This window comes from Poecile atricapillus, chromosome Z (assembly GCF_030490865.1).
Source record: "Poecile atricapillus isolate bPoeAtr1 chromosome Z, bPoeAtr1.hap1, whole genome shotgun sequence".
In the NCBI taxonomy this organism is placed as follows: Eukaryota; Metazoa; Chordata; class Aves; order Passeriformes; family Paridae; genus Poecile; species Poecile atricapillus.
Genome location: NC_081289.1, coordinates 91,762,095 through 91,834,183, shown reverse-complemented (window position 1 = coordinate 91,834,183; position 72,089 = coordinate 91,762,095). Strand labels below are relative to the sequence as shown.

Genomic DNA, 72,089 nt, shown 5'->3' with positions numbered 1-72,089 from the left:
TATTCCAGACCATGTGACATCATGCTCAGTACATAAAGGTGGGGAGAAGAAAGAGAAAGGGGGAATGTTAGGAGCCATGGCATTTGTCTATCCAAATAAGTGCTACACATGATGGGGCCCTGCTTTCCTGGAGAATGGCTGAACACCTGCTGTCCATGGGGAGCAGCAAATTAATTCCTTGTTTTGCTTTGCTTGTGTACACGGACTTTGTTTTCCCTATTAAACTGTCTATATCTCAACCCAGGAGTTTTCCAGCTCTATCCTTGCTACTCTCTCCCTGGTCTCTCTGCTGGGGAAGTGAGTGAGCAGCTGTCTGGGGCTTGGTTGCTCTCTGGGGTTAAACCATGACACACAGCCTTTGCCCTCAGATCCCACCAGTTCCTTTAGCTCCACCATCCCCCACAGCCCCAGTTCCCTCAGTGCCCACAATCCCCCTCTGACCCACAAATCCCCTTAGCCCTGCTGCCTTCTTTCAGCCCCATTCCCCCACTATCTCCTCCATGCAGCCATCACCATTGTCCCCTCAGCTGTCCCCAGAGCCCTCAGACTTAGCATCCCTTTAGCAGCTCCCCAGTCCCTTCAATGTCGTCATCCCCTGCAGTCCTGGTGCCACCAGGAGCTCCCCCTGCTCCTGTGAGGGTGGGGCCAGCTGGGAGTCAGAGTGAAACATACTGCTTTGCCCAGACCAGCAGAGACAAAAAGAACTGAAGGCAGAGTAGGGAAATGTTAAAAAGGCAGCATGTACTTTAAAAAATATCAACATACCTGCCTGAATAGCTATATACCTACAACTATAACTAACTGACTAACTAAATAAAACTATATACATATACAAAAATAACTACATAAGCATAAAACTAAAACTACGTTCTTACAAAAATACGTATCTAGAGCCCCAGATGACAGCTGCTGCACATTTTCATGTGCTCTGTTTTTGCTTTATTGGCAAATTACCCCTGCTTGAAAAGCACATCTGCCAGCAGATGGAGACTGAAGAAGTAAAGGGAACACAGAGTAAAGATCAGTACTTGTGCATGTTTCACACAGAGCAATTGTGAAAACTATGAAATATGGCCTGAAAAGCAGATTCCAACCACAGAATTTGAGGCCTGCCCTTTAAAAATTAGGAATTATTCTAATGTTTCAAAACTTTGAAAGACAAAACCACAACCAAACCAACTGAAGCAAAGAGTTCCTGTTCTCCAAGATCTTTATTTATCTGTGTGCTCACTACTGTGGAAACTAACTGTCAAATGTTCATTATTCTAAACCCCTGGCAGGATCTGCAGAAATGCCTGTTCTGTTTGTGCCATACCCTTTATTTTATCCCTACAAGACCCCAGCACTTCAAAGTTAAAGAGCTATTGCCAAGAGCCTAAAGAAAACTCATGGTGTGACACAGAGGAAAAACAATAGACTCCTTTATTGAAAATTGCCTCGATCCACAGTAAAATTAGGATATTTCTAATATTAGGCCAGATCTTGCAGGTCAAGAAAGCGAACAAGTGCCTCCGTAAAGTCACAGCACTAGCACTGCTAATGGCATCCATGAGAACTTCAATCTCTCAACAGAGACATTCCCACCTTAGGAAAGGAACTCCAGTCCTTGTTCTTTTTTTCAGCCATACAAGGAAACTTCAGTCTTTAGGGTTTGAACCTGAGGGGCATTATGAGCTGAATTATTAAATGGCATCATTATCTGCAACCAAGAAACTGCCCTTTGAAATGAGCAACAGTTTTTCCAACCCTACCATCAGCTCTAGAATGAGCAGCTGGGAGGGAAAGAGCTCCCTTCAAGGTCTGTAGGCTGCACCAACTTCTGCACTAGGAGGAATCCAAAGTGCTCTCTATGTCCTCATAGGTCTCACTAATCTGGGGACATCAAGGCTTTTCCTTTAGTTAGCAGATTTGTGAATTGTGAATCCCCTGGCCTCATGTGTTCTGCTGCTTGTTCTTCTTGTGTGGCTCAGAATAGACACCAGAAGACTGGTAACGAACTCCGTCAGGGATTTGGAAAAAAAGCTTGGACTTCTACACTGGCATTATCAGCTTGGTGGATTTTTCCCTGTTGGTTCAGTAGTGATCTCATTCTTCAGTGTTGTCTGTGTAGAACTGTCACCCTCCAGCAAACACATTGATAGATATCAGCTCAAAATTGTGGCATCCAGTTTTCTGACACGACTTGCAGAACATCAGGTTTTATTTGCTAATCTAATTTACACCCTGTTCCACAGAAGGGTAATTAGCATAAGCAGGTCTACAGAAGCACGTTGGTAGGTACACTAGAGAACTGTACAAGTGTTACATTGCAACTGAAGGCACAAGGAAGCTCTGGGACTGCAAACAACTTACCTATTCTCATCTTCCCTTCCTGTAATTTAAGTCAGGCTCAGAGAAGCTGTTGCAGCAATCTCTAGGAAAAAATAGAATCTCTTCTTACGTGTTACCTTGAGTTTGAGGGAACTTTTTGTGCAGCAGGGTTTTACAGAGGAATCTCTCTGCATATAATTCCTTTACAGGCTGAGATCCTGAAGATTCAAAGATCACAGCAAGATTCTCCTTAAATTGAAAAAAAACCAAGTTAAAAGAGATAGAGAACCAAAGATCAGTCAGTATTTTCCTGTATCACTTCAGGGACAAAATAATAACTCTTCTTCTCCACTCCAAAAGGACACCAAAAAGATGGGAATACTGCTTGGATGGCTTATACAAAACCTAGATTTTTTACACTGCACCTGAGACATGCAATTTTGTATGCAGTTGTCCTGGGTACAGAGAAAAAAGGAGGTGGATTTTCTGTGTTTAATTTCACATCATCTGCATCATCACTGGAGGCATGATTCCAGCAGGAGGGCACCAGTCCCAGGATGAGGAAGACACCAAAGCTGAAAGAACAGTGGGCAGTTTTTGCCTGGCTCTGGAGGAGAGGGTCCAGGACAGTTTCACTGCTGCAGTGCCACTGCTGCAGGCTCACTGGAGAGAGATGCCCTGCACTGGGACTACACCACTGGACTGCAGGGCCCCAGTGGGGCCTGAGCACCGCCAGGTGCCACAGAGTTGGCACTTCAGCAGCATGATTCCTCATTGTAGCTTTCCATTGTTTTCAGTCTATGGAGGGGGGAAAGTTAAACTGTGAAAGCTCTCTTTTCAACATATAGCCTTTGTTGGATACCTTGAGTGTTCCCTGGGGAGAGGTTTGGTGGTGAGCACCCTTTTTTTGTTTAAAACACCCTCTCTCTCTGGTGCTGTCTTTGTTATTAATATAGTTGTGGCTATTGTGATTTTCAGTCAATTGTTATTGCAGTTTATTTTTCCTAGGGTTCTTGTGTTATCAGAAGGGGTGGGGGAAGGAGAGCATCTTGAGCAGATTTAATTTCCCAGCTGGATTTTAAACAATCACATTTCTTTCATCCTGTGTGGGGCTCAGGAAAAGAACAGAAACTCTGAGCCTTCAGAGGTAACTCTTCTCAAGTGTGAGGGAAACATGCTTTTGCAAGAAGACCTTGCAGTACATCAAGACAAGTGGAACACATTCAAACAAAGTATCTGGTACCTGAGATTATCAGATGTGCTGGAGATAATCCTTTCACATAACAAGCAATTCCATAATAATTCTGACAGTATCCAGTGTACCAAAACATGTGGCAGAATTTAATGTTTTGAAGATGCAAGAGGGCATCATTGGGCTTTTTGGAATACCTGTTACAGAGACAGAAGAAACTAGACAGTTGAATACCTTGCTTAGCCTCTCAGAAGCCCCTTCGGCTGAGGGACTGTTGAAGGTTGAAGAACAACAGGTACCGATGCTACCACAACAGTGCAGTGTTGGCAAAACCTCATCAGCTGAGAATCTATGATTCTATACTGCCTCACATACTTTTCTGGGGATGGTGGAAAGGTGTCTCTTCCAAAGAGAAAGGGTTCCTTTCAGTCAAGTGTGCGTGGTGCTCGTTCCAAGCTGGAAAAAGCACTTGGGGTGGTGTAACCACAGCTCTGTGATGACCGTTTTGCCTGTGAATCACTCTTTTATACACTTTTGTTATTTATATTGTTGCTATTACGTGTGTATGTCTCCTCATCTCATTGCTCTTTCCAGTAAATTTTTCTTATCTCAATATGTGATCTTTATCTTTTGTGCCTTCATCTTCCAAGCCACCCACAGAGGGAAGGGAAGTGGGACAGGAAGGAAGTGAATAGCAGCGTAGTTTAGAGTCTCACTAAAAGCACTGATTTGGGGAGTACATGACAATTGTGTACTGGACATCACATGGGTCTGCATGGGGTTGTTTTTTACTTGACTCCTTATAGATTACCTCTAGCACAGATAATTCTCTCAGGCACTAGGTACCTTTCTCCCTGGTGTTCCACCTGCTTCACTGTACTATTAGATCATCCTTCAGAGAATACCTTTTCCTGATGCTTGACAGGAGTCACCTCCGGAGGATGAATATTTCTGTCCTATTCCAAATCCCCTTGTCCTGCGTCCTGGGACAGGGATCCCAGTTGCTTGGCTTCATTACCTTCTGGTTTCATATCATGGACAGTAGTATCTCAGCATTGGAGGATCCAGGTCCTCAGGGGCGTGACACAGTCACTGGAGCCCTGGCTAGCTCTCTGTGCACACTGGCACCATGCCACATGTGGGGAATAGCCTTGGAGAAGCAACTCCTGAGGCTGAACCTTTGGAGTCACTTGCTCTATGGAAACAGGTGTCAGGAGTAAGGCAAAAGAGTAAGGAGGAAGCTCTCTGTATGGGTTCCAGCGCCCTGGGTTTATTGAGGCTGAAACGGTCAGGGACAGTAGAGCCCTGAGCACCTCTCTGCTTGGGATTAAATACAGGGAGGTTTCAGGGGGTGTGTACAAAATTTTAACCAATCAGGGATAAACAGGGGAGGAGCATGAGGTGGGGTTTACAATACATTGACCAATAAGGATAAGCGGGTGGAGAGAACATGTCACATGGGCCAATGGGGGCGTCAAGGGTTAGGGGATTTCCAGACGGGTGGTACAATCAGAGATTGGCCTAACTGGGGATTGACAGGGAAGGACCTGGAAGAAGGGGCAGGGTCACAGTGACAGGCAGGGAAGGTTTGGGAATTACAGGTTGGATCAAAATGAAAGGCAGCGTAGGGGAGGATACAACTTAGGGATATACCAACATGGGTAGAACAGAGGGGAACATTGGAATAAACCAATAACTGCACCTCAACAGCGGCTCAGCTGGCTGGTCGCTGAAATCTATTTACACAACTTGCAGCTCACCCAAGGATAGGGACTGGGAGATTATCTCTGACCCTGACTCTTGCTCCTCTTGTGAGGGCCCCACTTCTTTCTTGATCCCTCTAAGGAAAATGGTCTTGAATTTCTTCTTCTAAGACTGCTACCAGCCTGAGTTGCTCCTCTGGTTCACCTGCAGTTTGGCCGCAGTGCCTGCTGGTCTGCTTGCATCCTCTTCCCCCTGAGAGTGCTGTCTAGTATTGAACTATATCTGGTAAAGAGTAGCCAGGACCCAACACACTGGAATAAGTTGCTCCTCTCCAGAGTTGCCAGAACATTCTCCTTGCAAATATTCTGTCACTTTATCAGGGTCCTGTAGTTTTCTCAGGGGTGAACTTCCAAACCATTGGAGGAGAGAAGTCCTTCAAATACCATTTTCTCCCACATTCCATGCCACTCACAACTATCTACCCCGAGGGCAGGTACCTGAAAGACCTTGCTGAAAACCTCTTTCATAACTCTAAACATGATGTGGACTGCACTGGGGAGACCTGGTAAACTTAGTGGCAGAAACATTCTGTCCTTAACATCCAAAGGGAATTTAAAGTTCTCAAAAGCTGTTTTAATAGGCCTGAAAAGAGGAAAAGGAGGTGAAAAGCTGGAGAAAATCATCCTGCCCTGTTTCTCCCACAGATTGGATGCTATTATTAATGAATCCCCAGAACCAGCAGGTAAACAACATTGAATACACTGACCCCCCCATTGCCCTTGATGTTATCATGTTATAAACTGGTGTCACAGAGTATAGCAACAGAGCAATCCTGGTCCCTCCCCCTACTCTGAAAAAGGTCATTGGGAATACATGCAGAGTCATGCATAATTTAATGTTCCATTGTAGCGGGTTAAGCACTGGCTAAAATCACCAGTGCACCTTCTAGATGTATGTACTCATTTCCTGCTGTGAGATATGAATTGGGAGGACAGTAAAGCAGGCTCAAAACTTTAAAGGCATAAAGAAAGGTATAAAGAAAACTTTATTAACAGAACTAAAAAAAAAAAAAAAAAGGTCAGAATAAAACCTTCTCCCCTGTCCACAACCTCTTTTCTTTCCCATGGACAACATAGAGACAAAACCTGAGATTTTTAATCACTTACTACTCAGAGGAGTTTCTCTTGCCACGCCACAGAGACTTCTCCACAAGAAACAGTTCTCTTGTGGCTTCAATGTCACAGACAATCAACTGCCCAGGAAAGGAAAATCTGTTCTCAGTAGGAAAGTCCCTCCCATGCCTTGCAGCTTTCCCAAAGCTGCTTTCATGGGCCATGTCATGGCCCATGTCAACTTATGGAGTACTACTTTAAGGATGAGATTGTTCTAACAAAAAAAAACACTCAAAAGTTCTCTTATCTCTTATCTCTGAGAAGAAAGACTTTTTTTCTTTTATCCCTGGGGCAAAGTTTCTCATCTCTGATCTCTCTCTGTTCATTGGATTGCTCTCTGTTCTCACTGGATTACAGCTTTTCAGCATCCACATGCTCCAGAACGAGTGCCCTTTTCTCATGGGCTGCAGGTGAATGCTGCATCCCCCCATGCAATTTCTGTATTACAGGGAAAAATTGAAGTCTGATATATCAAAAATATATCTTCACGATACCCTTGCAAAGAGAATTTCAGCCCAAGATCAAGGCATCTCCTCAGTCCCCTCCTAACTAGAATTTGACTCCTTCTTTACTGACCTCAGTGTCCCATGTTGTTTTCTCTTCTTGTCTTCACCCTTTCCTTTTCCTGATTAAAGAGAGAATTGGTGTTTTTAGGTTCATTTGTTCTCAAGCTTTATCAACTGAAACAGTTTGTACAGAGTTCTGCAGTGCTGAAAGGTGGATCTCATCCAGGTTGTGCATCAGGGAAATCACTCACCATGCCTCTCGCTGCTGGTCACTTGGTCTTTGCCAACGCCATGCGAGCTGTGTCTGCCGCCAGCTCCACTCAGCATTTTTCTTCATGCAGAGCTCCAGAAACAAGAAAAGCTGCTGCTGCCACTGTTTTTGTCCTTCTCTCTGCAGCATGGCTGGCTAAAAGCAGCTAAACAAAGAAAGTTCATTGCGAGCCATGCCAAGGCAGAAATGGCCCCATGCCGCTGTCCTGGTTGTACTGATTCTTCGGCCCTGCAGTCCCGGACACGTGGCTGCTCCCAATCTGAGATGGCGGCAGTCATGAGGCTACTCCTGGCTCCAGCCACCCCTGCCTTTGGGGCTGCCCCCAGCACTGACTGCAGAGCTACTCTTGGCACTGGTCCCGACTACATGGCTGCTCCAAGTGCTGGTACAGCTGCTGCCTGGCATGGCCCTGGCAGCACCGCTGGAGGAAGGACTGGGGAGGTGGGGGGGAGGGCCTGCTGGCACGGGACCCAGAAGGCTGCCTGGGAAAAGGCCAGCACAACAGCAGAGACGCGGGTCAGCCCCGTCAGGCCACGCGAACATTTACCTGTTCGAGGATGGAAGCCAAGAGAAAGATGTCCTGGGCTTGCCCGTCTTTAAAATGTGAACTCACAGATGCAGAGCCAGCTTCTAAGTGTTTCAATAGGTTGTCATTTCTCAGAGCTAGCCAGTTATTGGTTTTTGCTAGGAACAGAGGAAGCTGTTAGCAGCCCCTCCCAGAAAAATCATCTCTGTGGGTGGCTTTTTCCCTGCTCACCAAATGTCAATTCATGCAAAACCAGCCTATCTATAAATTAATGCTCCCTTCTGAGACTCTCCAAACCATGCTTCCTGACCCACCAATTGCAAGGGAACAGCAAAATGACTATTCGAAAACAAGAGTTTAATTTTATTTAATCCTATTAAAAGAGAAAGGTGTATGTGGAAAGATAATCTTATCAGTAGGTGATTGTGTGTCCACATCCCAAATGTTTCAATGTCACTGAAGAGTTGAACGAAACAATAGAGACAACAGGGCGATTGCTGCTGCACTGGTAACTAGCTAGGAGCAGTTCTCAATGCACCTGGGTTTTTTTGTCAGCTGGCTAACTGGACTCTTTCAGACTTTGATAATTAATATAATTGTGATTACTTTAATTTGGATCATGATCTACAGCAATAAGAGCACCATAATAAAACCAGTCTCCATGGTAAAACCCCCTTAAACCCCACCTGTGACAGTAATGTACCCTGAAAACATATGCAGTTAACATTCCTCATCTGCCTCCTTTTCATGCTACATGTCCCCATACAACCTTAAGATGGTACCCCCATCCCTGTTTGCCTATTACTACTGTTAATTGTTTCTATGATGTTGGTTATTACTGTGTGCTTATTGTTCTTATTGTTGATCAGTTGTTCATTGCTAATGGCACTTGAAGAATGATGATCTATTGAGGCGTTGCAACTCAATAACATTGCATCTCTATGGAGGCTAGCTTTGGAGCAAGCTGCAGGCCCCATAGCCTGCCAGCCCTGCCTGAGAAGCTAGCCTGGGAAATTCATGGGAGGATTCAAAACAATCCTCAAAGACAGAAAACAGCCCGCAGGTGCTGTTTTCTGATTCCTGTGTTTTCCTTGCAGGAGAAGGTCAGGGGGTGGTAAACCCCACTGACCAATGATGGTAATGTAGTACTTTACTAACTAATAAGAGTTTCCTTTCTGTACTCTCGACGAACTAGTCTATATAACATGACTGTAGCAATAAACTAGAGATTCTCTCCTGTTCTAACTCCCTTGAGAGTCCGTGTCGTTCTTCCCTCCGTTCCCAATTAGAACGACACATCTCCTTTTAACTTTGGAAGCACCGCCACTCCAAAGACACTGGTCAGATCATGACTGTGATTCTGGGGTAGAGCATGGCAGAGACACCCACTATCCACATTCTTGGAATTGTCACCAGTGTTGATGCCTTGCTGAGGTAAAGGTTTTTCTGGGTTGTGCTTGTACTGTCCTTTCATTGTCTACAAACGAGGTGAGTTTGATGTGACAAGTTTTGTTTCCCTCTCTCTTTGGATGAGAGGCCTGGGAGGTTGCAGTCTGACCCACTGGGACAAACATGAGAACCCTGTAGGATGAAGACAGTAGCTTGAGAAAGGATCAGACAGAGAATCCAGGTAAAGAACATTGGTAGAGACATCATCAAAGCAACACGTGCCCATAGTTCTGACTTCTTCTATATGAGTATGATGTCTCCATCAATTAATATACGTTCATGGCAACCACCCACCATGATATGGGCACTGACAATTGGATGGTACATGCCATGGACCCTTGTGTGACCCATTGTGATGTAGGCACTGCCAACTGTCACGTGTCACAGGGTCCATTGTGACCCACAACAATATGGGTACTTTGTGACCTGTCTCTGTTGCCAAGGCATCCACCCACATAATCCCAGAGGATAAAACAGGATAGGAGGGAACAGAGCCAGGCTTCAAAGAGGCCCTGTATACCCACCTCATGTCTTGCTGATGCCTAAGTTTTCCACTTTTCCAGGATATCTCCCATCCCTGTGGCTGCAGCCCTCAAAGCCCAAGCTCCAGCAGGATCGACCAGAGAGAACTCCCAGTGGAGAGAACCCCAAGCATGCCCAGATTGACCTCAGTGAAAGGGAGGAAAGGGGAGGAGGGGAAGGAGGAGGAGGAGGATGATGATAAAAGCCCTGGGGCTACTCCAGTACAGCAGCCTGGAGAAGTGAAGGGACTCCAGCAGCTGCAGACAGGTAAGTGGCTGAGCTGGGTCATCCCATCCACTGTTAACATCCTCAGGGAAGAAGGGTAAATGGGAAGGGGGCTGATTCCCCCAGTACTCCTGCATCATCCATGGGGGGAATCAGCCCCAGCCTGCAGCCAGAGAGACAGGGATTGGTGTCCCCACAAGCTATTGTCTGACAACTCCCTTGCTGGGGAGTGCAGGGCTCAACTGAGTTCTCCAGGCCCTCCTGCAGTCCCTCAGGTCTGACTGTGCTTGCTTTTTGCAAACTCCAGTTAAGAAACTGCCAGAAGAGAAGAAGTACACCCATTGCCACTTCCACAGAAGTGCACAGGTACTTGCAGACTTCCCTGCCTGGGCTGGACCTGCTGCTGCACCTTAGCCAAGCACTGCTGCAGAGCACTAGATTTGACATCCCTCTTTTTGCTGCCCTAAGATATTTCAACATGACCATGAGTCTATTGATAGTGAAGACAGCAGCATCCTGGCCCATGAGGGCATGGCAAATGCTTACATCTATAAAGCAAGGGATTGTCCTGCCGTGCTGGATGTGATCATGGGAAACAGCACCCCCAGACTGAAGACAGTAAGTTGTCTATGGCAAGGGCTTGGCCAATCAGGAAATGTGTACATACTCAAACTGGGTCTGCTGCGAAACCAACAGACTTTTAGCTCACACAGTGTGCTAGAAAAGGAAAGCATTTCATGGGGATAAGCTGGGGAAATGGCTCACTGTACTGGCACTCCAATTCTCTGCCATGTCTCCTCCAGGTGCCAACCATTGTGAAGGACATTTACCAATGGCTCTCATGCATCACAGATGTATCTATTGAATACAGTCTGGATGAAACCCTGCAGGAGATGACCCTTGAACAGCCACATGATGTGGTGGTGACCCTCCTGCGGTGTGCCCCGTCGTGTGACAGGTAAAAGACCCACTGGCCTGGAGGGCTCAAGACTTAGCAGCCTGAGAGCCCATCAACCTGTACACCACGCCCCACATATGCTGGCAGAAAGGGGAAGATTTTCAGGCCCCTCTGACACCCTTCTTTCCCTGTCATGGCATGATGAGGCCCTGCTGCCATGCTCCTTCCCTGCCCATTGAGGCACCATCCTTTGGCTGTATGCTACTCACAGTAACAGTCTGGATGGATACTGCTGGAGAGGGACAGTGGGCAGAGGCAGAGATGGGGACCAGCTGGAGACTCTGCAGCTGCTCAGGCCACTGTGTTGTGGCCAAAACCCCACTGACACAGAGTTCTGGGCCTGCAGTGTTGCTATGACCATGTGGAGGGCGATTGTCTCCTCAAGAAGAATTGCAGAGAAGGTGCTGCCAGAGCTCCTCTGTGTGCTGGAAGACTGGCCACTGCACAGCACATCCACCTCTGATAAGGACAACGCAGATGTCTTTTCCCTGGCCGTGAGTTTCTGGACTACACCCAAGCACATCCTCAAAGGCTGCCTCTCTGGCACCTCTCCATCCTTTGTCCCCCACCACTGCATCCCCTGCCCCACTTGGTGTGCTAGAAACCTGGGTTCATGGCAGGTGCAGAGGCAGCCAGGTCAGATGCTGCTCCCCTGCATCTGCCCTGGCACAGAGCAAGGCCTGAGCTTCATCCTCCTGTGGCTGGGCCCTGCCACAGAGATGTCTCAGTGCCAGCATGGTCTCTGGCTGTTTTGGTTTTTGCAGGCAACCAGAGCACTGTGGGAGATCATTCACCTGCCCCAGTGCCCAGAGATATTGATTATGTATTTCCCCCGCCTCTTTGTGGCTCTGCTCTTCCAAGTTTTCTCCAGCACAGACCAGCTACCAGTGGAGGTCAATGCCTTCTGGAGGCGATGCCAGCACAAGCACTGCCTGCCCAGCAACCCCAACAGGTGCTCCATTCTGGTCCTCCCATCTCTCCAGTAGCCTTGGAGCTGGGGCCAGGATCCGTGGCATGACCTGAGCTTTGCTCTGCACACAGATTTGCATTGCTGACCCTGAAAGCGCTGCTCTGTCACCTTGATTATGAGGATGTGGTTTCTGAAGTTGAACGTGAGTGTGGTTGGGACACACTCCTCAACCCTGACACCCACCACAATACAATGGGTCTTCTGGCCAGGTGAGAGCCCCACTCTCCCCACTCCAGCTGTTACTTTTTCACAGTATGTACATAATCCCTGTGGTCATGGGTGAGAGGGACTTGTCACAGATGGATGGTGCAGTAGAGTGACAAAGCCTTGAAGGGCACTTGGGTGCACTGGAGCAGCCACAACCCAAAATGCCAGCGTCTCTGCACTGATGGCACAGAGCAGGAGTTCTGTCTGCAGGCAGCCTCACTAAGGACAGCCTGCTGGGTACAGGGAGTTTGCACCAGGGGCTACTCACAGCCTGGGGGACAGGACTGGCCCGTGGGCAGAATGGGTGGGTTTTCAGCTTCTTCATTCCTGAAATGAGCCTGCTGATGTTCACCTTCCTCCTTGCAAGAGGCAATGGTGAAATACGAGACCTCTGTGAGTCAGTCGCAGTAGAGGTTTGCCTGCCCTGCTCACAGTTGAAGATGTCTTTTTCCCCTGCCAGAACAATGCTCAGGATCTCACAGTCCTTGTGTTACCGGATTGCACGCTACCTGTTCAGGCTGCTCCGCAGAGAGGAAGCCCGCTGGGAGGTCGCTGCCATGGCTTTCCTTGTTGAGGTGAGCTTGATGGTGATCACTGCCTTGCTGAGCTGTGTCGCACCACTCTGCCCTTTTGGAGATGCAGCTGTAGGGGAGTCCAGCTGGTGAAGGAGGGGTAGAGGTGGGCTCTGCTTTGTGCTCTTTGTCTCTTGTTTTTGGGGTGATACTTAGGACACCTATGGTTTGTGCCATCCTTGTGACAGCTTTTCCTCTTCCCTCATGCTTTTACAAGGCCATATTGCAGTCTGACAAGAGCTGGGGGACCGAGTGGAGCAAGTGAGCAACCTGTGCATGACAGTGGAAACACAGGGATGCTCTGCAGCCTCTGCTACCTTTGGGCTCTGCTGACATTGATCTTGCATATGCCCTTATTGCTGTTCGTACCTATCCCTGTGCAGTGATAGGGTTGTATCAGCTATGCATCCGTGTCACTGATTTATGTGTTCCAGATCCTGCCTTGCCTTACCACAAAGCAATGGGGTGAACGCATCCTACAGCTTTTCCCAATCTACCTGTGGAGGGAGTCCAGAGTGATGCGTCTCCTGGTGCTTAGATGCCTTGTGGCACTCTGCAAGAGACCCTCTATGGTGAGAAGAAGGCAGCCAGCCAGTCAGTGGATGTCTGAGTAGCACAATAGCTTGCATTTGGATGGACTTCAGAATGGCAGTTTCTTCCAGCTCTTCTGGCTTCCAATTCATCTACTAGACCCCACTGGAACAGGCCTTTGGCTTCTGGGCTCTGAGGCAGTAGCATGGAATTGAACTGCTGGAGTGGTTCTAGCCATGCAGCCTTTCATGGCTTCACAACATTGCATTGTGTTCCACACAGGCCAACACAATGTGGGCCCTGACTGAAAGCCTCACAGAGCTGCTGAAAGAGGAAGACAGGGAGGTGAGGGAGATGACCCTCTCTGTGCTCAGTGACATGCTCCTGAACAGAGATGCGCCAATTGCCACTTCCATCGCTCTGCAGCTGGTTGAGGTACTCCGGACACTCTTTGTCAATGTAAGGCTCTGTGCCCCCCACATGTACTGGGTGCTGGCAGGAAACTGTTCCATTGTGGATTTTCAGCTCCATGCCCAGGTGGGCCTGGAGCAGTCAGTTCTGAGGTTCTTGCTCTCTTCCTTTTTACTAGGATACTGGTCCTGTGCAGCTGCTCTCTATTCGCCTCTTTCAAGCAGTGATGGTGTTGGTAGAGGAAGAGGGGAAAAAGCCCCTACAGAGGAATGTACGCCAGAGCCTGTTCCCACTATTCTGCCACTTGCATGACAAGAACCAGTTTGTGGCAGAGGTTAGAATTTCTGAAATGCTGGTGACCAATTTGGAGGTGACTTGGCTGCCTTCTGTGCTGATGCCTTGAGGAGCCAAAGGCCCATGCATTTTCCTTCTCTTAGCTACAGAGCAGCAGTTCTGGGGTACCTCTATTCTGCTGTCCTGGCAGTACTAGGTGCCTGAGATGGGTGTTGACCTGTCACTCTGCCCAGGCAACAAATTGATTCATGGTTTCCCAGTTGCTGCATCTTCCTACTAAGGGGCAGAAAAGGCCCTGAGCCTTGCCCAGGTGCAGGTGATACAGGTTCTGTGCTCTCAGCAGAGATTAAATCTTGTGTTATCTGCTGCTCTACAGGCCTCTTGGGAAACTCTGCTTCAACTTAACACATTCCTGCAAGAAAGTAAATTAGAGGATCTGTTGGAACGCAAATGGAGAGGTGAAAAGTGCATGGTAAGGATGGACTCAATGCTTTTTAAGGCCAGCACAGTGTATTGCAAAGGAAAGCACTTCATGGGGATAAGCAGGAGAAATGGCTCACTGTACTGGCACTCCAATTCTTTGCCATGTCTCCTCCAGCTGCCGACCATTGTGAGGGACATTTACCAATGGCTCTCATGTGTCAGGGATGTGTCTGCCGAGCACAGACTGGATAAAACCCTGCAGGAGATGACCCTTGAACAGCCACATGATGTGGTGGTGACCCTCCTGCGGTGTGCCACATCATGTGACAGGTAAAAGACCCACTGGCCTGGAGGGCTCAAGACTTAGCAGCCTGAGAGTCCATCAACCTGTACACTCTGCCCTCACATGTAGGCAGAGGCAGAGATGGGGACCAGCTGGAGACTCTGCAGCTGCTCAGGCCACTGTGTTGTGGCCAAAACCCCACTGACACAGAGTTCTGGGCCTGCAGTGTTGCTATGACCATGTGGAGGGCGATTGTCTCCTCAAGAAGAATTGCAGAGAAGGTGCTGCCAGAGCTCCTCTGTGTGCTGGAAGACTGGCCACTGCACAGCACATCCACCTCTGATAAGGACAACGCAGATGTCTTTTCCCTGGCCGTGAGTTTCTGGACTACACCCAAGCACATCCTCAAAGGCTGCCTCTCTGGCACCTCTCCATCCTTTGTCCCCCACCACTGCATCCCCTGCCCCACTTGGTGTGCTAGAAACCTGGGTTCATGGCAGGTGCAGAGGCAGCCAGGTCAGATGCTGCTCCCCTGCATCTGCCCTGGCACAGAGCAAGGCCTGAGCTTCATCCTCCTGTGGCTGGGCCCTGCCACAGAGATGTCTCAGTGCCAGCATGGTCTCTGGCTGTTTTGGTTTTTGCAGGCAACCAGAGCACTGTGGGAGATCATTCACCTGCCCCAGTGCCCAGAGATATTGATTATGTATTTCCCCCGCCTCTTTGTGGCTCTGCTCTTCCAAGTTTTCTCCAGCACAGACCAGCTACCAGTGGAGGTCAATGCCTTCTGGAGGCGATGCCAGCACAAGCACTGCCTGCCCAGCAACCCCAACAGGTGCTCCATTCTGGTCCTCCCATCTCTCCAGTAGCCTTGGAGCTGGGGCCAGGATCCGTGGCATGACCTGAGCTTTGCTCTGCACACAGATTTGCATTGCTGACCCTGAAAGCGCTGCTCTGTCACCTTGATTATGAGGATGTGGTGTCTGAAGTTGAACATGAGTGTGGTTGGGACACACTCCTCAACCCTGACACCCACCACAATACAATGGGTCTTCTGGCCAGGTGAGAGCCCCACTCTCCCCACTCCAGCTATTATTTTTCACAGTATGTACATAATCCCTGTGGTCATGGGTGAGAGGGACTTGTCACGGATGGATGGTGCAGTAGAGTGACAAAGCCTTGAAGGGCACTTGGGTGCACTGGAGCAGCCACAACCCAAAATGCCAGCGTCTCTGCACTGATGGCACAGAGCAGGAGTTCTGTCTGCAGGCAGCCTCACTAAGGACAGCCTGCAGGGTACAGGGAATTTGCATCAGGGGCTACTCACAGCCTGGGGGACAGGACTGGCCTGTGGGCAGAATGGGTGGGTTTTCAGCTTCTTCATTCCTGAAATGAGCCTGCTGATGTTCACCTTCCTCCTTGCAAGAGGCAGTGGTGAAATACGAGACCTCTGTGAGTCAGTCGCAGTAGAGGTTTGCCTGCCCTGCTCACAGTTGAAGATGTCTTTTTCCCCTGCCAGAACAATGCTCAGGATCTCACAGTCCTTGTGTTACCGGATTGCACGCTACCTGTTCAGGCTGCTCCGCAGAGAGGAAGCCCGCTGGGAGGTCGCTGCCATGGCTTTCCTTGTTGAGGTGAGCCTGATGGTGATCACTGCCTTGCTGAGCTGTGTCCCATCACTCTGCCCTTTTGGAGATGCAGCTGTAGGGGAGTCCAGCTGGTGAAGGAGGGGTAAAGGTGGGCTCTGCTTTGTGCTCTTTGTCCCTTGCAGCTGTGGCAACACTGTCACTGCTGTGTGTGTTTCAGGTTCTACCTTGCCTTAACTTAAAGAACTTGGATGGACGCGTGCTACAGCTTGTCCAAATCTACCTGTTGAGGAAGTGCAGTGTAATGCGTCTCCTGGTGCTCAGATTCCTCGTGGTACTCTGCAAAAGACCCTCTATGGTGAGAAGCAGGCTGCCTAGCTGAAGCTATGCAAGCAAGCAGTGTGTGGCTGAGTAGCACAGTAGCTTGCACTTGGCTGGACATCAGAAGATGGGCAGCTTCTTCCATCACTTCTAATTCCCAATTTGCCTGCCATAGCCTTTGACTTATGGGCTCTGAGGAAGTATCATGGAATTGAACTGCTGGAGTGGTTCTGGCCATGCAGCCTTTCATGGCTTCACAACATTGCATTGTGTTCCACACAGGCTGAAAGCATGCAAAACCTTATTGAAAGCCTCACAGAGCTGCTGAAAGAGGAAGACAGGGAGGTGGTGTGGCTGACCCTCTCTGTGCTCAGTGACGTTCTCCTGAACAGAGATGCACCAATTGCCAGTTCCCTCGCTCTGCAGCTGGCTGAGGCACTCCAGCCACTCTTTGACAATGTAAGGTTCTGTGCTACCCCCTGACTCTCCGAGATGCTGCCAGGAAACTATTTCCTTGTGGATTTCCAGTTGATTCCCAGGTAGGCCTGGAGTAGGCAGTGCTGAGGTTCTTTATGTATTTACTAGGATGCCAGCCATGTGCAGCTGCTCTCCATTCGACTCTTTCAAGCGGTGATGGAGTTGGTAGATCAAGAAGAACGAAAGCCCCTGAAGGACTGTGTGCACCAGAGCCTGCTCCCCCTTTTCTACCACATGCATGATGAGAATCAGTCTGTGGCAGAGGTAAGGACACTGGGCTATTCGTGTCCCCTGTGAGCAGGCTCAGCTGCCTTCTACTGTAATACCTCAAACACTACAGTACTCCTGCCTCCTTCTGGCCTTTGGCTGGTCCTATGTCCTGGGATGCTGTGCCATCTCCCAGTCTCTGCTGCCCTGCAGGCCTCTTGGGAAACCCTGATTCAAGCAACGATATTCCTGAAGAAGAGGAATCTTGAGCAGCTGCTGGAGACAGAAGAGCTGTGGAGGTTTGGCGAGCGCCTGGTAAGGGTGGCCTCAAAGCCCCACACCATGTCTGAACAAGCCCTCTACCCTCAAAACCCACTGTGAGAGGCTGGCAGCTGTGGCCCCTGCCTACTGCTGCACTCATCACCAACAGCCTGTTCACCACATACTACTCCCCTTGGGTGTGTGGCCCAGCAGGCTCTTCCCCAGGCTTCTGTGCAGCCCTGAGCCAGGCTGCCAACAAAGCCCCAACCCAACTGTGCTTTGGCATCAGGACAGCACTGAGGCTACCTGTGGAGTAACCATCTCTCTGCTCCCTCCAACCCAGCTGTTGGCTGGCCATCATCAGGTGTTTCCATGCAGGGATGTCAGTCCTGGTTGCAGAGGCTGCCCATCCAAAGGGAAGAGTCATTGCCAACTCTTCCCTCTGTCCCCTTGTGCTTTCTCCAGCTGGAAGAGGAGAGAGACAGAGCAGACGGGTACCTGCGCCAGTCTGTGATGTACCTGCAAAGTCCACAGAAGTCCATGCGAGAGGCAGCAGTCAGGCTCACTGGTGAGCCAAAACTCTTGGGGTTTCTTGCTGCCGTACTGCAGTTTGGCTCCAGCCCCAGGAGCAGGACTCAGCCCAATAGCTCTGGTTCCCTGACTGTGCCTCAGGACTCCCTGCCTCTCCCACCCTTGCGCTTGTGCTTTATACATGGGGCTCAGTCTTACTAAGGGTAGGAGGACATGTGGCCAGGCTGGCAGCACTGGTGCTGGGGAGCTGTGCCACTGGGGTGATCCCAGGCTTGGCGTCCCAAGTGCTTAGCAGCTGCTACTTGAGCAGACAGCAGAAATTGTTCCAGGTCACCTGTGAGGATCAGTGAGAGCAGTGGGATGTCAGAAGGGACAGGTGTGAATGTATGAAAGATCCTGGGCAGGGTTCTGCTCTTTGTCCACACAAGGAGTGGTGTGAACAGAGCAGACAGAGATTTAAGGGGGACACAAGAGGTATTCACGGCAAGCACTTTAGAATTTATCCTCTTCCAGTTCCCTTGTGTGCATGGGAAGATCTGGGATTGGGTGGGGTGGGGACAGGGTGGGGCGGCCCTCACAAAAGAGATTCCTGGAGTGCCTGAAGGTCTCGGCCCTGACCTTGTCTCTATTCCTCTCTGTTCCAGCTCTTCAAGGCACAACAAATAACTTTAGCCCTTCCATCTCTAACCTCGTTACTCAAGCCCGGCACTTTCTAAGAACTGCAGAGCGAAATCCTTACTCCAGATTCAAGCTTCTGCAAAACCAGCTCTGTGAGGCATGGAAGAAGCAAACTTCTGTCTCAGGACATGGCAATGTTGGGTTACGCTGCAGGAAGTCCTTGCACTGCTGACCCCAGGAGCTCTCAGGGCCATATGAATGAAAATATTAGGTGGCTTCTGGCCTCTCCCAACACACAGAACATCTCTTCTCTTAGATCACTTTTCTTCACCCCTTTTAAAGACACTTTTAAAATGCAAAAACAGGCACTAGTTCACAGTCTCTTTCTTTGGGCTCCTGCCAGTCAGAGCCAAATCTGCAGATGGCACCGCAGCTGAACACAGCTATCTGCACTGACCATATATCTCAACACTCCCACCCATGTTTTAATTGAGCATATCGGCTAATACACTAGGAGAAGAAAAAAAATGTTTCAAGGCATTTAAGCACTGCTCTTACATAGAGCATTATAACAAATAACAAACTTAACAGAGTTAAGGCTAACAAGAGTGTCATAGGACAGAAATATTTATCAATATGAAACCACAAAGGACCCTCAAAAATCAGTTACTGATTAAGAGATTGATCCTTCTCTACTTGTTAGCATATTGAGTCAGGCAGGCATTGCCATCTAACAGAGAATATTCTGAATTGGAAGGGACCTACAATGATCATTGAGGCCAATTCCTTAAATAAATGGTTCATATGGTGATTGAAGGTGTATGTGACCTTGGTATTATTAGCAAGCTGATTGATTGTATTTGATAAGGACAGTAGAACAGAACAGCATAGCCTTGGAGAAATGGAAACAGGATGTAACTTAATCAAGCAGAAGTCATACAGGACACAAGCAGGATGCCAGCTAAGCTCTGCAAGGTTGACAAAGCAGGAGTTTTAAACAATTTTGTGCTTACTCAAAAGTAGGGGTCAAGGAGAGGCCACCTAAAAAGGACATCAGATGTTGAAGACCACAGAAGACTCCCAAAGAACCATATAAGGACTTCTGATAAGGGGTGTGACTATGTAACATAAAGTAAAACATACACATCAAGTAAGTGGTGATATCTAATGATTATGTAAATCAGCGTGGCATGATAAAAACTCTGTTTGCCCAACAGTCAGGGCAATTAATTAGAGGAAGGATCCTCCAAGTGACCAGCATGCTTCAATAAAGAATGTCGGTTTTCTAATTCTCAAAACTGTAGTAGAAAGTTTCCATCTGGAAAATTTTGGTATTATATTTGCTATATAATGAGCACTGGTTTCTTTATGAAGGCTTCTATTCTTCCTCCTGAATAAGTCTGTCTTGTTGGGAAGGCTTCTGCCTAGCCTAACAGTTGGTCTACTACCACCCTGCCACAGGTGACATTTCTGCGGGGTCTCTTTGCAGTCCCTGAAAAGGGAAATCAGTCCATAGTCACCTGCCCAAGCGTGAGCTCATTCTGCTACTTGAAAACTCATGTCATGTTGGCCAACCATTTGTGATTCTCTTTTGTGGTGGCATAAATTCCTGGGCTGGCCATATTTTTTTGTACTTGGATAACTATTGCCTGTGCCCCTCCATGGGATTTATCATGAAACCACATAGCCAGAGTGACTAAATATTCTTTGTCAGAATTGGTATTTCCCCTAATTGCCCACATCCCATAATAATTTTGAGCTGCCTTTCATTTTTCCCATTGTACCTCTTCTTCTGTAAAGAAGTCCTTCTTGTACATTGTCTTAGGGTTTATAAAATTTGGCATTTCCTCTTGTCAGCCATCAGAGTCACAACAGTACATTATACTGGGTGATGTGAAAACGCATGTTTTTTCCCACAACACTCCCGTTGCGTGACACAGCCCAAGAGCATACCAAGAATCTGAACAGACATTCACTCATTTCCCTCTTTCCATAAGTGCTGCATGCATTAAAGCTACCAGTTCTGCTATTTGTGCACGCATCCTTGCTGGAAGTGGTTCTGCTTCTGTTACCTGTCCCCAGCTCACTACAGCATGCCCAGCCTGTTGCTGTCCTTAGAGGGAGTAGCATGAGCCATATGCAAATAGAACTACATCTGGTTTATGTGAGGGAACATCACTTAAATCTGTCTGTGCTTTACTTGAAATTTGCATCACTTTCTCACACCGAGGATGTTTTTCTCCATGATCAGGTACTGCTATTAGGTTTTTGGATTAAAGGTGTTAAGATGCGGTATCTATATGTCCGTTGTGGCATTAGAACTTTGGGCTCCTCCTGCTGCTGCCGCTGAGTTAATACAGGCTGGTGCTCCTGCTGCAACTGTGTGTAGTTGCAATTGATTTCTTATGAGGTCCTAATTTCTGCATTACGTCTCCATTAGCTATACTCTAAGTTCTCAGTGGTCTCAGTCAAAGACTTAGTCTGTTCCCCTAACCTAGGAATCCATGAATGTCAGATCCTACAGCTCTGAGAAAACCTCATGCCTACTTTTTGTGATCAGACGTGAGAGCTTAATTATGGCCTCTCTTTGTTATCATTTATTGTCCCTTCCCCATAATACAGCCTAAAGATTTAAATTTCCTTTTGACACAGCTGAAGCATGTATGGAGATGCACTCTGTTCCCTTTCTCCTAGGGCAGCATAATCTACCAATTACAAACATTGTTTCTCATCACAGTTTTCTTAGAAGTTATTTTCATGAACTATTTGTACAAGAGCTAATTCCAGTAATTTTGTATCTTAATTGCAGTGCAATAAGTGCTAAAGCCTCTGCAGATTCAAGGGGTCTGACATACTTCCTAAAAGTAAAAACACTTTCCCATTCACAATTTTTTTTTTTTTTTAAACAGCAGCTTTTCTTTTTGTTTTTCATCAAAGGGGCAATTAAAAACACTAGGCAACAGAGACAGTTCCTTGCTCAGGCAGTACTCTGCATATTATCCTCCTGGAAGAAAATGAAACAGAATTCCTCAAGTTAATAGATATAACATTGTTATGAATAATAAAAATATTTCCTGCTCCTATGACCATGCCAGTAAACCAGGCCACTAAGAATGCTCTTTGTTTATAAATAGCAAATCTTACCAGACAACTGCAACAGTTCTCCATATTCTGGAGGAAGTCTTCAAATATTTTTTTGCAAGTTTACTGTCCTCTTACTTAAAATAAATGTACACATAGAAAAATGTGGGTTTATAACTATATATAAACACACACACACACACAGAATTATCACCATTACAAGCACAAGTACTAGTCATGAACATACAAAAAATGGAGCAGCATTTCAGCATGACTTCTGAAGTACCTCCTTTTGGTATGGTGTTTCAAATTTGCACCACAACAATCAATTCAAATAGTCACAAACAGCACATGGTTTGAAAATGAGCGGACCTCTACATCAGATCTTTGTGGGTACCCATCTTTGAAGAGACGCTATGTGCACATAGCAGCAATCTGGAGTGAACAATTCCTTCAGTGTGTGTGCTTTCCAGAGATGTGGTCCATCTGTGCATGAATTGCCTATTTGCTAGTTGCAAAATAAACTCTTGAAATGTATTGAAAGAACCACCACACACTAAAGCATTATCGTTTACACATGATATAGCACAGGTCTTTAAATTGTTTCCTACTTCATCTTTTAAAATTCTTTAACAACTCTCCTACCAATGTTTTTTCACTATACCAAGTTTAGTTAATCCCTCAAATCATCCGTCAGTGTTCACAGAGCTGGGAGATGGGCAGTTCACCTTGGAGACCTGCTGTGGATATGGGTACAGTCTGACATGCACTTTTCCTTCCCCTGGATGGCCGTAGGCTGGTGAGAACTCACTGGGCACTGTCAGACTGCTCCCTGGAGCTCCCGATGGCTTCTCTGCGATAGGTTTCATCAGCACACTGGGTGCCTTGTGACACCCATCTGTGCCACTCTGGATTTGGGCATCTGAATTCATCTCCTCACTCCAGTTGGTGAAGACCAGCAGAGATCATGAACCATCAGTTCTGAACAGCCTTTGCCTGCCCGTTTAGGACTGACTGACCCCTCTTCAACAGCTGTCCCTAAACCTCAAGCTTCCTCCAGGCCTTACGAGGGACCCCAGCCCCTGCATGCCTTACTAGGGACTCCAAACCCCCTGCATGCATTACAGGGGACTGCAGCCCACACATGCCTTAGGAGAGACCTCATCTACCCTGCACACCATACAGGTCACCTCAATCCCCTGTGCAGCTTGGGAGAGACTCTAAAAACCCCTGTATATGTGCCTTTTGCTGAGGAGGCTGTGCTCCCATACTCAATGCACTAACCAAATTTCACCAACTATGGACATAATGCTGCAGCAAGGAAAAGTCCGAAATTAAGAAGTTTATTAAAAATAATTTGAGACCCTTACGGTTTATATTGAATATATTTGGGGAATTTTAGCACGAATATATTTGGGGAATTTTAGCATTCATCCTTTGTATCCTCCCTGCTTCAAAGATCTCAGGTCAACTCACACAGTTCCCCATGGACTCCACAGCAGCTGGATGTTTGAAGAAGGGGGTCTGTGAAGATGGTGGCCTAGGGTCCCATTTGGATTGCCAAACTTTTAAGAAAACTTCCCAATCTGACTATATCATGACCCTTTTGTTTGGGGACATGATGTTCGCTGTGAATTCTTTGCACACTCGAACAAAGACAGCAGTCCATGTGTCAGGGACTTTTATCCTTTTACTATAGTGACCTGAAATCCAGCAACTGGCCCTTCCAGCACTTCTATGGAACAGTGGAAGTGTTGGCTAACAAGCTCTCATTTACAGCAAACAACCTGCCAGTCCTCACCACAGACTTTGTTACAAAGCAAGGGGTAAAATATGATAGCCATACTTTGCCAAGACATAACAAGAAAGGAGAGACATAAAGGTGGAAGAGAGAGAAAGAAAATCTTGACGACTCCGTAAAATATTCAAAACAAGGCTGAGGACTGCGATATTACCACCTACACTTAACGCCATTCAATGAAATGGCATGATTCGCGACCTGGCAAGTATCAGCGTTGCTTCTCCAGGCACAGCTGACTGTGACACTATAGCGCAACACCGCTTCCACAACACACAGCCTTACACCCTGCCGGGGACAAACACCCCCAGGCAAGCGCTTCCTTCCGTTTGCAGAGCGGCTCCGCCTCCTGCCGGCTCCGCGCCGCTGCCAGCTCGGCCCGCTGCCGCCCGGCGCTGGGCAGACGTCACGGCGCCGCGCCTGCCCGCTGCCGCTGCCCGGGGACAGCGCCTGCCGCCCCCCGCGTGTGCCGGCGCCCCCGCGTGTGCCGGCGCCCCCGCTCTGTGCCGGAGCCCCCGCTCTGTGCCGGAGCCCCGCTCTGTGCTGGAGCCATGTCGCGGCCCAGGAACGTCCCGCCGCGGCAGCAAGGCGGGGGCGCAGCGGGCTCGGGCGCTCCCGCCGCGCCGGGCCGCGGCCGAGGCGGCAAAGGTCTGAGGGATATCCGTGTGGACGAGGAGGTGGAGATCGCGGTGAACCTCGCTCTGGAGCGGTTCCGCTACGGCGAGGACACGGGTGCGTGGGGCAGCGGCGGGCAGGGAGCCGGGCCCGCGGGCTCTTCCGGGCTGGAGCATCTCCGGCCGCGCTGCCCCGGGGGTGGCCGTGTCCCGCACGGGTGCCAGGGGCCAGCGCTGCCACCAGTCCCGCTGTGCACGGGATGAGTGGTGGGTTTGGGGACCGATAAACTCGCGGCACCGAGGTCATAGGTCAGGGATACTGCCTGTTGAGTTTTTATGTTCGGGTTTTTAGTTTCTAAATTATCTTTCCAGAGATGGAATTCCCATCTTCTTTCACTAGAACCGAAAGAGCGTTTGTTCACCGGCGCTGTCATTCTCTTGGACTGATATCGAAAAGTAAAGGGTAAGTTTGACTTTTATTTTTATGTATTATTTTCTCTTTTTGGTGCAAATTTATGGGATTTCGTTATCGGTGTTAAAACTATCTGTACTTTTAGCTTATCCTGCAGTGTTGTGTGGAATGGTACCAGAGGAGAAACTTTGGATATAAAAATAAGTGTCTGTGTGCTTTGCTTGATGTCTGAGTTAAAAAAGCGCATGCCATGCTAGTTTGCAATGCAGTTTTGAGAGCTTCATGTGCATAAAAAAGACTTCTCACAAAGATCCTTCCCTGTTTGTTTTTTTTCCCTCTGCTAATACGTTTTCAAAGGTTTTGCATAGAGTCTTCTTTGTTGACAGAAATGTAACTTAGAGTAGCATGTTGGAAAGAGTGCTTCGGTTGGGAAGCATAGAAGAGGGTTCAAGTATTACTAGCTGGCAGAGGGAGATCATCCTTCACTGCTACTCAGCACTGATTAGGCTACACAGGGAGTGTTGTGGCTGTCCAGTGCTGGGATCACCAGGAGGACAGAGGTCTAGCCTGGAGAGAGTTCAGTGGAGGACCAGCAACCTGGTGAGGGGCATGGAGCATCTGCTGTATGCAGAAAGGGACAGAGTAGTAGGACTTTTCAGCCTGGAGAAGACAAGGCTCAGGGGGGTCTTAACAGTGTATTTCAGTTCTTGAAATGAGGATGTATAGAGGACAGCGTCCTTTTTACCAGGAGCTGCTGGAGGTGGCTGTGCCTCTCCTCACAGAGGCTGTCTTTGCCAGCACCTGTGTACCTGCACCAGTCTTTCACTCCTGCCAAGGTTCTTAGTGTGGCCTTCTGTTCTTATCCTGAGAAGTTGTTTTGAAGGTATTAATATGTTGGTTATAGCCCAGGCACAGGTTAGTTCAGTTTCAAATATATTTACAAAAATTCTGTGCATTTTGGTGTCAAGAGTCACATTTTTATACACAGGGTGATGAGGCGAAACAGCCCAAGCTTTAGACTAGTTTTTCCTAGAATAATTAAACCTTACACAAAGATCCATTTTCACACAGCCCAAGAGTTCTAACTCTTGAGGCTCAAGGGATGCCAGGGAAAGATAAGGGGTCCATTGATCCCATGAGTAGGTCAGTGATATGGTAAATGTTTTGGCTCCATTTCTACATAATAAATCCTCGATAATGAACATCCTGATACCTGATATGTTTTACTGGATTTTGTTAAGGCTTGGAATGCCACTAGCAGGGAGTTTTTTGTCTATTCTGCCTATTTGTTGTTTTTGAACTTAAAAATCCTTCCAGTTAGTGTGAAAGTCAGTTTGGCGTCATAACTCTCAGTATTGTTTGATAAAATGATTGGTGGTATTGATAGGCTGTATTTTGAGAGATAAATGCAGTGATAACTGGGACATGGTTATCCGATGTCCGCAGTGTCTGTTCTGCACTACCTTGCATGAATAGAAGGTGCTTTTGCTGATGACTATCGTGAATGTTGCATTATGCTACTTAGGACATTATTTGGAGGATTCTAATTTTGCAGATGTGTTTGAAAACAAGGTGAAAGCCATCTTAAAAGAGTTCCTGTCAAAGATCATTACATAGAGGTAGCTAGTTTGTTTATTCCTGAAATGCCTTTTTTTTCCCTTTCTCCCAGAAAAGGAGCAAATCGATACCTAACTGTAAGAAAAAAGGATGGATCAGAACTAAAACGTGCAGTAATGACTTGTGCCCTAACTCCTGGTACAAAACACGCTATTCATACTTTAATTCAGAATTTTCCTGTCACAAATAAAGAAAGAACAGAACTTCTGCCGAAGACAGAACGAGGAAATGCCTATGCTGTTGAATCTGGTATGTTCAGTGTATCTTGTGATATGGACTTGTCAATCAACAAGACTACTTGAAAAAACAAACCACAGTTCAACCCCAAAGAAACACCTCTTATTTTCTGTCTCTTCTTCTGTCCTAACTGAAACTCTTCTTTCGAAACAAACCTAATAAGTTTTTGACTTTTAATTCTTAATATAGTCTTTTAAAACCAGTGTCATAAGGTGCTCAGGTGGTCATGTCACCCACATTGCAATGTTTTCGCTGTATCAAGTTAATTTTGATTCTTTGAGCCAATGTCAGCCAGAATTTTTTTTTTAAATTGTTTTTTTAAAAAAAAAAACAATTGTGAAATATGGACTCCTGCAAGTTCCATGGAGTAAAATTAAAGAGACAAGTGTTACCATCACTCTGTGTAAGAAAATCCTTAAGTGATAATGAGACTGGCTGTTGTGCCTTTAGGAATCCATGTCCTTGATAAAATAAGGAGTTCATGTTTTGTTTTGTCATCTAAAATAGGTTCGGTATCTAAGAGCTATTACATAAACTCAGACTATTATATAAACTTCTTGATTTCTAACATATATAAAGTTCTCTGGAAGACAAACTTCTGATATAAGATGTTTAAAAAACAATGCTTTTAACATGACTGTTGCCTTAACAGTTATGTTTGTGAAAATTTTGTTGTGTTTCTGTGTATAAAGCTGGGTGTAGTGAACAGAGAGCATAGCAGTGTGCCTTGTTTAAATGGATATTTCTGGTTCATTGTGTTTGTGCTTTAAGTGCTTGCTTTGCTAGTTTTCTTTCTCAGTTGTTTCATTTGTTTAAAAGGATTGTTTAGTGAACAGAGGGAAGCTATAATAAAAGTACAGAAAAGCAGTTTCTTGTGGATGTTGGGTACAAATGAATGAATAATGTAAAATTTATCTTTATTTCTTTAGAATGGTCTTTAGCTCTCTTAATTTGTTTGTCTGAGTCTGTCTTGGTAAAACAATGTCACTTAATATATGAATCTGTTAATTGCATGAAATAATTGCATTATGTCTATATAATTGCATTAAAATTGCATTTATAGTGACCTTCTCATTCTTCTGAAAATAATTATTGAGGAATTGCGGAGTAGCATTTAATATACTGATGTTGAAGTAGCATCCTCAGAAGACTGCAGGGTTTTAGCTACTTATACATTGCTTTCTGATACATCACACCGCTGTGTGGCTCCAGGGCTCTCAGTACATCATGTTTCAATTAGTATTTGTTAAGACAAATCTTGCAGACTAGGCTACTAGGTTATGTAAGACTGACTGAAAGGAGGTCTTAAAAGATCAATAAGGATGTGAAAGAAGGCATATGAATCACAGTAAAATTGTCTTTTTGTTGGAGAACACACTTTTCAGTTTGGACTGACTTAAATGTTTAACTCTGTGGTGGATTTTTCTAGGCAAACTCTTCAGATGAGAATGTGTAAACAGATACAAAGGCCGAAGCTTTTTTTCTCTGATTTAGTTTATATTTCTCTTTAAGCTTTCATACCTTTTTTTAACTCGAGTATTGTGCTGTGATAACTCAGTTCTGTTCAACATTTCTGTGAAAGTAAAAAAATCCTTTAAACTATATTTATTTCAAGCACCATAACAGGATGTGTTACTGTGAAAATCACTTTTAAATACGTCATGGGTTTCTCTCTTTATCAACAGGGATGTTAATAAAATCAGGAGTGTTAATTTTTAAGTACAATTTTAACCAGTGTTTTAGTGACCTTCCTTTATAATTTATTGGCTTCTTTCCACAGAAAACAAAGAAGTGAACAAGACAAGTGGACGACTTAGTGATGGTATCCCCCAGGTTCCAGTGAAAAGAGGGCAATCAGAGTTTGATTCCTTCAGGCAATCACTCCCAGTTTTTGAAAAACAGGAAGAAATTGTTAAAATAATAAAGGACCATAAAGTTGTTTTGATTGTAGGAGAGACTGGATCAGGAAAAACTACTCAAGTACGTTTCTTAAATGAAATAAAAAACATAACAGTATTTATACCAAACAATATATGATGCCAAATCTGTAATAAGGAAGTTTTTTTTTTTTCTATTTTTAAGGCTTTTGTTTTCCTATGTAGTTCAAAGTCTAGTGTTCCAGTTAACTTTTTGCTTTTGCAATACTAAACCAGCAGATACATATTAAAATTTATTACTATTTAGGAAAATAAATTAGTCTGCACAGTTATATGATGGATATCAGTTTTCCTTAAAATCATAGAATATTGAAGGGAAAGCAGCTACGGTTTTGTGTACCCCTTTACTTCTAAAGCTAGTTCCTAGTAACTAGAGTATTCGTGTGTTACAATGAAAGATTATCTAAAGGTTTTTTACAGAAATTTTCCTGAAGCAGGAGAGAAAAGCTGCAACTTCTGTTTAGTTGGTTGGGTGTTTTTGTTGTTGTATTTTGTTAGAAAGAGACTAAACTTAATAGCTGAAACTGATTTTTGTGGCCTTTTTTGCCACATCAGGTACATTGGCAATGATGATCATATTGTGAATCATCTTGCAATATGTGTGATACTGAGGTGTAGTTATTTGTTTCATTGTGATAGAACAGTTATGAGCCTATCAAACTAAAAAGTAAATTTAAACCACTTCTTTACAGATTCCCCAGTTTATTCTTGATGACTGTCACAAAAATGGAACTCCCTGCCGTATATTTTGCACTCAGCCAAGACGTTTGGCAGCACTTGCTGTGGCTGAAAGAGTGGCAGCAGAAAGAAGAGAAAAGATTGGCCAGACAATTGGTTATCAGATCCGATTAGAAAGCAGGTACTGATGGCATTTCTTAAAGTCAATTGATCTAGTGTTGGTGTTCTGTGTTTTTAGTCATGTGATTATTTAAACTGTAATGTATTTGGGATGCAGCCCAGTAAAATATCACTGTGTAAAAAATGTAAGTAGGATTTGTTATTTTGGGTAATGAATGTTTAAGAGTTGAAAAGGATGTTTTTTCTCCTGTATTTTGCAGTTTCATGCAGTGAGTTGTTCTATAGAACTGAAGTGCTTTCTCTTGCTACAGAGTATGTGTGTGGGTATTCTTGTCCTCTATGCTTTTAACATGAATACAAAAGTTCTGCAAGCTTTCAAAATAGGTAGGAAGACCAGCATGCTGTGACAAAAGCTATGTAGGGAGAGTTGATCGGACACCGAAAAGGGAAACCAACAAAATTGGAAAGTGAACAATGCTGTTTAGTATTACCGATCCACTTTGGGTTAAATTTACTCTGTTCCGTCTTTAAAGCAAAAGCAGAAATTCTAGATGACCTGAGGAGTTTGCTCCTAAAGTAGGGCAGGGGTGGGTGAAAGTCTGAAGATTGTGTGATTTCAAAAATCTTGGAATTGTGTAAATAGTGGGATTTTCAGGAATGGGCAGCAGTTGGAATACAAGTGAGAAGAAGGTGGCAAAAGGTGTGTCTGGTTATCTTGCTTATATGGATGAAGATAATACATTTCTAATGAAAATGAATGCACTTGAACAGCAAAACCAAGTTAAAGAATTTTGATATGCATACCAAAGGTCACGTAGCTATTAACCTATTAGAAGAGCAAGTAAAGGTGAATTGCAAGTAAGGTGAATGAATATTGTGTGGAAGAATTATGCTGAATGAAGAAAAACAAAGTATAGGTCAGATGAAAGAATTGCTGGAAGTAGCAGAGAAGAGCCAGCTTGAGAAAGAGTAAAAGGGAGGGATGGCAGTGTTTCCAGCTTGGTAGAAGTGTTGGATGGAAGTGCTTGTGGTAACACAGAAATCTATTTTTTTATCTTTTAGTGTCTGTTAGACAGTAATGGTGATTTCTAGAAGGCTGATGAAAAAGAAGAGTAGAGATTAAAAAAGTAAAGCACTTCTATCTGGTATGTGTTCGGTGAACTCAACATGTATGAGTATTTTTGAAGTGAAGAAAGAATTCCAAACTTGAAATACAGACATATGTATGTGTGTTCCTTTGTATATTACTCTGCAGTTTTTTCTGGAAGCTTTCAGTACTTCAGGTGTCAATGTTGGAGGAAGTAATTGCTGTTATTACTTGCACAGCTAGCACTGCCACAGGTAGTAGGTAGTTTTAAAGAGTTTTAGGTTCAGCTGATTTCTTTGAGAATCAGTCAAGTATAGTGTATTGTGTTTGTATGGCAAAGTTTTGATAATGAGGGGGGTGGTTTTTGTGAGAAGAGGCTTCCCACATGTCTGATAATGCCTCTGCCAGTTGAGAGGCTGTTAGAGAGACCACGTCTAGTCAAGGCTGAGCCCATTGATAACAGTGAGCATGACTCTGGAACAACATATTTGATAAGAAAATCTGTGCAGCAGTACAAAGAGAAGATTGCCAGTATTTGAGAGGAATAGTTCTGCAGACACCAAGGTGCCAAAGAAGGGGCAGGAGGTGCTGCAGCTGCTGAGGCAGAGATTCTCTGGCAGCCTGTGGTGAAGACCATGGTGAGGGAGGATGTTACCCTATCAGTCCAAGTCAAGATCAGAAGCCAATTTTATTGAGTATACAAGGGTTATATAGGGTTTAACTTGTATGGCACTTATATAGGGTTCTATATTTGGGAACAATTTCCCATTGGTTACACACTCTTCATGACATCAGTTACCTGGTAATCATTACAAAGTTTCACAACATATCTCTTGGTCACTTCTACCCCAGGGCGTAGTTCTCTTTGTCTGTCTCTGCCATGGTTTCTGTTTGATTAGGCCTAAGACACTAGGCTCCTTTATCAGTTCCATTGTACCTCTGTTTTATTCCCCTTACTTTCCCCTTCCTGTTCAACCGAAAATACCCTCTTAAGTGACTTGTCTATTAATTTCTGCAGGCACTGTAAAATATAAGGAATAACTCTAACTGCATAATATAATGCCTAATACATATAAGCTTATTTCAATTAGATTTCTTACCTATCCACTGAATCTCCGGTCTCCCTGATGTTGACTTAGCCAGTCAAGTCTGTCATCTACTTGCAGTTTGTTTACACCCTCTTTCAGGGCTTGAATGCTTGTGTAGATTGAGAGGGAGTAGTCGGACAAGTTCATACAACATTTCCATCAAACTCATCACATCCATGTCCTTGTGCTAAAAGCAAGAAGTCTATTGCTGCTCTGTTTTGCAAAGTAGCAAAAAGTAGTGTAGAATAGAATACAGTCAACATCAGTTAAAAGTCCTGTTAATGCTAGGGGCATAGAATTGCTTTGTTTAGCTAGTCAGCAACCTAATCTATTAAGTAATCCTAAAATTTTTCCCGCTGCTACAGCAGGGGTAAAAAACAATGCTGCCCATCGCTGTCCAAAAGACCAAAAATCAAATTGGTCATCACAATTATTTTCAAAAGCATGTAAGCTTCTTAATTCTAAAGGGATATTTATGTTGACAAATCATGGACCTGTTTGGGGTTAAAAGGGATAATCGCCCAAGGCTACATGGTCCTCCTTTGATATGCAATGAGATGGCTGGCCAAGCCCTATCCCCACAAATTAAAAATACCCCAGGAGGCAAAAGTAATGGAGCATTGGTAGAGTGAGGAACAATAGTGGATGTATAATTAATTAACACCAAGCACTCACATTTTCCTACACAGGGTGATGAGGGGAAACATCACAAGCTTTGGACTGATTTTTCCTAGAATAATTAAACCTTACCCAAAGATCCATTTTCACCCAGCCCAGGATTTCTAACCCTTGAGACTCAAGGGATGCCAAGGAAAGATAAGGAGTCCATTGGTGCCAGGCTTTCTCATGATTGCTGTTTTTCAACATTGTATCTGCATGAGTCAGGCAAGGCCAGTTTTCTGAGGGCAGAGCGACAAGGCATCTTCAAAAAGGATTGTCAGGCGATGCAGTGGCCAAACACAAGGTATCCTGTCCTGTAATATTTGCTAAGGTTATCCAAACATTTGGTTTTGGTTAACAGACCATGTCTGAGCATTAGAAAGAATTCCCAGTAAATAACATAACATTTGGGAAGGCATTGTTTATCCTTATTTTCAGTTGCTACAAGGAACTACTGTTCCACCCAAACTGGATTTTCTGTTTTCCAGGTTAGTTTTAAAGTGACATGCGCTTCAGTGACCCCCCATTAAAAATCTGATTGAATCCTAAAACCCCAGTGAGAGAGAACATCCCTCCCCCATAGTACCATTAGCACTGGTAACACAAGTGGTTTGACTGAGGTGAGATGTCCGTCGGGACCTGTGATCTGTATCAAGTGGCAGCTTTGATAGCTCTGGCTGCTTCCCCCAGTGCCTGAAAGCACCTGGGTCATTTCAGCAAGGGACCGTTGTGGGGCCATTTGGCTTGAGAGACAGCTGTAAAGTCAGCCCCTGTGTCTATGAGGCGATAAATGTTATCTTTTGTCTTTTTAATGTCAGGATACATTGGCATGTGAGGCATGGTTCACATATAGGTTGTACTCAGCATATTTGGGGTGTTCCAGTGGTCCCAAATCTTCCTGGTGGGTTATGTCTGTGAAAGGTGTGCTCATGGTTTGGGGAAGTAAAATTAATTGAGCTGTTCACGATACATGGGGCACACTGCGAGAGGTGGTCAAGGTGTCCAAGCCATGATCATTATCTCATTGTCAGAGCCTGTAACCCCGGGAGAACAGTCCCCAAAGAGGTGGATGACTGACCTAAAGACAGTGCATGCATACACTGCCCTGGTGGTCCGAAAATTCCTGTGGGAAGCAAATGAAGAGATCAATCAACTAATGTTACTGATGGAGGTTGCCAGATCCAGTCTGGCACTCCTGCTGTGGCAGGTTTTAAGTAGGTGATGGGCTGGTGAAGGCTGCTTGTGGTGGCCAGGCTGAGGCTTGCTGTAGTCCGCTCTGAGGCATTGTCTGAGGTATTTGTATCTGTGTGTGGTGCCGCTGGCTTCAGTTCCCCAATATTGTATGCCCTTCAAAATCATACTTGGAATGACACGGATTAGCAAAATGCCTTCCCTTAGGGCACCGAGGGCAAATACCGGGAGCTTTGGATCTTACCTCCCCCTTTTTCCATTTTTGCATCCAAAATGGCATAGTGAGTTGGGGTTAATAAGTTCACCAGTCCCTTTAAATCATGAGGGGTCATCAGCTGAGTTTACAACGTAGACTGTAAAAGATTAGCAAAATAGAGAGACCCCAGCCCTTTATCAGTTCCATTATGGTCTCTGGTTTATTCCCCATATTACCTGTAGCCCATGGAGGTCCACACTGGAGCAGTCCACCTGCAGCCTGTGGAGGGCCCCAATACCAGAGCAGGTGGTGGTTGCCCATAGGAGGTTGTGACCGTGTGGGAAGCCAGTGCTGGAACAGGCTCCCAACAGGACATGTGGCCCCACAGAGAGCAGAATTTTCACTTGAGCAGTTTTGCTGGTGGAACTTGTGAACCCATGGGGGTCCCATGCTGGAGCAATCTGTTCCTGAAGGACTGTGCCACATGGGAGGGACCTACACAGGAGCAGTTTGCAAAGGGTGTAAGAAATCCCCCCCCATAAGGAGGAAGGAGCAGCAGAGACAAGATGTGAATTGACCACAGCCTCCACTCCCTGTCCCGTTGTGCACTGAGGGGCAGGAATTAGAGAAAATTGGAAGTTAAACCTGGGAAGAAGGGCAGAGTGGGGGGAGGTGTTGTATTGTTTGATTCTATTTCTCATTATCCTACTTGGATTTAATTTGTAACACTCTAAACCAAGTTGCACAAGTCAAGTCTGTTTTCCCTGTGATGGGAACTGGTGAGTGATCGCTCCCTGTCCTTAACCTTGACCCATGAGCCTTTTATTGAATTCCATCTCCCCTGTCCAGCTGAGGAGGAGAGGGATAGAGCAGCCTGTGTGAGTGCCTGGTGTTCAGCCAAGGTCAACCTACCACATGTAGACAAATACAAAGACTGTATCTGAAGTTATTCTGAAGAATTGTGACCTGTTTCTTCAAGGCAGTACACAGTGAATTTTCCAGTAAACTAATAGAAAATGGTGAGGTTCTCAAGATTCTTGCTTATTAATTTATTTCCTTGCTTATTAATTTAGAAAAAATTAATCTCTTATTTTTTATTAATCCCTTATCTGAAGTTTTGGAGCATCATCTCTAAGAATCCTTAGGAGCTCTTAGGGAACAGATGTAGTTTATAAACAATTAGTATGTGTGAGCTCTTTTTGGTGACAGACCTGTAATTCCACTTCTGGTGAGCAGCTGTTCAGTCTTTAATTTTCAGTAAATAGTGGAAAGCTAGCAGCATTTAAATGGTGAAAAAAGCTGAGGCATCTTTGTTCACTGTTCTCTAGGGTTTCTCCAAAGACACTGGTAACCTTTTGCACTAATGGCATACTGCTTCGCACACTGATGGCAGGAGACGGCACCCTATCAACCGTGACACACGTAATTGTGGTAAGGATATTGTATTTCCTGTGAGATAGAGCAGTAGATATTGTTTCTTAATTGGAAAATGAGACTCTAGTTTTCTGTATTAATTTGATGAAAATTTAAGTTGTTTTTCTTAAGTTAGAATCTGAATTAAGTTTAAAGAGTTACTGATCTTTTTATTGTAATGTGCATATTTTTCTGGGGTTTGTTGCTTGCTTTTTGTTTTTTTTTTTGTCTTGTAAAAGCATCTTATATTAGGTTTGTGTCAACAGTTAATTTTTTGGAATTGTGATGTGATTGTGGAGGCCAGAGGTCAAAATTTTTCTCAATTTCCTCTGTTAGCAGAAAAACCTTAGGAAGGCTTATGTAGATATGGTTCAGTGTGAGTATGTCAGAATTTCTGTTTTCATGTACTTGATTTTGCAGTACCAAGTTTTCAGTCCCTTTGTTTGCCCAATGTTTTTGACATGTGGTCTTAATTTCCAGCAAATTATTTGTGTTCATTTATGATTATGTGAACTTCCTATTGTGGAGTTTAATAAGTCAATGAAACCAGAATGTTTACTGTAATTTCTCTGTTGCTGAAAACAGAAAAAAACAAGGTAATTTTAGGTGCCTGTCTGTTTACCAAGGAGGAAAAAAAGCACAAGAATGGTTTATGCATTTTTCACTTCAGCCCGCAAATCTTGTTGATTCATACATTCAGGATATAAAACTAAACAGAAGATAGACAAAGATGATTAATCAGACATGTGCCTTAATGATAAGCTTTGTGCATGATTTAATGGATCTAACAAATCTACCTTTTTTTTTCTCATTGCATGGTATCATACAGTTCTTTTAATTCTTATCATTTGTGAAGGGGAATTGACATAATATTTGTCAGATTTGCAGTTTGTGGTATTATCTTGAAAATTAGTTTCAATTGCAAGAATTAGAGAAGTTTCATATACTCTTTGATGTCTGAAATTAAGATTTGTGGTGGGTTATGCATTACAGTGCAGTCTGCTCTGATATTTTTATAAAACCTTTTGAAGTATTTTTGACTCGTGGATAATTTTAAAAAAAACTTCTTAAGCTAAACTTAAACATTTTAATACCTCTGTAACGTACCACCAAGTTACATGTTTTAATTAAAAAAAAAAATCATATGTGTGAAAAGTTATGGTCTTGGATCTGTGATGCTTACATGTTCTTCTTTTTTTGATTTTCTTTTCTTTCATACAGGATGAAGTACATGAGAGGGATAGGTTCAGTGACTTCTTGCTAATAAAACTGAGAGATGTGTTGCAAAGCCAATCTAATTTAAAACTAATTATTTCTAGTGCTGCTCTAGATGCAGATCTCTTTATTAGATATTTTGGATGCTGTCCAGTAATACACAGTAAGTACCTAAGTAAACTCTTAAATCTCAGTATACCTGCCCTGAGATTCATAGACCTTCACTGAACTGTACCAAATCAGTCTGAGATAAATACACTGACCTTCACTGAAAGTGCTTGTTCTTTGTTTACTTGAGGTTGTTACTTCTTAACTATTTGCATCCACCTCAAAGGGAACTGTTTTCATCAGTGGATATTCTGTAAATGCAGAGATGTCCTGGCCCCCATTCATTTTCAATTCAAGGAGGAAAAGGTTCTTAAAATGCTGGTCTGCATATTGACACAGACCTTAGGATTTACAAGACTGTGATATCTATTAGTATATTCCATTAGAATCTAGTTCTGGCTTCAGAGATTGCTAGTAGTTAGTGGATAAAACTCAGATGACTGTATCTATTAATTTCAGAAACACAGTCTTAGGCAAATTGGGATTTATGTTTTAGTCACATGATTCTTTTCTTCATTTAGAATTTTCTACAGAAGTCATTGGTTAATTTTAGGGGATGTTCATGAGAAAGAGTTATTTTTTCTTATTTACACATAAAAATGTTTCTTTCTGGTTTTCAGTTTTGAATTGTTGCCTAGGAAAATAAGGCTTGCAGCTTATTACAGGCATGAATCTGGAAGTTACACATGATTTTAATATCTGAAATTTTTTTTGGAGGAGAAAAACCTCATCGTAATTTTTATGTGACTTTCCAGTTTACTTTTTTTTAAGCTTCTTCTCATTTTGGACCAATAGATTTATCTTGGAAATTCTGACTACTATCTCTTTCTTCAGTTTACTGCAGTGGTTATACTGTTACCATATACTGGACTTCACAGCATAATCACAATTGAAAAGATGCTTTCTCCAAGTTTGCTAATTTAAGTATTAAGAAAAAAGAGTTTAGATACTTTGTCTGTTAATATAATGAAAAAGTTGGTTTTTTTTTCACTGTGTATAGCTGACACAATCCTGACCACAGAACCAACATTTTTTAGTTGTGGGTTTCTGTAGAGCACAGAGTCTGTGATTAGTGTTAGAAGACTTCCTCCATGACAGCTTCTAAAAATATGTGAATTGTAGCTTGTTCTTTCTGAAGGAGAGAAAAGTCCTAGGTGATACAAACTTGTGGTAAGTATCTGCTAAGGAACCAAAAATAGATATTAATCCTTCCTGTGTAAAAACATAATTTAATATGCATAAATAAGGTCTAGAAAACAGTAATGTTTAAAGAGAAATCAGGGTAAGTTCTTAGGAAAAAAAGACCATGGGAAGTAAGTCAGTAAAAAAAGCCAAAATTGGCTGCACAAATTGAGGACAAAGATTGAACAGTCCATCTCCTCATATATTTCTCATGAAAGGAGGTAGTAGAATACAGACAATTGCAATATGCTCGTGGGATTTTACACTAAAACTGTCTTAATTGATCTTATATTAAGCAATTCAGGTGGCTGACACAGTGAATTCTGTCTTGTACACTGAAATAAAACTCTTTTCTTCCCATTTGATAAAATTGCAGTAAATAACTGTCAGTCTTATATCTCTTGCTTAATGGAATTGAAGAGGTTAATGAAAAACAAGGTATTCATCTGGCATTTCCTTTTAGAGTTTTTTTTTTTGGCTCAGTTGCTTAAAGAAAGTAAACTCAATTGAAGATACACTTACATGATTTTCCAAGGAATTTAGTAATTCATTAAATCAGGCCATAATCATGTTTAAATCACTTTCCTGTCTATAATAACTGCTTTTAAGAACTAATGTTCTTAAAGGGAAGCTTCGGAATATGTAATCTTTTGTGAATTATTTCTGCTTTTAGTCCAAGGAAGACCTTTTGAAGTCAAAGAGATGTTTTTGGAGGACATCTTACGAAGTACTGGGTATACAAACAAAGAGATGGTAAAGTACAAAAAAGAGAAGCAGCAAGGTTGGTAGACTTGTTAATTGTTAACGGCTTGACAATGAGTCTGATTGATTGAACAACAAATAAGATGATTCTCTATCAAAATTCTAAAGTCATATTGTTAAATGAGACATGATTAGATGACAGCAAGTATCTTTAAAACTCTGTTTACATTGTTGATGTAAACTGTGATTGAAAAAAATATTTTTACTTTCAGCAGTTATATTCTTTCAGTTGGTAAATGTTACATTTTTCCTAATTATGAAGTAGAATTACGTACATGTGGGGGCTTTGCCCTTGTGAAAATTATGGAAACATAAGATACAATAAGCTGACATTTAGGTGCAAATTTAAGTGCAGCCATTAGAGAAAGCAGGATTTTGTACACCTTGCACAGAAGTGGTTTCTGCTATCAACGTTTTTAAGTGTGTTCTTCAGACATGGATGCATTCAACATATTTAGGTCAAGGAGCGGTAACACACTTGAACCAAATGCAAGGGGTTCTTTTCAATTACCTTGAAAATAACCCCCTGTTTTTTTTACTTAATTGATTAAGTATTTGGGTATATTGATCACAATATTTGAGAAGTTTTGAAAGTATTCAGCTGAAAGTAAATGATCCTTATGAGTATTAAAAAAAATAAAAAAGGCCAACCCCAAGGCTATAAGATACAATCCTAGCTACACACTTTTCATGGTGCTCAGCTCTGATCACTCTGGGTAGAAAAGCTCAGTTGGCTTCTACTGTTTCTTTTATCTGTACACAAAAATTAGTTGTTTTTCGCAAGAGTTGTATCACTGCTCTTTGGCATTTCACTTTTGGAGAAAGATCTGGATCGAGAATTATGTAGAAGTTACTTAGGAAGCTCATTTGAATGCAGCACGTTGCAGGCTTAATGGGTTAAGCAACCAAGGGGTATTTCTTTCATTGTTCTTATAGCAGATGTTTGCAGTGGTGCACTTTGGATGCCCTTAATCATAGAATTTGTTTTGGACTGGTAACAATGTTCTAGATTAAATAAGAGATCAAATACTTCTAACTTTATGATTAGATATAGCTATTTTTTAAAAACTAAAATTTATGGATAATTAGGATGACTAAAACTTTTCATGGAAATTCTTTATGCATTGTAGAAGAAAAACAGCAAAACACTCTTACTGAGTGGTGTTCTGGTCAAGAAAATAGTAGTAAGCTGGAATCTGAGAGACCAAGATCTGTCCCAAGGGCAGCTGAAGAGGGTAGTCTGTTGGGTGATGATGGTGACACAGTATTTAATCAACTGGTAAGTTTTTCCTTTTGTTGGGAGATGTGTTTAAATCTGCTTTAAAAACTGTTTTCTAAACATACTACTCCTGTAGAATTTCTTGAAGGATATTAACATATTTTATAGATAATTTTTTTTTTAATTATCATTAATTACTCTAGCTGAAATGTGCTTTTCACTAACAGTGGTTTGTACACAACTTTTCTTCAGCTTAAATGGCTGAATTGCCATTTCTTAAAGTACTTGCATATGATACAAAAAATGCTTTAACTGGTACCTTAATGCTGGATTTCTGATTGTTACTTGAAAAAGCAACTTCAGTTTCTTAATGTGTGATATATGAGAATAGAGATAAGGTTTGGAAGACATCCATCTTTCAGCATTGCTTTTTCTCTTCAGACTGAAAAGGATGTGAATTGTCTTGAACTATGGTTAATAAAAGAAATGGATTCTTGTCTTTCTGACATCTGGTTGCATAAAGATGTTGATGCCTTTGCTCAGGTGTTCCATCTCATTTTAACTGAAAATGTCAGTGGTAAGTCTATCATCTTATTACATAAGAAAAAAACAATAACAAAATTACTTGAATTTCTGTGATTGCTTTAGCTCCAGATTTAAAGGTTTTTAGGTTTGAATTCTGATGTCTATTGGAAAACTAAATAGAATTAGCAGAATGAATGAATTGTTTAGTTATTTTTTGTTTGTACTTGTTTTGAAGTGTTAACAGAGAGTGTGTCTAAAGTAGTGTTAAATTCACAAGAACTGAGTGGTGGGAAGAAGTCAGAAAACAAATTCTCTCTGGCCTGGATGTTCAAAGTTACATAAACCACATTTATACCACATTTAGGTGAAAAAGTAAGAATGTTTTTATTTGTTTTGCTGGTTTATTTGTTTGTTTATCTATTTATTTATTTGTAATTCTCAGTTGATTATAGGCACAGTGAAACCAGTGCGACTGCACTAATGATTGCTTCAGGGAGAGGCTTTTTGAGTCAAGTAGAGCAGCTGATCAGTATGGGAGCAAATATCCACTGCAGATCATCTAATGGCTGGTAAAAACAAACAGACCAAAACATAGATTTATTTGTCAATATACAAATGAGAAAGAAATTTCTATAACATTTAAATTAATTGCTAACTTAACAGACTACTGTAAGCCATAGTAAATTTTGACATTTGAAATATTTTCTAGCTTCTGTTCATCACATATTCTGGAAATTATGAATTGAATTCGTAATTCCAGGTCTTAGGCTGTGTGACTTTTGAAGTGAGAAGTTTAAAAAAGATTTCTGTGTGCTCTTTCAGGATGGCTGTGGACTGGGCTAAGCGCTTTGGACAGACAGAGATTGTTGACCTGTTGGAATCCTACAGGTAAGCTACAGCTACTTTGGAGAAACAGTTGAAGGGAAATGTTGGAGGAAAATTTGCACTGTGTCTTCTAATTGGAACAGTTTTTAGCTTTTTATGCCTTTAAATCTAACCTAAATAGCAGGATTTATTTGAGACCAGGAATGTTTCAAAAACGTGCTCTTTTAAAAAACGTTATTCAGTGTATTTCAGTGATTATGTTTGTGCAAATCCTAGGATAAATATAGTTAGAATCATGTAGAATTCTTTCATATTATTGTTTTTTATCATTTTGATGTGGGCTATCATGATTATACACGTAGGCAGAATGTGAGTATAGTGACTTACGTAAATAGACAGAAATACCAATTCTACCATGTACAATTTTAATTTCAGATGCTTATTTAGGAAGCAAATCTGTTGTGTTTTTTATCTATACATTGTTTTCTATACATAGTAGCCATATTAAAGAAACTTAATAGAAGCAACATTTACACTAGGTAATTTGGGAATTGGTTTGTGATTAACTTAACAGTTATAGTTCATTTATTTTGTAGAGACCAATATTTTTAGAACAGTTTTTAGTGTTGTTTCCATTTGCATAGTAGCTGCTTATGGGAGGAAGATATTTAGGAAATACATTTATTTTAAATACTTCTTATTTAACAGATAAACAGATAATGTCTTTATACTTTGAGTTCTGACACTTTGCTTATGTCTGTGTTTCAATAAAGAGTGAGAAAATTAAAGTTATGCTAAAAATTGAAGTTTCATGCTTTGTTGGATTACACTTAAATCAGTGAACAGTAATAGTATTTTGCAGGTGGTGTTCTGCTACATTTTAAAATTCCAAAGGAGTAGTCATGTTAGTGTTGATCTAAGTTTAGCTGGTGGCTGAATGCAAATGTGAAACAAACAGCCTTGACTCTGGTCTGTGCATTTGTCTATCTTAGTGCTTCAGCAGGTTTTGGAAATCTGGATGAGAGTTCCCTGGTTCAAACAAGTGGTAGTGACCTTAGTGCAGAGGACAGAGAACTGTTGACAGCTTATCATCACAGTTTTGATGATGAAAAAGTGGATTTGGACCTCATTATGCACTTACTTTATAACATCTGTAATAGTTGTGACACTGGTAAGTATAAACACAGACTCCCAGTGAATTACTGTATATTCAGCCTTTGATGAATCTTGCCCTTCTTTTGGAAACACTAAATAGGTAAAACCTTCTAATTGCTAGTCTGTACAGTACTAATACATATTTTATACATTTTTATACATATTTTAAGTGAATTTGCTGCTTAACTCTGCAAACCTGCTGCTTTTTCAGGAGCAATTCTAATATTTCTTCCTGGATATGATGAGATAGTTAGCCTGAGGGACCGTATTCTTTTTGATGACAGGAGATTTGCTGACAATGCTCACAGGTAAAGCTTCTAGTTCCTATGGTTGAGGTTTTCACTGTGTCTTTTAAAAATACTTAGATGTGCTCTTTGTCTTGCATTAGATATCAGGTTTTCATGCTTCATTCAAATATGCAAACTTTGGATCAGAAGAAAGTGCTTAAAAGTCCACCTCCTGGTGTGCGCAAAATAGTAAGTTCTAGATGACTTTGTCAGATATTATATTAGTATCTTTTGTCTTTACTTTTACCTATAGTTTTGGTTGCTTCTTGTTTCATTTGCAGATTCTTTCTACAAACATAGCAGAAACCAGCATAACAGTCAATGATGTTGTATTTGTTATTGATTCAGGCAAGGTGAAAGAGGTATGGTTGGTTAAAACTTTCTGTGACAAGTAAACTTACTAGTGTTATTCTGTAGCATCTATATTATACAATATATATAGTATATATATTATATATAGTGTGTATATATATATTATATAGTATAATTCTATAATAATAGAGTACTATTTTTTTATAGTAGGATGAGAGGTAGTGCATGTCAAATAACAAAGATCACTGAAAAGTTTCGACATTTGTTTTATGACAAATACTGTAAATAATTAGCTGTTAATGAACATTCTAAAAAGTATTGTAGATTGCAATGTTGATATATCTCTTTTTTTTTAACTCACAATTTCCGTTTCTTTTTTAAAATATGTTTAAAATATGCATCTGTTTAGACTGCCATCTTCCCAAGACTTAAAAGAGCTCTGGGAGTTCCCTTGTCCTACTGTTGTGTCAAGTCCAAATCAAATCCATTAAATTTTTAAGTATTGCTTCCTATGTGTTGCATGCCCATTCCCAAGTTATGTGTTAAGGAATGGAGAGATAATATAATGCGGTAGTTTAAGACCTATTATACGTCTTTGAAAATGAACTTGGATTTCATAGGGCAGACACATGCCAAATTTCTAAAGTTCCTGTGGTAATACAATATTTCTGTAACTTTGCATCCAATGTAAGAAAATAAGGATGTAATTTCCAAGTGAGACAAAGAAGAAAACTTTTAATCAATACAATCACATATTTTTCCCTTATTTGTGATAATTCAAAATACAGTCCATATCTTACATTGATTCAAAATACCTACGGACTAGAAAGGAAACTTCAATTTAGGAAATGGTAGCACCAAGATAATGCAAAACAGGTATTATAAATTCAGTTGAAAGGAAGCACTTCAGAGCATACCTTTGTGCCAGAAGCTGCTGGTGTTCAAAATTTTTTTTCTATTTTTAAAATAACTTCTGTTAAAAGCTTACTAATAATTTTTGTTTCATGTATCATATTTAATCATGGTTCCTTGCTCTGCTTCTATAGAAGTCTTTTGATGCACTGAGTTGTGTTACAATGCTAAAAATGGTGTGGATTTCAAAAGCCAGTGCTATCCAGAGAAAAGGCAGGTAATAAATGCTTCATACTGATTTTTGTTTTTCGGATATCCACTGTCCTGTATGTTAACTCAAGAGTAAAGTACAAATCTACAGCAGCCACATTGGCTAATGTTTCTAGCCCAGCCCAGTATTGTGTTGAACAGTGGCTAATACTTCTTTGCAGTAAATTAAGAATCAACGTGTATTTTGTTGGCGTAATTTCCCAAAACATTGAGAAGTGGCACTTAAGAATGTCCCAGAACTTACGTTAGGTCTAGGTTGTTTGTTCCCCCAGGAACTTATTTCCTCTTTCTGCCCTGTAGCACCAGCAGCCACAGTAACTTGTCTGTGGGCAATGGACTGCCTAGTTTGTAATTGATATCCTGATATCCCTTCTTTAGAAGTGATACTGAGCAGAGATTCCTTATTGACCATCTCCAAAATATTCATGACTTAATAGGCTATGATCATACTCTTCCCAGTGCAGTGAGTGAGGACTGAGAAGTTATGCCTGTAGATAGCAGCAAATGCCTGTTTGGAGACATGTTGTCATTATATTCCAGGTTTTTGAGCATGAGTTCTGAGCATTTGCAGTCACTGTTCCTTCATTAACATGTTGTCTGGTCTTCATTCTACCATTTACATCTTAAACATCTAACTGGGGAATTTGAAGAAGAAATAAAGTGTGCAGCTTAGATTCCTTATGGCACAAGTTGCCTGAGATTTGGATTGATCTCAAGTTAGCAAAAAAAGTATGTCACTTTTTTAAGATAGGTCTTAACTTTTTCACACCAGATTTTTCTCTGTAGGGTTGAAATTATAATTATTAAAAGTATTTTTTATAATAAAATGATATAAATTTCCCGACTGTCAAAAACAATTAATATATTGGAAAACTCTTTTAATTCATATGAGGGACTTTCTCTTAACAACAAAATTACCATTCTCATAGACCTTCCACTGCATTTGCATTCTAAGTTTGTGTGGGTTGTTTTTTGTTTGGTTGGGTTTTTTTTAAAAAAAGATATTCTAATTTTCACAGTTTCCCACATTTTATTTTCCAGGGCTGGGCGCTGTCGGCCTGGAGTCTGTTTTCGTCTCTTCAGTAGGCTCCGATTTGAGAATATGTTGGAATTTCAGACTCCAGAACTTTTAAGAATGCCACTTCAGGTGCATGCTTACTTAGAAGTTACAACTTTTAAAAAATGTGTTGTCGCCAGACCATACTAATAACTCCAAAAAGGTGTATAGGCATTTTCTCTTTCCCAAACTTTAACAGTATTTTTCTTCTTTCTAACTTGCAGGAGCTTTGTTTACACACAAAACTTCTGGCTCCAATTAATTGTCCAGTTGTTGACTTTCTTATGAAAGCTCCTGATCCTCCACCGGCTTTAATTGTGAAAAATGCTCTACAAATGCTCAAGGTCAGCAGAGGATTACATTTAGATGGGAATTGTGTTTAGTTAGTGTTTGTGGTGTGGTAACATATCTTACTGACTTAATTGTACTGAAAGTCTTGTTCACTTACTTAAGGATGCTTTGAATTTTTGTTTGTTTGTTTTCATTTTTTGTATGTTTGTGTGTGTGTGTGTATGTATTTTTCCATGTTAAGGGAAGGGACTATTGTAAAATCTTGTCTTGAACTGAAACTAGTTTGACTTGATTCTTTAGGGTCTGGGAGCGAATCTATGTAATGTCCAATATTGGTTGGACATTTCTGCTTTCATTGTAAATTAATTTTGCTCCCTTTCCCCTTCTTCCCATTGTCCCTACATCCCCACCTTTTTTCATACAGACTATAGATGCCATGGATCCTTGGGAAGATCTCACTGAACTTGGTTATCATCTCACCGAATTGCCAGTGGAGCCACACCTTGGTAAAATGGTGTTGTGCGCCGTTGTTTTGAAGTGCCTGGATCCTGTTCTTACCATTGCTTGTGCTCTTGCCTACCGAGACCCTTTTGTGCTGCCCATGCTGGCCTCTCAAAAGCGTGCAGCCATGCTGTGTAGGAAGCGTTTTACTGCGGGAACCTTCAGCGACCACATGGTGCTTCTCAGGGCTTTCCAGGTATCCTTTCAGAACGAGGACTGTTCACTCATCAGAGTAAATGACCTACCAACCAAGCTGGATGTGGAATGGTAGACTATGGCTTTCCTGTATATTGGACTCACAGATTTTTTAGGGACACATTTTATCTGACCTTTTCAAACTTGGTTAAATTTTGTAAGTTCCAGCAAGATGCCACTTTATATCCTATTACATGGATAACTTAAAACAGCAGTCTCGACGTAGGGATCTCTATAATAACTATAGAACTATAACTATATATATATATATATATATATATAACTATATATAACTTCTATAATAATGAACTTTAAATAGCATAATTATCATTATGTGTTGGTTAGGGAACAGCGTAAAAAACCCATAGTAGTTAAATAAAAAAATCAGGTTTGGTACATTTACTTTGATTTATTTTATTGACCTAAATGTAATTTTTAAAACTATTCATTTTTAAATTTCAGATATTTAAATTAATAGGCAAATGTTAAAAAATTATTCTTTAAAGGGGTGGCAGAAGGCACGCAGTGATGGCTGGGAAAGAGCCTTCTGTGAAAAGAACTTCCTGTCTCAAGCCACTATGCAAATCATCGTAGGAATGAGAACACAGTTGCTTGGCCAGCTTAGAGCCTCAGGTAAGTAGGCTGGAAAAAGTTCTAAGATAATTTTAGAGTTAAGTGTATACAAATTGTAAGGAGAATAGTGTTCACTTGTCATTTTCCTTCCTTAAGTTGAAAAAGACGAGTACATGTTCATGTACTGGCGTGGGGGAGATGCTAGGGTGAGAAAATGTGCCTGGGGAACAGCTGGCATAACTGAAAGCAACCTGATTGTTCAAGATCCTGCTGTCTTGCAGTGTGAGACAAGTTTTCTTGGTTTTTTGTGTTCTAGTAAATATTTTCCTGAGGCAGTTGTTCAAAGGAGTTCAGACCCTAGGCTCCGAGGCTGAATCAGTTAATTTCAGCTCAAGCTGGATGTCCCTGGAGAGTGTCCTGAATAAAGAAATCCCTTTATCCCTTACTGTCAGTGTGCCCGATCTTCATGTGCCCTCTCATGCTCTTCTTGATCCAATGGCAGTTTATGGTCTGGAGTCTTCCACTGTCTCAGTGTGGGCAGCCCATTACCTGCTCTTAAATTCCAGCTTGAGCCAGCCCTGGGGCAGTCGAAGTTCTCGTTCTTTGTCTGACAGTAGCTGTTAATTTCCCCTGCTTAGCCGTTCATGCTAACAAACAGTTCACCTACAGTGTATTTAAAGTTCACCCACACTAGGTTTTGAGTAGGGTCCACTCAAAGTGGACCACTTACACCAAGTAGGTCCACTTACAACTGCTAAGTTGTAAGCAAGTTGCAATTTAAATTACACAATTTCTAATACTCTGTTAAGTAAAGAAGTATTGTGAAAAGTAATTCTATTCTACATTAGTATGAAATCCCTTACCAGGAATAATTTCAGTGTAAGGATTTCTTCGTGGTGCTGTTAATGTTGGTCACTGTGAAAAATGCAACTAATTTGTAGTTTATTTCCTTTTTTTTTTTTAAATTCCTTTTGAGAAGCAAAAAAGTAGATCTTAAATACAAGCAAATGTAACACAGTTTTGACCTCTTTCTTTCTTCAGATTTTATTAGAGCCAGAGGAGGAGCTGATATTAGAGATGTTAATGCTAACTCTGAAAACTGGGCTGTAGTTAAAGCTGCCTTAGTGGCCGGGATGTATCCCAATCTTGTGCATGTAGACAGAGGGAGCCTGGTTTTAACTGCACCAAAGGAGAAGAAAGTGCGATTTCATCCTACCTCTGTTCTTAGTCAACCTCAGTATAAAAAGGTAAAGCCACTTCAAACCTAAAATATTTTTTCCGGCAGGTGATAGAATGAAAAATTTGAGTTGGTTTATTTTTCCAGTATTTCAGTTACCTCTACTAAGTGGAACAAGACAAAATAGTAAAAAGAAAAAGCTAGTTGTAAAAGTATTTTGAAGACATAATAATCTCTGCTCATTGTTATGAGGAAAAGATTCTGCTCTGAAACTGATATTTCTTTAGATGCTCTTTTAAAGCAAAATATTTTGTTTCAAGGTGATAGGATAACTTGTAAGTCTGGTTGAATATACTTACACTGTTTTTGTTCTTGTGTATGTAAATATTTATGCATTTATTTCTACATACATAAAGTAAGAAGTAAGTTAAAATTTATTTTAATTACACATAAATGATAAAATAGCCTAGTCTTATTTGCTCCTGCACAGATTCCCCCAGTGAATGGTCAAGCTGCAGCTGTTCAAGCACTTCCTACAGACTGGCTGATATATGATGAAATGACGAGAGCTCACAGGATAGCAAACATCAGGTGCTGTTCTGTTGTAACACCTGTCACTGTGGCTCTCTTCTGTGGACCAGCTAGGTTACCAAGTAATGCTTTACAGGCATCTTCATCCTGTCAAGGTATACTGAGGTCTGGATTTGGAATGTTTGCATTGGTATTGTACTAGTATGTGATTTGGAAAACTTACTTTTCAAGTCTATTTTCTACATATTTTGGCTAATTCTTAAAATGACAGAGTACATATGTATTTTTTTTCTACAGCCGAGTTTATTTGATACTTTGAACCAGATGATTCAAACTGAATGATATAGTTAACATGGCAAATAATCATATTGCTTCCAGTTGAAAGATACATTTTAAAGATAATTTTCTACTGATAACCTTTAATGTCAATTAGCCATATTATTAGCTAGAAGTAATAGAGAATTTTTTAGAATTTTCTTTTGTTCATATGTAAATGGACATATGTAAATGGAGTGCTGTAAGAATAGAAGCAAAACTAATCTACCTATAGTCAGTCCTGTGGAAATACTCGTTTGAATTGAAGTAAGAGTCCAAGCTGCATTTCCTGACTTGCTCCAAAACAGTTGCCCGTAAAATAGAGTTATTGCTGATTGAATTGTACTTTGAAAAAGAAAAAGGAATCCTTAATAGCCATGTGCATTTATTATTTTTTTCTCTTAATGGGACTTTAAACATATTGTTATACTAAGATATAAAGCATAGAGCAAAGTGTAATTTTACAAACAACTTCAGGCAAAAGTTTGATAATGGCTTGTTATTGATGAGGGTGCATGAAGGAGTCAGATCACATCTGTATAGGTGTTTATGTAGTAGGGCCCTTAAGAGGTCTGGGAACTTCTTCTCCTAACTGAAGCAAAGACCTTTACTGGGGTGCATATGCAGAAATGAAAAAGTGTGTTTACAAATGTTTACATTTTAAGTGAAAATTTAGAAGGAAAATTAGCTTATTGCTGGTAATACAGTAATGTTCAAGATATTTTGTTTTAAGTAATACAGGAATGTTAATGCAGCTTTTATACTTAATTCAGGAGACAGGGTATCCAGTGATAGCAGTGACAGTGAAGTGGAGGACCGAAAAACTTCTAATGTATCACTGCTGAAGCTAGATGAATGGCTCCACCTTACACTGGACTCTGAAGTATGTAATCTATCACTTCCATGCTTGTTTGTGTAGAAGAATATTTATGCCATACTATCCTAAAAAGATTCCTAAAACAGTTGGATAACCAAAAATTAACTGTAACAATGGCTCTTGTGATCCCTTCAGATCTCTCCATTTTACAGGAAAACATACTAAATGAGTTAACCTTTATTTCATGAGTTCAATAAGAAATATGAAAAACATACAAACAGGGATTCAATCTCCTTTTGCCCAGGCTTGTGTGAATTCACATATTCAGCATCCAAGTTTTAGGGCTCCCTATGGGTTGTAACAACCCATAACTCTTAAATCTTGCACCTGTGAGCAAAAAGGAGGAAAGAATTAGTTACCTAGTCAACTGCAGGAGTGCTCATTCTTCTCCCTCTGTCATGGTGCGACTGTCCCACATACCACATTGGGAGGCAGGAAAGCCTCAGCAGTCAGCTGCTGTTGGATCTGCTTCAGAAGCACTTTGGGTACGCTGATGTTTCGTAATTTCCAGCTTGGCAGTTTGATCCATTTCCTTAAGTTAGCACATTCTAAAGAAACTGCCAGACAAAAGAAAGTGGCTGCAGGGAACAGCAAGCTGCAGGTGGTAGTGACTGCATAATGGCCCTTCTGCTCTTTGTGGTCCCCTGTATTGCCCAGCACACAAGACCTTAGCCTGAGCTGGGTTAGCCAAAATTTGATCAGGAGCTGAGAGAACAGTAGAAATGGCATATTGTGTTATTTCCTTATCTGAGGGGATGAATAAAGTTGCTTGACTAAAATGGAGCACCTAAAACTGGAACTGCTGAAAGAAAATCACTGTCAGATTTTATAAAAAGAAGAAAAAAGTCCTAGGCATTGAAGATACAGGTCTTCCAGTTATTGCAAAGCTCTGATTGTGTTAAAAGGTAGAGTAATCAGAGGTCTTTTCTATCAAGTATATCTAAAGAGTCCATAAATACAAACTGAACTTGCAGGAAGGGCATTAGACATAAAATGTCTGCTTTTGGAGAGAAGATAATTTTTTAAAGTGAAAAATGAAAAATCCTATGTGTTTACAATAGAATTTTAAGTTTTGTGGAGTGGGGCATGAAATGTTTTCAAAATTATCTTGGACCTGAAGGAAGAAAATATAACAGCTTAATTTAAATGTGAGATTTTCTTATCCTCCCCAAAACCTTAATCTTGCCTTTCAGTTTGCCAGAATGCCAGCTGCTGCCTGATGGGAAAGGGTAAAGTACCTTTGCCTAACTGATCTAATTTTTATTAGTCTTTAACAGAACTGAAATTCATTACAGGCTGCTGGTTTGCTGTTGCAACTCAGACAAAAGTGGCATAGCTTATTTCTGCGTCGTATGCGATCTCCTTCTAAATCGTGGTCTCAAGTTGATGAAGCAACTGTAAGAGCAGTTGTAGCTGTTTTAACTGCTGAAGAACAGTCTGCAGGTTTGCAGCAACCTTCAGGAATTGGTCAGAGACCAAAACCTGTGGCTTCTGAAGATCATCTTTTAGCATCTACATGGAGATCAACAAACACCAGAAGAAGTACAGCAGAAACTGAGTTCTCTGACTCTTCTAATGCTGGAAAGTAAGATGTTGAGATCTTCCAGAGACTGTAGCTATAAAAGCATCACTGGAATTTCTGCTAGTAGTAAGAAGAAAGAAACAATATAAATAGAGCTGAAAGCTTTGATACTGTCCTATCCTGTGTTGTAGTTGTGATTCCATTGAGAACTATTTCATATATATGCTGGCTGTTTGGGAGAGCAGTCAGAAATAGTGTCCAGGAGTTGTGCTCCTTGGGAAGTAGAAGAAGAGGTTTAACCATAACACTCAGAATGAATGTATGCTTGCTTATTTATTTATTTATTGATTGATTGATTGATTGATTGATTGATTGATTGATTGAGTGTTTAATATGTTTTGGAATTATGGATGTATATGGTCTTCCTGTAGGCTGATACATAGATGTAAATTGTTATGTGATCTCTTGCAAAATTCACAGTCTGTTTTGTTTCTACCTTTACTTTTTAGAGTTGTAATGAGGTCTACACGTCCCATACTTCATCAGCCAAAGAATTACAAACGAAAAAATATTTTGCATTCCAAACAAACTTCGGATGACAGGTCGGATCGATCATCTGTGAAGTCTGCAGACAGCAGTAGCTTCCCTAGCCCCTGTGCTAGTCCATCTTCTCCAATATCTGGAAAGGTACAGTTCTCATAATCATATTATCCTCCTTTTCAAAATTAATATAATCTCTTGCTGATACCTTTCAGCAACTATCAGGTATTGTATTGATAAATTAAGAACCTAACCTAGATTTTCATTGTTAAGAACCACATAATATTTTTTGGGGGGATTGAAAATCAAGAATAAATATCCTTGTTATATCAGTTTAATACAGTAAAAATATTATTCTTTTCTGAAGTAAAGCTATTCAAAGCAGAGAAAAAAATCCAAGTTTGAGGTTTTTTTTTTTTGTTGTTGTTGGTTTTTTTTGGTTGTTTTTTTGTTGTTTTTGTTGTTTTTTGTCGCTTTGGGGTTTTTTTATAAATTTGGTATAATAAACAGTGACAGTGTATACAGTACATGCATTTCTGAACTCTGTGGATTCTGTTTTCCTCTGTTTCTGTTATAGCATTCATTGGTACTGATTCTTTTTAAGTTTTGTGTTACCTGCTTCATTATGACTGCTTGGCAGTTTTTTAGATGATTATTTGATAAAGCATACATTTTTAGTGAGGTTATTTTCATAAATCTTCCTGTATTTTTTTTTAGTTCAACCAGTGTTACAGGGAGAAAATTTGTTTCCTGAAAATGAAAATGCAAGTGTGCTGTAGGCTACAGTCTGGGATGATTAATTTTGTGTCATCTGAAGTTGTTTCAGATTTAAAAGAATTATAATTAATCACTGGACTATGTAGGCCTGTTCTGCCATAATTGTTTGCTGCCCACCATGAATGAATTATAATTTTGAAAAATGCTTAAAAATGTAAAATAGATGTAAATGTACTTTTAAGTCAATTCTGACAGGAAGATCTGATAGATAGCATGTTTCTTGTATAATCTTGGAGAGGAGAGGAAAAACTCAGTGAAGAGTCTGACTGCATGTGAGTAAAACTTCAGAACTAAAGCTTGGTTTATTTTATTGTATTTATTAATTTAATTTAATTTTTTCAGGCTTCCAAATCACCTTCACCAAGACAAAATATGCCAGTTAGGTACTTCATAATGAAAAGCAGCAACCTACAGAACATTGAAATTTCTCAGCACAAGGGTATATGGTCCACTACTCCAAGTAATGAACGAAAACTGAATGGAGCCTTTTGGGAAAGCACCACGGTTTACTTAATATTTTCTGTTCAAGGGTCTGGGCACTTCCAGGTGAGTCCTTAGCTGATACCAGCTGTTGGTGGTGGTTGATGGTTTAGGAGAGTGCAGCAGATGGCTGTGTATAGTAAGGGAGGCCTTTCTTTATGACTTTTGACTTTCTAATAAGTAGAGTATTGTGCCAATGTCTCTGGTTGCTGAGGAAGTGTACTTTATTTTTCTCCAAAATAGCCCCTTTTAATGAACTCAATTTTTCCCTCAAAGGATAAAACTAAATTACTTCCAAACATATTAAGTCAGAAAAATGTTTCTACCTTAAATAAATGCTTTAAAACAAAATCAATAGAACAAATAAAGCAATCCATACAAACCAGAAGATTGCTGCCTTTTCCTCTGCATGCCAAAATAAATCTTGTAAGTGAACAAGAAGACACAATCAAGTCAGAGCTTTCTAAAGCTAGGAAACTCATATGTCTTCAATACAAATTTTTATAAAAATTGTTTTGCTGAAACCGTAGTTCCTCAGAGTTACGAAACTGGACAGTCATGGCTATATTTCTTCCAGAGGTGTCTTGAGTTAACGTTTTGTGAGGTATTAACAATTTGCTGACAAATTTTTGGCCAGTTTAAAGGTAGACATGACCTGATAGTGCAAAGTTGCAGGCTAACTGCATTGTAGAGCCTGCTAAACTCAATTGTTCCAAGTAAAGAAAGCTCAATTTACCTCTTTATGTATTATAAACTATTAATAGAAGTCAGCTGAGCTTGGATTTGTGCTTTCTTCCATTTCCTTTCTGAATACTTGTCTTGTTAGAATATCTTTCAGCTTCATTAAAAAAGGAACTTAAAGCAGCTTTGACTTCTTTGGAGAAAAGCTCCACACTTTTAACTATATGAAATTTTGTTAACAAAGACAGCAATGGCAGGCAGGCAGGAAGGCAGGCAGGAAGGAATAGATTTTTGAAAGAATTCTGTACAAGTAGTGAGGAATAGCTAATGGACATAGAACATTAGTCTTGATAGCTTGCACTTTAAATGTTTAAATGTTTAAATGTTTCTACAGCAGCTTTTCAGCCTCAGAATCTGTTATAAAGCTTAAAAGACCCTTGAATGGTAATTGTGAGAGATGAATTGAAAGGCATCCTGTGTGATCAAATTCTAGAAGGTGTATTTGAAGTGGGAAAAACAAATTGTACTTCTACCTTTCTAGGTGTAAATATTTTGGAAGATCCAGCTTCATGTTGCTGAGTGTTTGAATCACTTTGAAACTAATTTGAAAGTTTCATATGAAATCTACTCATTTAATTCCAGCATAAATAGAATACGATCTCATTTTGTCTGTTCTTTCATATTTCAATTTTTCTTCCAGGGTTTTGCTAGAATGGGTTCATCAATAGGGTGTGAGAAAAGTCAGGACTGGGGATCTGCTGGATTTGGAGGTGTATTTAAGGTGGAGTGGATCCGAAAGGAAAGCATTCCTTTTCATTTTGCACATCATTTACTCAACCCTTGGAATGACAATAAGAAAGTACAAATAAGCAGAGATGGACAGGTAGTTATTCTCTTCTAAAGTTTTCTTCAGTTGGTAGACCTGTGTTTTGTTCATTAGTTTGTTCAGCCTTGAACTCAACTGTGCTCATGTATGTATTAATCTGAATCACAGTTCCTTGGTGCACATTGTACTTTCTGCTAATGCAGAATTACTGTTGAAGTAGTGAATTTGTTAAAATCAAACCAGTGTCTTGCTTAATGTTGTTTAAAAAACCCCAAAGATTCAAAGCTCGATTTTCCCAAAATAAATTAGGTTTTGTTGGTGGTTTTTTTTGTTGGTGGTTTTTTTTTTTTTAATTCCTGGAGGTTTGTTTCCTGTTTTATTCAGATGTGTTCCTCAAGATAAGATAGTCTGTCATACCCAAATAACTGTATATAATTAGATGTTTGCATTTTCTGTAGAGCCTCAAGAGAATCTTGATACTTGGGGTAGAATAAAGCTTAGTACTGTTCTCCAGTTTGTTAAACTAAATGCAACTACAGAAAGCCAAAAAAAATTTGCAGAAGAATTCTCTGTGGGAGTTTTTGCATTCTTCTCAGTCCCCTCTCAAAACATCTCCATGATACAAGATTCTGGTCCTAAACTTTTTGTGTTGTCTTCTCACTGCTTCCCTAAGACCTCTTCAGTTGTAAGAACAAGAAAAGGAATGTAGCACATGTTGAAGTTGACAGTGCTTCTCTTCTAAGTGGCTAAGACCTAAAGAATCTCAACAATATCAAAAATAAGTGATTCGTATTAATGTCTGTGATTCCACCAAGAGCCACTGCATTATCTGTGACCTTCCTTTCCATGTTCTCCACCACATTTGATAGAAATAAAACATGTGGACAGAAATGATCTTTACTTAGTAAGGGAGTGACCTCTGGAAAGCATGAATTGTATGGTGCATCTGTTCCTATGATGATGTGTCTACTGGGAATTCTTTTGTAAGAACTGACATCTTGCCTGAAACAAAAAAACTCCAAACAACCTGTAGGCCAGGATTGCTTATGAAAGTTTTTTATCTCCCGTTGAACCCTTGTTGTAGGGATAGTTCCAATACAAGAGGAAGGGTAACAGCTCTTTCAGAAAGACCACCAGCAACCTCTTCTAAGGACTTTGTCATAAATAGTTTTTATATGCACAATGGCAATGGTGCTAATAACTTTTCTCATTTCCTGATCATTTCTAGGAGCTGGAACCACGAGTTGGAGAGCAGTTGCTGCAGCTTTGGGACCATATTCCTTTGGAATGAAAAAACTCAACTGATTAAGCATGTCAGATAATGTGATAGAGGTAGTTACTATTTCATGTATTGCATTTTGGTTTTATGATAGAGTAAAAGGTATCAACATACTCCATATCATTATGGTACTGTCATTTGTAGCTTGTGGGAGAGCTGGTACACGAGGACTAAATATTTTCTTCCTTTTGATTTTTTCTAGCTGACATTGTTGAAACATCAGCTCTGACCATTAGAATCAGCAGCATGTCTACAATACCAAGATAAGGAAGAAGGTGGTACAACAAACTAACTGCTGAAGCTCTTAGTCATAATGTGCAGCTAGCAGTGGAAAAATAAAGAGGGAATTATGTTTGTTTCAATGTTTCCTTGTTGTAAAAAATGTCAATAAGGTTATCCACCAATCTTGTTTTTGACTGAATTATTTTTTCTACAGTAGTGTGCAGATACTTGAAAGTGTGACAAAGATCAAAACTAAGTTTAAAGCAATGCACCACATATAAGTTGTTTGTGGGTTTAAAATAGCACAACAGACAGTTTACATTCTTAATCCAGTAAATGTACGAAAGAAACCAGTTTAATGTTAATAATTCTTGCAGTGTGAGTAAAATAAATTAATTGAGATGTCTCCAAATATATTGGGAATTCTGTAATTGTTTGATGAACCTCTGTATGCACAGTACAAGGGAGAAGAATATATTTCATACAAACAATTAGACAGCTGGAGAATGCTAGTTTTTGAATTCTAGTTTAAATACAGAAGGGAAAGAAGCATGAGACTTTTTTGAGTGTGGATTGGTCCAGTGGTATTTCCAGTTTCAATGTTTTTTTGCCATTAAAAATATTCACACTTTGACAAGCTGAAACAGTCTTTCAGAAAGAGGCCTGGGGCCAAATGGAATTCTAGTAGTTCATTAACTTGAGCATTGTTATAAGATTTCTACTTCTTTTATAAAAAATAAAAAACAATTATTACAGTACAACTTGCTTCATCTTTCAATGTAGTCTTCAGTTCTTCTTTCTATACCTTGTCTTTCAAGCTCTTCTGTACTATTGTTGTTTTGGTTTATTGGGATTTTCCTTAGTCATAGCATACTGTAATGTGAGGCTGTTACAAATTCAGTCTGCTCACTGCCAGCAATACTGCTTATTCTTAGGTTAAACAGACAGCTTTTTCTGCTTCTGAGCTTCTGCTTAGTTTCTCGTGTGTTCTTACGATGTTCTTTTACTTCAGGCTACTCCATGTATTTGTTAACTCTGGCGCAGCATCATTAGAAACTTAAGCTAGACCTGAAACAGGCTACTGCAGGACCTGGTCAGTCAGTAAAAAGACTGCCAAGGATATGAATGGCTGTGAAAGAGGAGACAAAAACGATATCCAAAGTTTTAAAAGAAAAAGGATCTTTAGGCATTAAACAAGCAAACAAACAACTTTTTTTTAAAAAAAAATATGTGAATATATATGTTTTCATCTTTTATGAAGACTGATTTGCACTAAGTAGTATTCTTTAAAATCCATCTCTTTTTTTTTTTATGGGAGACATTTATTACTAGTTTAGCACTCTATATAAAAATAGTCAAGACAACATGCAAGAACTTTGCACTTGGAAAACAGTCAGATTTTTGTCATGTGGCTACTTCTCTCTGCCAATCAAGATGCAATCATTTCCATAAACAGGCCTCTCCAAGAAAACCTGTGCGTGGCAGCTTCTGCTCAAATCCACGTTCTGGCTATGATAGGAGACAAATGGAAAGTCAAAGTTGGTTTTTAGCTGCACTGCAACCATTCTCTCAAAATCAGATGTAGGAAAACTGGCACTTAAGTGGGAATGTGTTTTTTCAGTTTTTTACAGAGTCATGAATTGAGTTGTTTAGGTTGGAAAGTCCTTTGAGTCCAGTGCTTACCATAACACTGGCAAGTGTAACAAAATAGCCACTTTCTCTTAATCATTAAGTGAGAATTAGTTGTTGAGAATGCTGGAAGTGAAAATGGGGAGTGCCTAATGAGAACAAAAAATGAACAAAAGAGCCACCAGATCAAGAAAATAAAAATAACACATTTACTTTAGTAGAAAATGCTGATATAGCAGGCTGAAAAACAAAAAAATAATTAATTTGATGGGTACTGAATGTCTGTAGGAGAAAAAAAAAATGGCATATCTAGGTACCTGACCTGCTATTCCGCTCTCAAATTCCCAATAAGTACCAACTATTAAATATTTAATTAGTTTTTAGCATAAGTAAGATTGGGGAAGATATTTGTGATTAATTTATTGAAAAAAATGATCAGGAAATCAAACCCATTTTCTGATATTTATCATAAGAAATATTTCTGACCTTTCTGCACAAATGAAGATAGATTGTTACAGTTTTGCCAGGACTCTTCACTGTTAGCTTCTTCACTGTTTTGTTTCCCACTTGAACTATGTTTAATGTGAGCCATAGAGGACACGTGATGGTTGTGCATTTTGTGGAACTATTCTAAGTACTGTTTTTCATCTGTAGAATGGTTCCCGTCAATATTGAAAACTCAGAAAGCTTCAGCCTTTCTGTGTTGCTAGACTTCTGGCATGGATGTGTTCACAACATAGACACTTTCTAGTATTTAAGCCTTTCTCTGCAGGTGAAGAAAATTGCTATATCTTGATGAAGGGAAGTGACAGCTGAACATCTGCTTTGAAGGCTTTTGATTTGTCTTCTTACCACATAGCTTCTGAAGGCTCATAAGCCTTGACCTCCATCACTTGTTTGGCTGCTTCCCTGGTCACACAATCACTTTGGGTCTTTGATGAGTATTCAATATGACACCAACCCTTACCCTGTCATCTCTGAGGGCAGAAGCAATTTGGCTATCCAAAGATTTCCTCTTTTTAAAAGGGAAGTTGAATAATGATCCATGTCATTAGGGATAGCCACAAAATGGTTAATTACTGCAGAACAGTAATTAAGAAAAGCCATGCTAGGTATTGGGATAAAGGGGAGGCGTTTCTGACTAGCATGTCATGTCACTAGCAAGCCATCTCATTCCCTGAATTGGGATGGGAGAGAAATAGCAGCTTATTATATGGGGAAAGTTTTTTGGCATTTATTTTGAAAATGGCTGTGCTGTTAACTGTCATTGTATGAAGGTTACTATGATTTGTCACCATGTCTTCCTTATCTCAGATAACTTGTGTTTTTTATCTGAATCTCATAGCAGAAATATAGTGAAGAGGGTCTTCCTTGCTGCTGAAATGGTGGCCAAACTCTTTTCCCTATTATTTGCTGCATCAACTCTGCTATTGAAATTGGAGGAAGAAATTGGTATACTTACTACGAATGGCTTTATACACTAAACCAGGATACTGAGCATAAGTTGAACGTTGTTAGGTTGTGGAAAACTAAGGTGCTAGTCATGTCTTCTCTGACTGCTACCCTTTCCACATGATCAAAGTGGTCATTGCTGTTCATTAGTATGGCATTTGGAGGTATCCTAATTACAAGGATCCTAAGAGGTAAACTCATTTCTTTGTAAGAGAAGAAGCTGGAACATGTCTTTTTCTCCCTAGGTCTGAGACTTATGAAAGGAGAGGAAGGAAAATCTGTTCTAAAATGTTCAGCTTCTCAGTATTCCCATTGCACAAGGTACTCTTACTTGGCATAAACTGGATTTTGTGGACTTGGTGCCTTTTTGTATCCTTCAGCTTTTTTTCTTTTTTTATTGTCTTCATGCTGTCAAATAACCTGTATGAAGCATTATGAAAGGAAACAATAGATAAAGCTTTTGTATTGATCTTGCCTGAAGTGGCTCTGAAGTTGTTCTGCAATCTCCTAGAGCATTCCCAGTGCCTGTGGGGCACCTGGGATGTATCTATTGACTGTTTAAGGGAACCATAAAAGTTTGGATTTGCTTCACTTCTACTGGTAGAGAGAATGTGCTGAGTAACAGATGTAGAACAAAATTGTATCTCTGAATCTGGAAGATCATAAGGACCTTGCTTTGATTTCAGGTGAGGATAAGTACAGCATGGAGCTAAGATCCAGATCCAGGCTGGAGAGATGCTGAGTTTCACAGTGGTTCCTACTTCTGTTCATTAAAATAGATATCTCTGTCTTTCCTTTACTGACTTGTAGCCTGTGAATCCTGCTGCAGCTGGGATTTTATACTCTGTTTGGCTGGATTGCAGGAAATTAGTACTAAATACAGAAGGGGTGAATTTGGCTGATGTGCTGCTTCTGAGCATGATAAATTAGAGGAAAAAAATCAGCTGTCTACCCTTTGGTGGTGATCCAAGGCCTAAATGAAGTGTAATGTGAGAAGTGGCCTATTGTGGCAGGCAAAACAAATAGATCTGGAGAACTGTGGTGAAAGCCTAGAGAATATCTGCTAAAAGTTCCTTGTGATTGTATCGGGTGTTGAAAAGGGTGGATATGCCAGGTCCAACTGGGGAGTAATGTCTGGGAGCTAGTCCAAATAATTCAATCCTGGTAGTTTCTTGTGAGGGATATTTTCTGTGATATAGCTCCTGCATTTGATATAGGTCTCCCGGGATGCATGGTGGCCTACCAGCCTGCTGGTCTTCAGCATGTGAGAAGCCTTTGTCTGGAAGGTGACACTCAGATCCTTCCCATTCTTAGGGCCTGGCAGATGTTCTTCTCCATGTGGGACAGTAGCAGTTCTGGGTCCTGCTTGCCCAAGGGAGCTGCCATTGGCATACTGTGTCCCTGGTCCAGTGTGGCTGCTGAATGCTGGCTGGGCCTCTGGATCCCAGTGGAGACCACACGGGAGACTCGTACAGGAATGCAACCCATGTACACTGTGTATGTGTCATGGGATGAGGTGTGGTGCAGTGCAGCCCTCAAGCTCTGAGAGCCTGTGCCTGTGCCCTGCTCACCGTAGTTGCCCCAACAGTTAGGGGTCACGTTCTCCTCCACTGGCACCTCTGTAGTCCTTTCTGCAGGACTGCGTCAGGAGATTCCCACAAATGAGAGGAGGAAAACTTTTTTACAAAACTTGTATTAGTGTGTCCATGGCAAAACCACCCCCTTGTCAATTCCCCCTTAAGGGGAAGGAAGCTTCCAAGTCTTGTAAATGCTTGTGATAAAAAGGGGCAACAAAAGTCATAGAGTCTGCAAAATCTCACCAAGTTTTTTAGTAACTTACACAGTTGGCATGGAAATTGCTGTATTAGTCTGCATCCTACCCTATACACAAGGCTGAGGGTTTGTGAGAAAGGGAAGGGTGAAAGGGAAGGGAGAAAAGAAGAGATCAATTAAACAGAGGGAGGGAAAGAGAAAAAGAAAAAAAAAAAAAGAGAATAGGAGATGACTAGCCCTGGTTCTAAATTACATGCTTGGCATGGAAATTGCTGTTAGTCTCTAGCCTACCCTATATATACATTGCAGAGGGTTTGGGAGGAAGGGGTATGGTGAAAGAAGGGAGAAAAGAGGTGAATTATTAAAGAGAGGGAGGGGGAGAGAAAGAAAAAGGGTGAGAAAAAGATACCAGCAGTCCTGGTTGCAGCATCAGTTCAGATGATGGGATGTCATTCCTCGTTCCATCATTGATCCAGCTGAAGGAATGTCATTCATGGTTCAAGCATTGATGCAGATGATGCAGGGATGTCAGTCCTGGTTCCATTGTTGATGCAGATGATTAGATGTCCATGGTCCTGGGAGCACTGCCCAGGAACCAGGGAGATCCTTTTATGGGTGGGTTTCCCTGACCTGAAGAAAGGTTTCTTGCTTCCTATGCCAATTTGTTGTCATGCATGGTCTGTCGTTTCAGACCTTTCTGGAAATGGGTCACAGGCTTTGTGGCTCTTGCATGGTCTTGACTCTGCTCTACAGTCCATGCTCACTTTTTGGCTTCATTCCTGCCCTTTTGCTGTACTGTGTTTTGTTGACCTCAGCAACTAGAACAAGGATGTTTGTCCTGGATGAGTGCTGTCCTATCTCCGCATGGCCCCCTTCTCCAGTCACTACTTGTTCTTTCTCATGTCTGGTTATTACCAGCAGTGCTGGCTTCCTCCCAGCAGCTCTCGTGTATTTTTACCAGCAGTCCTTGGCTGACTCCACAGCCATCTGGCTATTAGTGTTTGAGATACATACACTGGCCTCTAGTTTTCTGGGATTCTCCACTTGAGCTGCTCCTGTGGGATGCTGAGCAGGCTCAGGGCCAGCCGGCATCTCAGGGGCCGGCCTGGCAGGCAGTGGGGCACTAATCCTCAGGCCGTCCCCCCACAAAGGCACAGCCTGCTCAGAGCCTGGAGAGCCTGCCTGATGTGGGAGAGATGTTGGCTGCCAAGAGCCTGAGCCCTGCTGGGGCCACGGGCTTCCCTCTGGCAGCATAAGGCCTACATAGGCACCTGGCCAAAGGCCCATGCCTCATAAGAGGTGAGCCCCTCTTGTGCTGGAGCTTTGATCTCTGTCCCTTTCCACCTGCAATTGCTGTGGCTTGTCTTCCCGTTTGGAAAGTTCTTTGTCACATCCTGCCTAGAGCAAGTCATGGGCTCTGTAATCTTCCCCTTCCTACATTTCCTGGTTGAGATTCCCCCTTACAGCCATAGGAAATATGATTGACAAAACTTCAGAATGGGGCCTGGAACTGAACTTTTTTGGCAGGAAAGGCAAAAATATGATCCGTCCAATGTACTTCTGTGCAGAAGAATATGGGAGAATAAGCTTTAGCAAGCATTTAGAGGCAAAGCATTTCTGAATATGCTGAAATGAACGTCCTGAAAGAGACCATTTTGTTGAGGTGATTCTTCCCTGGTTAAACTGACTGCAAGGTAGTTTTGTTGTCTCAATACTTTCTTTTTTTGGCACAGATTTGTGTGGCTCCTCAGTGTTAGTTATAGCTGTCTTTATTGTTTGAACAAGCTGAAAACTCCATGTATGTCCACTTTTGAGAAATGTTTTAGGGAACAGCTCAATGTGGCTGGCTTTTAAGTGTGTTATCTTTTATTTACGTTCAGCTCAACATAGCAATGACATTTAATTTTACAAGTCTCTGAACACATCTTCAAGAATTTGGTATGTTTCCTTCTTTTTGTTTTTAATATTTAGAAAGTATATTCTGAGTTAGTCTTTTTTCAGTATTTCTGCCTTATAAAATTACTCCAAAGGTGAACAGAGTATAACTGGAGTGGTGGTATGGTCTCACAGAAAGAAACACTTTAATAGCGATTGCAATAAGAAGTGATTGGTTTGGGAGAAGCTTATCCATAAATGACACCCCCATCTTGATTCTTAGATCAGAGCCAAAAAAAAAATTCCAAAGAAATGTATCCATTAGACTATATATGAAGCTGGTAAATATGGGGTTTAATTCTATGATCTGTACCAGCCTAGTTCTAGGATATAATATGTAATCAAGATGATATTTCCACTTAATAGCTCTCAGTGCTAGGAGGGTTTCCTGAAAACGTCTGAATTGCCTCTTTCTTAATATTTTATATGTAAATTTAATTCTAATTTCATCTACTATTAATGAAATAAATTGATCTGAGATAATAGGGGCTAAAAGACTAAATTTTCTTACCCAAATAATATTGTTACTTAGTTCTTAATCAGTCTCTAAAAATCTTCTTGAATTACTTTAGAATGTCCTATTTAATCTTCCTTTCGAAGTGTTTCCAATGTAAATAACAAAAAAGATTTTTTCCTAACTTAAATTTTCTATTTTTCTTCCCATCAGCCTTCTGTTTTCAGGTTCTAATCAGCTTTCTGGAAACTCCTGTAAACACACATGATCGCTAGGTGGTGATGTTCTGCCAAAAAAAAGCTTAAAATGTGAGAACTACAGATTAATGAATAAAGGATGAGAAAGGCCAGAAAATGTAGATATTACAATTATTTAGTTATTATAGTTTTTTCTTTACAGTTTTGCAAAATTTGTAAGTTCAATGGGAAAAAAGCACCTCTTTTCTGGTTGACTTATTTCAAATTGACAAACTATTTTTATGAACCTTAATTTGAGTAATGGCCTTGGATATGAATAATTGCATCTTCCATCACCAGGCAGTTTAAACTACTGCTGTAAAGATCTTGGAAGGTTGGTGGCACCTGATACTGCATTTTCAAATCTTAAGTTTAAAAATATGCCTGGAGTCGATATGCAGAAGGGAGTAAATAAGGCGCTGAGGTTGATGCGTATTTCTGAGACATTTCTGCTTTCATAAATGTATTTACTTTGTTTTCCTATTCTATAAGGAGGTACAAAAGTGCTCCTTAAAACCAGTATGGTCCTCCCTTAAATAACAGGATAATTGTTGGTTATGCCACAGGCAATAGTGTGCAGGGTACTTAAACTTTCATAATAATCATCTTTTCATAATTTTGAAACAGATGGTAAAACCTCTTCAATTTTTTTCTGAAGTACCTAATTTCTTATTGCCCAAATTTTTGACCAGATAGGTAGAATTTGCCTTTCCAAAGTATAACAGAAGTCTTGGTCTTTACCTCTGTATTAAAAAGAAGCTGAAAAGACATATTTAGTTATTCTCTGTCTGGCAGTTGCTGCTTGCAGTTTATGTTATGAAACTTGCAAGAAAATAGAGCACCTGTATGCTAAAATAAGTGAATTCAGTCCTATCTGCCTTTTGATATGTGCTTCTCTGTAGCATGACTCTCCTTTTCCAGCAAATACAAATACTTTCTTCAGAGTGGCTACCATTCCTACTTTGCAAAGTTATTTGTCTTTGCAATCTCCTTAATGTAGATTAAGAAGGAGCAGATATGCACTGGAAGCTATGAAATAATATAAGAGTCTTCTGGATAGTCATCCTTGCTCCTGTGGGTTATCAAGAATTTTAATCTATGAGCACAATATTTTGGACTGGATAGCACAAGGAGAAAGAAATAGTCTCCTGAGTCTACAGCAACCTGTTTAGGAGTTCCTACATGCCTTTTAAGAATTGTGCATTCTGTGTGAAATGGTAAATCAAAATTTTCCACCCAGATCCTATTCCTGCCTATTGCATTCCAAAACTAGTTTCTTAGGTCTCATTAAATAAAAATAAAAGTTTAATTTTCCTCTCTTGCCTCTGCCCCTAAAAAATGCTTTCTAAGATAACATTTTTAGGGGCAGTAAACAACGAATATTCAAAGAACTTACAGCTACCCACCAATCTCACAAACAACACAGTCAGTTATGAAATGCAAACAGAGAAGGAGAGGGAAAGGCATTGGGACAAGTAGGTACAAAAAACTTTTCCAAGTCTAGTGATGTCTATGAGTCTTGTGGGGTAAAAAATAAAATAATCAACATGATTTATACCAGCAGAGTAAGTGTCTGGTGTAAATGCAACTCATTCTGACAAACAAGTCAATACAGTTTATTTCATTTGTGGCAGTAGTAACAAGCTGTGTCAGCATAAGCAGTCTTGCTGTGTAAGCTGTATTTGTCCTGTGGGGGTTCATTAACTTTATCTGCTGTAGACCAAGCCTTTTAGAGGAGCTTCTTGCTTACTTACTGGCAACACATAAAAAAATAAGAGAGACATTAGTGACTTCAAATTTTCATCTGATTAATAAGTTCTACATGCATCCCTTTGTAATGTTGTGACTATTCCAGCATTGCTGTAGGTAAGGATGGCACCCCCTAATATGGAGATGGCTTCTAGGCAAAAATAAAACTTAACTATGATAACTAGCTTTTTCAAAGCAGAAAACATGCACCCTGTGTGCAGTTCCACAGTTCTTACTTCCCCATCTGAAAGCTTTTGTTTGTTTTATGCCATATCTAATTATGCTGCAAAAGGAGGATTTTTCCAGAGTGGAAAATACCAAGTTTCTATTACTGATCATATCTTGAAGACAAGAGTTCTGTTAGAAAGGCAACTCTATCCCAACTCTGTAATACCGAAATCTTAAGAAACTGCTGGGCAACCAGCAGGATGCTGTGGAATTAAATTAAAAGATTACTATAAAGATGCCTGTGTTTATTAGACATATTTTTAATTTCATGGTCTCATTTTAGAGCCTACAAAGTTGTATCCAACAAGATAGGAGGAAGCTTGTCCATCAGCTTACCTGGGTTTATCAGGTCCAGAGGATGAGTTCTTAGCATTGCTGGTGAGAGGAGCATTTAGCAGGAGTCTGTGTTTATCCAGCACATTTTTTCATTTAACCAGAAATACTTAATGAGAAAGTGAAGGCACACATTCTAGCACGTTCCCCTTGCAATGAAACATTCTTCAATCCACAGGCTGCTGTCATTTAGTCATTTGAAAAGCTAATAACCTTTGAAATGTCCTCATTCTTAAGGAAAATCTGTTATATTTTCTGAAAAAAAATAGATTTTCAGCTATGCTTTCCATATTTAATATTAGGATTTGGTTGAGAAAACAGGATTCATATTTATATTTCAAAAATTGTGTTTCTTCTGTAAATGTCTCAATACTGTAATAATATTTGAATTTTACAGATTTTTAATGCTGCTACTTAGGAACTCTGCAGACTCCACATCTGGAAAAAATGCACATCATCTTAATCATAATAATATTTTAGGTTAATTTTGTTTACCCCTGACAAAAAAACTATTTTTAATATATTTAATTATGTCACACATTTTCTTTTATTGTGAAGCCTTAGGAAAAAAACACAATTTGAGCGTTGAGGATCCTGCTTGTACCCTCAGTAAAGCAGCTCTGCTTCTCTTGTATGCAACCATGGTAGATCTCAGTAATAGCAATATTTTTTAGATAAAATGCTGAAGCCTATTAACTCTGTTGGTGATGCATTCAGAATGGCATCCATTCTTTCAACATTTAACTGATCCTACTTTTGAGTGAGAAGAGATTTTGGGCATTCACTTAACTTCTGGAACTGGAAACAGCCATCAATAGCACTCTAATCCCAGGGTTGTGCACAGGTAACTGCTTTTGCTTCAGTATTTTCAGGCAATACTGGGTAAAATTACTGCCAAAAATCAGTCATAACATGCTTTTTCTCCTACAGTATGAATAGTGGGATTAGCATAACAGTTATTTTACTTAGTTTTTCTCGTTTGGAAGATTTTCATCATGAAGATCCCTAGAGATGTCTGTGCAGTTAAGCCATTCTGGTAGTGGCAAACCCAACCTCATCAAAGCCGTTGTGGGGAGCCTGTGTGTGCAGGGTAGTTCTGAAATACCTGGTTGTATAAGGCAAACCTGTGCCTACTGCAGAGCTCCGCCTGCACCAGAAGAGTGAAATCAGCATCAAGTCCTTTAACTTGTCAAAATCCATAAATACCGTGAGGGGGTAGTGTAGACTCTGCTGACTGGGAACAGAAACCTTATACTAGAGGTTACAGTGGCCAGATTTTGCATTTGAGAAGGGCACTCTTTGGGTTCCTCTTTGGCATATCTTTGGATATACCTCTTAATTTCATACCTTTTTGCATAATTGTGATCAGATGGTGGTAGCTCTCTGTCCTTTGATACTTCAGAACTTTGAACCTATGATAGAAAGATAAAGAGTTCTGCTCATCAAAAGCTGTCTGTTGTCTACTGTGTTTTGTACAGCTAATCAAGGTAATTAAGAGAGGAGTTTTAAGTATTATGGCCATCTGGATATATAGCAAAAATAAAGGGAGAAGAGTTAAGGTCTCTCAGCTGTAATGAGGTAGTGTTTTGTAAGTATTATTTTTTTTTTATTTTTAATAAGCTGTGCTGGTTTGAATGTCAGCCAGCAGGAGAAGTTAACCCCACACAAATACCTTGCCAGAGATTTTAAGTTGAAGTTACAATTTAATAGAAAGATTACAATAAATGCAATGAATACAGAAAACTGATTTAAAACCACAGGGTACAACCTGGCCCCCCCTTAGTCAGTGTGGTGTCTCAGTCCAATTGAAACATGGTTGCAGTGCTGTTGAGAGGTGATTGCAGTCTCTTCAAAAGACATGGTCCTGTGGAAAGTCTGGAAGTCTGGTCACCCTCCAGATGTCCAGTGGTGGTGGTGGTGTCCTGAGCCACAGATTATACACAGGCAGGAATGTTCAGTACCTCACCCAGGGTGAGCATTTTCACAATGGAATGATGTAATACTAGAGTCGTAGGATATTTTGAGGAGTCCTTGATTGCCCATTGGCAGAGATGATCCCCCTTAGGCTGCATGTATTTATCATATGGAGACAAAGGAAACATTACACACAACTCATATGTTGGATGTGCATGGCTCAGCTGCTGCAAATGGCCCACTATTAATGGTAAATAATAATAATAATAATAATAATAATAATAATAATAATAATAATAGTAGTAGCAGTAATAGTAATAGTAATAGTAATAGTAATAGTAATAGTAATAGTAATAGTAATAGTAATAGTAATAGTAATAGTAATAGTAATGTAGTTGGGTGTGGAATACATACTTTAGCCACACTCATATTGTTACTGTTTCTCCTGTAATAACAACATAAGTTAATAAAATATTTTGCAAGGAGAATATGGTATTGGTTAGATCATGGAATGCATTTTCACCCTCATTTCATTGAAGAAGAAGACTTCTAATTTTGATTTCTTCAGCTGTGAGTGTAACCTCTGTATTACCCTTTGGCCAGTAGCTAAGGGTTAAGGTAGGTGACAGTGAAGGGCTTTTTGTCAAGAGACCTATGTCCTATCTGCATAGCAACAAGTGTTGTGGAGAAAAATGTGAATAAATCTGGAGCAGTGAGATTTTTTCCCCTGAAATATCCAAAATCTCTACTTATTATAAAATAAGTTTTTTTTGAAGGTCTGAAACGGAGAGAAGCACTCGAGTAATTTGTGTATATTGATATCAAATTGAAAAATTGCTGTTACCCTGCCTTCTGTAGCTATGCCATATAAGACAGTAGAGCATTTGTTTTCTGACACTATCAGAGCATTGATGTGAGGTTTCTTTCCACACTGAATTGCTTCTCTGAAGGTGATGTTCTGCAGTTTGTGGTGGTGCCTGTGATACCGTAGTGATCAAACCCCTACTGACCATAAAGGTCAGTATCTCTTCCATCTAGTGCTCTTATCTCTGTGAGACTGACTAGTTTGTTCCAGATTAAACAATAGTGGAATAGTGGCTTATAAGAAGCTGTTCTTGCAGAATGAGGTCTTGTATAGCGGTGTTGCTCGCAAAAAAAAGAACTGATCAGGGCCTGGATTACTTTACTGTCTTGCAAAATAGATTAAATAATCCAGAGCAATCTTTATGAATTAGCAATGTTAAAGGAGTAGTGTTGTTTAATCTCTCCCTCTTGGCTCTTGTAGATGAAGCCAGCAGATTTTGTTTGTGTTCTGCTTCAATTAATTTTCAAAACATTCATTACTTCTGTGTTCTACTATTTACATATAGCCAACAAAATAAACAATTGCAGTAAATTGTGTCACAGTGTTTGGTATGGGTACCAAATAAAATCTATCTCCTTTTGTTATATTTAGTAACTGTTAGTGAGGTTTCACTTTGGGAGTCTCAAAAACTCTGTCTCAATGGGTTGTAAGCTACCAGGGGTGTGTATTCTGCTCCACTTGCTGTTTATCGGTTATTACTGTTACCAAAGCAGGGTCACATTTCCTTTGTGTCCAATGCTTTAACCTTGTGACTTAAAAGCAAAATTTGTAATCAAGGTGCAGTAAAAATATGGAAGTGTAATTGAACATATCCAGGCAGTACTAGTCTGTTTAGTATTCAAAGTACGGTGTCAGCTTTTGACCTTCTCATTTTATTGGCATAAATTTCTTCCCTTATGTCCCTGCTAACTATTAGTTATCTGAAGGTTCCCAGCTGTGTGTTTCCCTATATCTCCAATCTAAATTGCATTAGGGAGGAATCCACAAAGCTGTGTGCCCACAACAGACTTCAGTGGTTTTGCTGTATGAGGAGACACAAAATGAAGGATTTGTTTTCCTCTGTGTGTATGCACCATGATATGGGACACATTTTCACCACCTTCCCAAGGAAACCTGAGGGGACAAAAAGACAACGGAGTTTGACTTGTTGTTGTAGAACTACAGTTAGTGCAACAGGATGGGAGTTACAAAGTGGCTCCTGAAATATGCTTGTGATTTCTTAGGGACTCTATAGATACTAGGTTACTGACACATGCTATTTCCCTACCTTGGCAGGAGTGACCCAAATGTCAGTTTTTCATGGAAGCAAATACATAGAAAAGGGCAGGAAAAGGAAAAGGCTGGGACAGGGAAATGTGCTGGAGAGAAAGAGAAGGTGAAGATCTGTCTGCTGCAGGAATTCACAGGGGAATATTTATGCAAGGTTTTTAACAGTGAAGATGGTAGGCTTGTGGCTACCAGCTTTCGTTTTAACCTGAAAAGCTTTTCAGGTTTTCACAGTTTTCCTGTTTAGTAATTGGAGAGTTTTAAATTTTCTCAATGCAGGTGGGTGCCTTTGTGACACATAAATACCTACCCAAAACATAAGCTTTCAGCTTCATTGGGACTTCGAGCCCTATGTGATACCACCAGGCAAATTTGCAAGGTGAGAGGACAGCCTCCAGCAACTCTCTGTTCCCCTCCCCGAGGAGAATTTATAAACAGGGAAACTGACATGGTGAGAAGAGAATGTCAGGACATCAGACTGCTTTTCCTGATGCTTGGCTCTTTGAGGCTGATTCCAACAAAGTGATTATTTATGTATGTCCGCAGCATGATTGGCATTTCCTCTTGTGAAACCTCAGGAGGTGGAAGTCATAATAAATGTGAGTGACAGAACTGAATTATGAAAGAAGCCAGAAATATTTCACAGGGGTGCCAGGAAATATTTTTTTAAAATATAAGATACATTTTCTGTAGGAAAATACTTTAGTATTTAGGATAATAAATCCTCTTCATACTTTAATTCATTGCTTGACAACCAGTCTTTGCACTCAGATAGCTTGGAAATTATTCAGAGGAATCAAAATAATCTTATAAGTACTCATTTATTCATGAACCTCTCATTTGGGTGATTCCCTCTGCCACCCCCCTTCCTTCAGTCTGCGGCAGATGAAACTGTTTTCAAGGTTTTATATTGCAGTGAACAGTATCACCAAGAAACAGACAATTGATAAAAGGTTGCCTGGGAAACCCTGTGCCCACTGATTTTCATTTTGCTGCATTATGTACTTGTAGGTGTAACTATTTTCAGCCAAAAAATTTCCCCAAAATTCTTCCCATGGAATCAGTGCAGTGATGGGGAAATTACCTTTTATTTTCTAGAGAATTTAATCTTAGTTTCTCATTTGGTTTTTGATCATTTCTAACAACGGGAGTGTTTCATGTGTGTGGGTGTGGGTGGGTGCGTGGTGAAGTGGTGGAGGTTTTTTTGGAAACTACTTACAGCAATAGAAATTCTGCTTGAGAAAGCAATATGGAAATCAGCTGCTTTAAATGCAGCTCACGTACAAAACATACATCTCCCTGCCAATGGAAAAACCCCACCAGCTCTCAAGAGAGCCCTGCTCTGATCAGTCTGAGTAGATTATCCCTTCAGCTTTAATAATTCAAACTCCTTGTCTGCCTTACAGGGAGTTTTCCTCTGGCTTGGAAGACACATGATGCTGACTTGGGAGATCCCCAGTCTGCTGCTCGTATTTTTAATGATAGGTTTGTTCTAAACACTATCTTCTTAAGGAAGAAAACAATTTTTTTTTTTTTTTCATTTTCTTTGTAGCAGGAAAATCTGTATGGAATCTAAGAGATTTACATGGACTTTCACTTTCCATTTACGTGCGATTTTTTTCCTCCCAAGTAAGATGAGAAATTCAAGGTTAAATAGTTAAGTTTACAGTAACAGTAACAGTAGAAGACTAATCAAAATCAACATTAGCCTGTTTCACCTTACCAGGTATCTTAGCATCCAAATACATATTGTGTGCCCAAAGTATTTTCTTGATACAAGATTTGATGCTAGCGTAATAATAAAGAAATAAATGAAAACCCGATTCCGTGTTCTGCATATCCACTATGCAATTTGCTAAGTTCTGTATGTGTGTGTTCCTCTGGTGGCATTGGCAATACTTTGCTGACTTTATTGCTGCAAAGTTTTAGCTCTGGAAACCACAGTAGTAATGGTGAAGTCCCAGGAAGCCCTGCGATCCATCTGTGGCCTCTGCTCTTCTGTCAGGATGGGTCACCCTAGCCTGGCTGAGATGAGTAAAGTCAATGTGTCTGTGAGAAGTGGCAATTAGGCCACAGCATCCTTCCTGCTAGCGGGCGATTAAGTCTGACAGACAGATACGATGAAAGTAGGAAAAAAGGGGGTGGTAATGGTGGTGAAAGAGCTCTTCATCCATCAAACTTATTTTGGTAGGTCAGTGTCCAGCCAGGAGGTTTTCCAGGGTTGAACACGGCGTTGGTGCACTGTCTCCTGGGGCAGTCCACGTAAGCTTTGTGAGGGCTGCTTCCAGCTGGCCGCAGGAGAGGCGGCTGAGTCTGCACATCTGTGCATTAACGCAGGGCTTGAATGTGTGGGGCAGGAGGGACCAGCCGCACCCTGCGCTCGCACGGGCTCTCTGCCCCCGCCTCACTCGCGGAGCAGCAGCAGAGCAGCTCAGCTTGCGGAGCAGCCTGGGATGGCTGAGCGGGGAAATGGGGTCAGCCGAGGTCTGAGCAGGTTTCTGCAGGTTCTCACGCTTCTGTGTGCTGCCCTGCATCTGCAATGCTCTCTCGTGCCAGTCGGGGCTCTCATACAGCATCCTCCTGACTGCACACCCTTGAAAATTTTCCACCTGGGGTGAGAACAGCAGTCAAGTGAATTCAGAGCAATGAATTGCTTTCCTTAGTTGCTTTTCACATACACAATGGGAGTGACACTCATACTCCAGGTGACCACGGACCAGTGCAGTATCTGAAAGCTGCTGAAACACAGAGTGACAGAGGCCCATTCCAGAAATGAGGACATCTATCTTCGTTCTCTTTGCAGAGCCAGCCTGCCAATGGGGTCAAACAGTGTACCAGTAAGTGCAGTACTCAAAAGGAGAACTGGGTTCTTTATCCTTTTCTTCCTCTTTCTTTTCTTCTCATCCACTTTTTTCTTTTTTTTTTTTTTCCTTCCTGTAAAACCTAATTTCTGCTCCTAAGACTGCATTTCTGCCAAGCATCACTTTATTTTCTGTCGAAGGGTGAAGAGGATCAAACCCCAACTTTTATACCAGTCTCTTTTATA

At 41.1% G+C, this 72,089-nt stretch overlaps 1 protein-coding gene across 1 annotated transcript; it reads left to right on the top strand.

Annotated features, from left to right (window-relative positions):
* The first annotated feature begins 23,920 nt into the window (after nt 1-23,920).
* On the top strand, nt 23,921-55,714 carry LOC131573179 (3'-5' RNA helicase YTHDC2-like). Its single transcript, XM_058826884.1, has 30 exons — nt 23,921-24,135; nt 24,390-24,480; nt 26,099-26,295; nt 28,064-28,263; nt 28,913-29,079; nt 34,569-34,671; nt 35,875-36,031; nt 37,832-37,939; nt 39,051-39,199; nt 39,581-39,716; nt 40,107-40,233; nt 40,487-40,552; nt 41,482-41,660; nt 41,856-41,952; nt 42,033-42,120; nt 42,213-42,293; nt 43,290-43,372; nt 44,407-44,512; nt 44,647-44,766; nt 45,138-45,410; nt 45,916-46,042; nt 47,024-47,229; nt 47,650-47,845; nt 48,779-48,888; nt 50,178-50,467; nt 50,914-51,091; nt 52,064-52,267; nt 53,583-53,765; nt 54,937-55,040; nt 55,190-55,714. Exons 1-29 carry the CDS (start codon nt 23,955-23,957, stop codon nt 54,997-54,999), a joined length of 4,266 nt encoding a protein of 1,421 aa, XP_058682867.1. The 5' UTR covers nt 23,921-23,954; the 3' UTR covers nt 55,000-55,040; nt 55,190-55,714.
* The last annotated feature ends 16,375 nt before the right edge of the window (nt 55,715-72,089 follow it).

Bases quoted from the DNA above. Each gene is read 5' to 3' on its own strand.
- LOC131573179 (XM_058826884.1), top strand. From the start codon at position 23,955: ATGTCGCGGCCCAGGAACGTCCCGCCGCGGCAGCAAGGCGGGGGCGCA. The intron at 26,296-28,063 runs GTATGTTCAGTG...TTCTTTCCACAG, and splicing joins TGCCTATGCTGTTGAATCTG to AAAACAAAGAAGTGAACAAG. The intron at 28,264-28,912 runs GTACGTTTCTTA...ACTTCTTTACAG, and splicing joins GATCAGGAAAAACTACTCAA to ATTCCCCAGTTTATTCTTGA.